Raw genomic sequence first — 72,089 nt, forward strand, 5'->3', positions numbered from 1 at the left:
GACTTACCATAAAAATAATATCCGTATTCCAGAACCATCATATCTGTTACTTTAGTGCGTACTTTTTTATTAGGAAATAACTTGGTATATGCTGTGCTAGTTATGAACACATATAATCCTGGCTTCAAAACGACTTTTTGTTAGATTTTATTAGAATAACGAAAAGAAAAACAAAATAGTTGTGTCGCTTTAATGCCTTGCAATTGTTCTAAGAAAAGAAAAGCTTCAGTCTTTGGGGAAAACACGCTTGTTTTATGTTGAACAAAGGACTATTTAAATCGCGTTTAATTTTATTGCCATAGAGTGGTGTACGTTGTTTATTATAGTCGTGTTCGATTTGTGGGATTGAATTGAAAATCCATTATTTTTATGGCTTTGCTGCTTCTTTTTATTTAAGGTTGGTGCCGTTATTGCACTTGTGTGATTATGTTTAATTCCGTTGACCTCTTATCACAATTGCGTAACAGGGCGCTTAAAAATGACCAATTTTGACTCGGTGTGAACTTCACTTACAAGAGTGAAAAATTGTATAGCTTTTGTGACCGTGTTTTAGTCTTGAATGCTGATAAAATTGAACACTTGATCATTGTGTTATTTATGGCCAAGTGAAGTATGAAAAATTTAAAACATATTTATTCTGCCGATCGATCAAATTGCACTTACTCACTACTTTTTTATCATCTATTGAAAAGCCACACGTTGTTATATATTCGTCGCTTTTAGCATACGCACACATACACGCTTCATAAGCCATACATGTGTTAGTAGATACACACACACACACACATATATATATATATATATGTACATGTATTCATACGAGCATGCATACGAGTCTATACATAGAAAGAGTACGATTGTATAGAGTGAGCTTTGAGTTTACAAACACCTGGTGTTATTGTGCTGCCACTAAAAAGGATCGTAGCATGCTTAAAAATTAATACCAAGAAGCCTCTTTGTGCTTTTAACGCCACAACCACCATCCCATATCAATATAATATCGTTACCTCTCATTTATTTCTGGCCTTCCGTAATTACTCGGAAATTAATCTGTGTTCTGAAACGCCACCGCCGCTGTTGAAAATTGAGCGCTCATTTTTCATTCACCTAAGTCATTTCTGTATGCGTAGCATTTCTGTTACGGTTTCTTGATCCATGAATGGTACAAAAGAACAAACATTACTCGCCGTGTTTTCTATGAAGATTGTAAGAAAACTGATATTACATTCGGTTCAAAAGAAAGCTTTATTTAACCTTTTTTTTTAGTTTCCCTCTGAGCTGTACAAGGTGCAGTTTTTCTCCCCATTTCCTTCAATAACTGCCAATTCATTTTGTTTATTTGGCGTAAAATATTCTTGTACAATTTGCACATTAGATTGAGTGAATTTGCTCCTCCCACTGCACTTTTCGTTCACTTAATTGATTGCTCCCCAGAGTTCTTTAAATTCTCTCATAAACCTGCTCAATTTTATTCTGCAAGTACTTAACTTTAAAAAATAAGACGTCTGAAGACTTCTGGAGAGAACCGTTTTGAGTTATTCTGACATCCATTTGAGTTTCTGGCTGATTGTTGTGTATCGTTTCTGCTTCACCATGCTTGCCAATATAGTTCACACCGCCACTGTTACCTTGCGACAGTTTCTAACTTGCCTCTTATCCGGCAGTCATTGCTGCTCCGGTGAAGCGGACATGAACCCAGACAAGTCAGCTCATGAGCCTGGTGCCATTTTTAACTGCATAGATAAAAGTGGTTGCGTCACAGGGTCTACTACTGACAGGAACTACTCACCAAGTGCTCATTCCAATAAAGCATCTCACATTCAAAGTGCCAGTGTGAATTCTGCTGCGTCTGAATGCTATAAGAAAAAATCAAGTGGCACTACCTCGGATGGTTACCAAAAGATTAGTACAGTCCACTCCTTATCTGGCCTTTCTTCGTCCAAAGTAAACTCGAATAAGTGTCGCAAAAGAGGAAAGACGAAAGTTAGAGTGTCGCTCAACATGGACCCAAGATCTTTCAACCCTTCCACGGGAAGTACTGTAACGGAGCCTTCATCAACATTCATCTCAAATCAGACATTTAAGGGGACAGAGTCTCGGAGTTACACAGAAAATGGCAGTCGTTCCAACGTCAATCACCACAAGTCATCTTCGGGAAGTTTTCACACTGTGGTGGAGACGGTTGGCAAAAGTAGAGTGGCGTCTACAAGGACTAGTTCTGGGACATGGGTGGGATTCCCGATTTCTGAGTTAGTAAAATTGTTGTAGGTTACTTAAAGCAACTCCAGTCTCTTAACACAAATTTATTTGCTCGTATTTTAAAGGAAAAAAGGAGATAATTTAGATTGTTTCCGTGGTTCAAATCTGTGCGAAGCAGATTTTTCAATTGGTTAGGTTGTTAATGACTGTTGTGAAGAGTTGTCTTTACGGGGCAGCCTATAGGCTAGATTTTTTGGTTTTGCTTTCAGCTCTTTTTTAAGCGTGTGCGTTCAGATTTTGCCCAAGATTCAAGAAGTCATGCGGAGATTTATGTTGTCATCAAAAGTTCAAGTTTTTTTGTTCGTGGAGTTGTCTAATGGAGAAAAGGGTTTCTTTTCCAGTGACATCCATCAAAGTTGACAAAGAGCTCCTTCGCCTTTCCCCCCTGACATGTATCTCACATCTGTTATTTTTCTGTATTTTCTAATAAGTTCTCTGCCTGCATGCTGACGTCGCTGTGAACTTATTCTTGTTATTAGTGGCATAAATCCTTCTATCCACTGTTAATATTTAGTTCTTAACGAGAGTACTTAGAGGTATTCCCCCTTTCTCCCTGACACTGATATTGGGAAACAGCGACTGTATTTTGCTCGCATCTCCCCTTTAATAATCCAATTGTCTTCCCACGCTTCTCATGATTCCATAGTGTGGTGGCCAGTAGATATGGATGAATGGTGGATGCATGAATGCGTGCAAAGTTGACATGTCTGGGTAATTTGTGTCTATTTGGCATCTATTTGCGAGTCTGCCCTACTTTGTCTTCTCCTTAGTCTGTTTCCCAAAATAGAAGGGAGAATTTTCAACTGGCTGCATTTCCCAGTCCTTCCTCTTCCTCTCTATATACTTGGATGATTGAATTGGCTTTTGAAATCCTTTTTGTAGACTATTCAGTCACATTTAGTCCGTTTCGGTGCACCGCTTTTGATTATTGGTTAGAGAAACGAGTTCAATCGACTGTTTTTGTCACATCCTGCAATGTAAAGAAATAAACAATTTTGCTTTGGCTCTGTTATCCTCATCAAGTATCTACATTTCCATTATTGTTGAAACAAAGCTAACCTATCTTCAAAGCAAAATCATCTTTTTGCGGCTCAGCTTACCTTTTAAATTTTCTTTTATTGCCTGTTTTAATTTGTGTCTGTGTTTGTAGGTCGAACCTGCTGGTCGTAAAACGACGTGGGTCATAGTAGCTTATACCGTTTTGGTTGACCAAAGTTCATGCTTTTATCCATCATAATTAATCATTATCTTGCTATCTGTTTTTGGCACTATCTGCCTCACGTTGAGCAAAATACAAAAGATTTATCGCCAATGAGAAACACATTTTGGTAAAACTGAATGAAATGGTTTAAAGGCGCTTGTGACTATATCACTTATTAAGTCTTATGGTACTGTCGCACTTCTTATTTGACAGCAGCTTAATATCTTCAAAGCGTGACCTGTAAAAAATTGAATTGATGTATTTTTCATTCGCTGATTTGAAACCAACGTTTGATCGCTACTGCTCTATGAATGGCAGAGCTATTTGTCTGTTGTTAACCCAAACAGAAAGCTATTAATGTTCCCAAAATCTTAATTTAGCCGATATTTGTCATCTGTTTATTGTCTCAGTGAACCATGATTGCTTTTCTGTTCACACTCGGCTTTCAACTTAGATTCTGCGTTCATTTGACTTTATTTAGAGGTGGTCTTTATTTAGCCAAGCTTGCTTTGGTCAATTAGCTATTGTTTTGCGCTATTTACGAAATTTAAATTCGAGCTTTGATCGTATTGCAATGAAGACGCTTTCGAAGCAGCGCAGTAAAAGTGGTGAAAAACCCAAATCCATCTTTAGTGGAAGTCGAACAGATTCGGAAGAAAATTGTCTAGTCCCATTACCCCGCAGCATTTCTCAATTAGATCGTTTAGATTTCTCGGACCCTGCTATGTTTCCGGAAGCAAAAAAGCAGCACTTACAGAAACGAAGTCAAACTTTCACTTTTTCTCATTCGAGAGCTCACGAAGACTCAGACCGTAAATTTGGAAGTTCCTCAAAAAATTCAGCTTCACCTGAATGGTTGGCTTATTTATCGTCATTACTGCAAGGTGTGTTTGCAACGGTATCTTGTAGAAGTTGTGCTACTGATCAAGACGTTAAGAAGAAAGACCGAGCTCAAAGATGCATATCAGTGGAAGTGGATAGTTCTCTTGATTTGCCAGAAGATAATAAGATTGTGAATGTGCAGCCATTCTGTGTAGAAGGAGGGACAGAAGATACAGAGAAGAGACAGTCTACCTCCCTTACTAGGTTGAGTCATCGTTCAGTTCCTCTTTGATTTTCACTCATGCATCGCAAATATACTAGTTTGTTCTGCTCCCCAAAGTTCATTTTTGCGGTTTTTTGGTTTGCTATTTTGTTTTATAGAAAAGTTTCCGCGAAACGGTAAGGTACACGTGGATATTTCTCTGGTTTTTTTAACCCTGAAAGAACTTCCTGTAAATGTTTACTTTCTCAAAAAGCCATTTTGAATCATCCTGAACGCCAGAACTGTAAAAATTTTGTGGGAAAATGTTTTTTAATCTTTCTGTCTTTTTTTGCTCCAAATGGTCGAAAAGTTTGAGAGGAACAATGTTGCTTTCTTTTTGATTCCATTGGGCATTGCGGCGTTAAAAATGTGGTGGGCGATATATGCTTGACAGTTTTTTTTAGCTAAGCGCGCATTTTCATTTTATTCCCAACATCGTTTTTAGCATTGACAAATGCTGCCTTTAAATCTACAAAGCGTTACATCGGCGCAATTAAAGAGAGAGAGTGAGTGAGTGAGCGAGTGAGTGAATTCCTCTGAGTATAAATAAACGTCAAAATCTAACACATGACAAAAATTCCTACTTTTAGAGTTTAAGATCAGAAAGCGTCAAGTTATCTTTGAATTACACATAAAACTTGTACACTCAGAGAGGACAGTTTACAAATCCGACTGGATCACTTAGCACTGCCCCTAAGTTTTTGTTACAATTGTATATGAATGTTCAATAAAAAATTCTCTTGTGAAAGATAATAGTTGGTTGCTTTGTTAGCTTCGGAACAGGCGTGTTGTAAATAATTTCACTGATTTCCTTCAACCACGCTGTTTTGCTTTTGTTGTAGATTATTTAGGTAACTGAAATTGTGATCAATTTTACTAGCAACGGATTGCAATTCAATAATTTGAATAGAGGTCACTTCTAGATATCGGGGCTGCCCATCTGACTCGATCTGCACAAGTACCGAATTCTTATTAGTGACTTTTCATTGTTTTGTTTGAGTCTCCTATTTCAAAGATTTGTCGTACTTGCTCGATCGCCCTAGAATAAAATCTGCTTCTCATTTATTTGGATTCCTGTAACTCGTAGCAAACCCTTCGTGGTCCAGATTCTTTCCTTCTGGTCAAAATAGACGAACTTTGCGGTTACTGGTGGTGGATTGAATGGCCGTTCTTTTCGCAAGGGATGGCACCCTGTAAAGTTGCACGGTTCAATTAAAAAAGCGCGGGCACATTTTGGATAAGGTCAATGGCATCTGAGAGAGTTGCATTTGAACTAAACGATAGTTTACGAAAAATTAAACTCTTTCGATTGGTATCTCTCCAGTTGATTAACTTTAATCTTCGTTTCTGCCACCTCAGATTCCTATTCGGCAATTCGTGTGTCTTATGCGAAATTATCTTTGATTAGGGTTTTCAAAATTTCCTTAGATGGTTCATCAAGACTCACTCATGCAATTTTTTCATCAGAGCCTCCATGCCTCGCTGGCTCATCTCTAAAACTATTTAATAAGTTTATCAAAACACTTAGGCTGAGAGTTTGTGCTCAGAAATTTGCTTTAAAGAAGAAAACTCACTGCTTCTTCAGAGTCGTTTTTGAATACTTTTTGAGACGCTAGGCCTTCTTGTGCCCTTTGGGTGGCTTTTTGCGTGGAGTTTTTTTTCATTATCAAACAATTTCAGGTGTACAATCGAAATTTTCTAGATGAAATACTTCTTTTGAAGGGCAGCGAAATGTGCATAAGCGAGGGCGCTTTTATTTTTGGAGCTATTCTTGTAAGAGTTACGTTTTATCTAAGTTTTTATATGTGATCATAATCTTGATTTTTCACTTACATGGATCGTGAGTCTTTATTTACCACGTGGAAACGTAGTCTGTGGTGTTAAGTTCCTCAAAAAAATTCATCTTCACCTGAATGGTTGGCTTATTTATGGTCATTACTGCAAGGTGTGTTTGCAACGGTATCTTGTAGAAGTTGTGCTACTGATCAAGACGTTAAGAAGAAAGACCGAGCTCAAATATGCATATCAGTGGAAGTGGACAGTTCTCTTGATTTGCCAGAAGATAATAAGATTGTGAATGTGCAGCCATTCTGTGTAGAAGGAGGGACAGAAGATACAGAGAAGAGACAGTCTACCTCCCTTACTAGGTTGAGTCATCGATCAGTTCCTCTTTGATTTTCACTCATGCATCGCAAATATACTGGTTTGTTCTGCTCCCCAAATTTCATTTGTGCGGTTTTTTGGTTTGCTATTTTATTTTATAGAAAAGTTTCCGCGAAACGATAAGGTACACGTGGCTATTTCTCTGGTTTTTTTAACCCTGAAAGAACTTCCTGTAAATGTTTACTTTCTCAAAAAGCCATTTTGAATCATCCTGAACGCCAGAACTGTAAAAATTTTGTGGGAAAATGTTTTTTAATCTTTCTGTCTTTTTTGCTCCAAATGGTCGAAAAGTTTGAGAGGAACAATGTTGCTTTCTTTTTGATTCCATTGGGCATTGCGGCGTTAAAAATGTGGTGGGCGATATATGCTTGACAGTTTTTTTAGCTAAGCGCGCTTTTTCATTTTATTCCCAACATCGTTTTTAGCATTGACAAATGCTGCCTTTAAATCTACAAAGCGTTACATCGGCGCAATAAAGGAGCAAGAGTGTGAGAGAGAGAGTGAGTGAGTGAGCGAGTGAGTGAATTCCTCTGAGTATAAATAATCGTCAAATTCTAACACATGACCAAAATTCCTACTTTTAGAGTTTAAGATCAGAAAGCGTCAAGTTATCTTTGAATTACACATAAAACTTGTACACTCAGAGAGGACAGTTTACAAATCCGACTGGATCACTTAGCACTGCCCCTAAGTTTTTGTTACAATTGTATATGAATGTTCAATAAAAAATTATCTTGTGAAAGATAATAGTTGGTTGCTTTGTTAGCTTCGGAACAGGCGTGTTGTAAATAATTTCACTGATTTCCTTCAACCACGCTGTTTTGCTTTTGTTGTAGATTCTTTAGGTAACTGAAATTGTGATCAATTTTACTAGCAACGGATTGCAATTCAATAATTTGATTTGAGGTGACTTCTAGATATCGGGGCTTCCCATCTGACTCGATCTGCACAAGTGGTGCCGAATTCTTACTAGTGACTTTTCATTGTTTTGTTTAAGTCTCCTATTTCAAAGATTTATCGTACTTGCTCGATCGCTCTAGAATAAAACCTGCTTCTCAATTATTTGGATTCCTATAACTCGTAGCAAACCCTTCGTGGTCCAGATTCTTTCCTTCTGGTCAAAATAGACGAACTTTGCGGTTACTGGTGGTGGATTGAATGGCCGTTCTTTTCGCAAGGGATGGCACCCTGTAAAATTGCACGGTTCAATTAAAAAAGCGCGGGCACATTTTGGATAAGGTCAATGGCATCTGATAGAGTTGCATTTGAACTAAACGATAGTTTACCGAAAATTAAACTCTTTCGATTGGTATCTCTCCAGTTGATTAACTTTAATCTTCGTTTCTGCCACCTCAGATTCCTATTCGGCAATTCGTGTGTCTTATGCGAAATTATCTTTGATTAGGGTTTTCAAAATTTCCTTAGATGGTTCATCAAGACTCACTCATGCAATTTTTTCATCAGAGCCTCCATGCCTCGCTGGCTCATCTCTAAAACTATTTAATAAGTTTATCACAACACTTAGGCTGAGAGTTTGTGCTCAGAAATTTGCTTTAAAGAAAACTCATTGCTTCTTCAGAGTCGTTTTTGAATACTTTTTGAGACGCTAGGCCTTCTTGTGCCCTTTGGGTGGCTTTTTGCGTGTAGTTTTTTTTCATTATCAAACAATTTCTGGTGTACAATTGAAATTTTCTAGATGAAATACTTCTTTTGAAGGGCAGCGAAATGTGCCTAAGCGAGGGCGCTTTTATTTTTGGAGCTATTCTTGTAAGAGTTACGTTTTATCTAAGTTTTTATATGTGATCATAATCTTGATTTTTCACTTACATGGATCGTGAGTCTTTCTTTACCAACGTGGAAACGTAGTCTGTGGTGTCTTCATATATGAGGATGAGTTACAATGAGTTACAATTGCAGCCTGCTATATTTCTTCATATTCAATGGGATTTGTTTGAACTCGATACTACTTTAAATTTGTTCTTGATGCTGAAATTGGGATAACCATTATAAGAAAAACTTCATTGAGGAATTGCAGGTAGTTTTAGAGGCATGCACAAAGCTTTCAGTTGTATTGTCATTACTAAACAATCTTATTTAATTTTAGCTTGACCCTTCGGGCAGTTATTGCTTGTAGCACAAGTAGTATTTTGTCTGGTGGTCGAGTGGTTTTGAAATCATGAGACATGTGGTGCGCGTACTTTGATTGATCATGCACAATGGATGTCACACTTAATGGAATGCTCTTTTCGAACATCAAATGTGGCGCCATAATGCATTATAGTTGCTAATTTGAGCCATCGAATAATGGAGTGACTGTTTGTTCAGGAAATAGTGTGACCTTTTATTGTCACGTCATACTTCATTTTGATTGGCCATTGTGGTCATACCAAAGTGGTAGAATCAAGGTTACACAAGCACTGAAGGTCATACCTCTTTATATGACAAAAGAGGGTGTTTCTTCAGATGGTTGTGCGGCACTGTTGCAACCATATGATTTGGATCATTATCAACCCTAGTTAGTTGTGGTCACTGCTTTGTTTGAACAAGAGCGGGATCTTAGAACTTACTTGGTAACGAGACTTGAAGCCTTTCTTAAGATAAATTGTTACCCTCCTTGGCTTTCACGTTGACCTAAATGTGGCCACATAAGAGACTGCGATTAAGGCAACGGAGAAATAAGCATGACTGCTTTTGGAAATTAGAAAACAATAATCATTCAAACCACGATACCTTCATAGTCTAGAAGTGCACATGGTTGCTTTCTGGATTCTGGGGTCCATTACAGCCCTCCTCCTCCCCCATACCCCGCGTAGTGGTCATATAACCTTCCCCCTCTCAATCTTGGCAACTATACCATAAGGGCGCTATAATTTCGTGGGGGGGGGCTATAATGGGGAAAGACCCGCTCTCTGCTGTGCGTTGGCTTGGGGAGTTAGTGGGGTTTGTTGGTTTTGACAAACAAAACCTGACATGCCACAACTAACTAATCCTCTGGCCGACCAGCATTTGTTTTTGCGGAAGGTGTTTTGCTTTGATCTTATCGGAGCATTTAGTTTGCCAGGATTTTGAGGGAAAACAAAGCCGGGGGGAATGATAATAATACAGACACTCTCGAATGAATTTTTATCAAACACAGCTTATTGAGCTGACCTGTTCTCTTAATTTATCAGTTGAGGTACAAGTCGTTACTACTATTCACTATTCAGATCTATTTGAATGCTTGTTAATCGCGAAACTTTTGGAAAACGCTGGCTGTTCAAATATTGTTCCTTTTTGTTAAAAACCAACAATTAGGTTTTAAGTTGTATCGAAAGTGTTGATTGGAAGTTTTGCTTATGGTTTTGTTAGAAGGAATTTATTTTTAACATATATGAACTACTACAAATAATTGGAGGGCGTTTCTCTTTGATAATAACGTTATACCAAAATCGGTCTTCAACTCAAATGCCTTTAAACTTATTTTCTTGTAACATCGAGCAAAACTTTAAAGATTTAGTTTTAAACTGTCGTTAATTTGAGTGGCAACCGCTCTTGGTAACATTTTCCAATGATTCGAAATTTCTACTTATAGACGAAATTTCCTAAATAGATGTAATTAAACAAACAATGAGAAACATGACATTTTAATTCTTTTTCGCATCGCTCGTTGGTCGGCTGGTTAGGTAACATGAGGTAGTATATAGTCTTTAAATGTCAGATAAATGCGCACAATGCTATAGATGGCTCACGCATTGTTGCTATCTGGGAAGCATTAGATATCCCAAGCATTCGAAATTGAACAATAATTAAGTATGAGATGACGGAAAATTGACAATATATAAGATGTATCAGATATAACAGATATATACAGAATATGAAAAGTAACTGTATTTCGAAAAATGCATAGATCACCATTCAAGTGTGTTAATTTTTGATAGATGCATGTACAGTTTTTTGAGCTTAAAACTAGGGGGTGCTAACTTAGTTTTGTATGTAACGAATTACTTGGATGTTTTTGATATTAACTTAAATGATGAGATGTATGACCTGAAGTTTGAAGTTTGCACGTTCTTTTTAAGATGACTGCAAATGACAGTTAATCAGTTAAGTGCCATTATGTTGTAGTGAAGTGACAGAAAGTGCTTTTCATGTCATTGACATTTCTATTCCAAATCTCAGTCGAATGTGCGCAGAATTGTGACCTGTTGACCTGCCTTGATCGCCCATTTTTGATTACTTAATTGATTGGCCTCCAAGTTTTTTAGCGCCCCTGTTGTGAGATTTTATCACAGTTTAAAACCAGGAGGGTCGGTAATGTGAGTTCGCACATAATGTTCCGACCCCGCTCATCTACATTTTTCACTCAATTGTCTACCAAATGAGGAAGAGATTAAAAAATTACTATATCGTTCAATAAAACCACGAAATGAATAAAACATTTTACCTTAGAGGGCCGATGAGACCTGTTATTAATGTGACACCCAGAAAAGACGGTGATAAAAATCAAATAATTACAAAAATTAATTACGATCAAAAGTTGTTGTCCTTTTTTTAAAATAATTAATTACCAAATCAAAACGGCCTCAGATAAAACCTAAACTAAAGAAAAATAACATGTCTTTCATTAGAAAAATTATGCAACTTTTCCTCAATGCGATAACAAGTTGACAAGAAAAGAGCAAAAGGGCAAAGTTTGGAAAAAAACGTTGCCTTTTTTGAAAAAAATTAATGTCAAACTGATTAAAACCTTATGTATCGATTGAAATCACCGAGAGATTCATTTATACCTCCATAGAAGAAAGCGATTGAGACCTTCCATTATCCCGGATATGTCATACGAAAAATAAAGGGGAAAATAAAAATTCAAAATTTTAACGAGAACGGTGTCCCAGCCAATTGAACATTAAGCTGTTCCCTAATAACATTCATATTTGGTAATTGCATTTTTTCGAATGGCACGAGAACCGCCCAATATTGTGATACTGTGAAAAATTGGGCAAATATGCAAGAATCACGAATTTTTGAATGAAAACTCGTAGTACCAAGAAGACAGACCATTTGAGGAAAATAAAACAGTTATGATGAGCAAATTGTAGTTCACTCGATAATGGATGTGACATGTCTGTAGAGAAGCTAAGCGACAAATTAACTAAGATTGGCAAAGCTCGAAAATCCATTGTCCTTTTTTAAAACAATTATTTTCAAAATTCATAAAACATAAGCTTATAACTAAAAGAATAGACAGTTTATCTTGCAACGTCTTAGAAAACTAATTGCGCCTGTTATTGTTTGCACTAAGTCATAGGTCTACAAAATAACAATCAATATTAGAATTACTTTAAAAAAATTCAAAAACAACTTCATGAAACCACTGTTATGGTATTAACCGCGAGAAAATGAAATCTTCACTTGCGTCTCCCTTGAACATCAAAGTCCTTTGTTTAAAAGGGCTATCTCAAAATGACTACAAAAAGAACCGCAAACATTGAAAGGGATCTTAAACTCACAAATTTCTGAAAATTATTGTTTACGCCCTAGAGACATCAGTAAAAACGTTTAAAAACAGAAATTTTTGTTTGTTTCAATTAAAAGTTAACGAGATCTCTAATTGATTAGGCTAAGTTAAGAACCAATACGAATTTGTAAAACACGAAAAGGTGACGAAAACCAGAACCAAAAATGAAAAATTTTCGAACTTTTACTTTTTTAAACTTGTACTATTTATGAAAATTAATTTAAAAGGCAATAAAAACCATTAGCTATATACGGATATCACTTTTTGAGATCATTTATATATCTATAGTTGGCCATTGAGACCTTTGATTGCCAAAGATATATGGCATACGACATCAAAAAATAGCAACAAATACATGAAAAATATAAATACTACCAAATTCTGCAAGAGAACTTTATCGAGCGCTTAAAATCATAAGTCATAAATCATAATGTTTTCAAATGCGTATTTTTTAGCGTTTTTTCGATTGGATTTTTCAGTAATGTGACATTTAACCACAGAAACAAAAAGGAACAGCAAAATGGGCAATTATGCACAAAAATCAAATTTTGTATGAAAACTCGTAATACCAGAACCAAGAAGCCGTCAGTAATGGAAAACCGCCTCAAAGGTTAGTCTGTGTCTTATATTAAAGAAATTTGACCTCAATTTACTGAGAATAAGCCAAAAGCTGACAGAAATGATATTAAAAATTTTGACTTCCAAAGTTCAAAAAAATCAATGAAATTTTCTTAAAACAGTTATTTTCATTGTCATAAGAGACAATAGATAACACCCGAATGCATTGTACAGGTACAGTTGCACCTGCTGAAGGAACTATTTTGTTCTTTGATCAGTTAGAATTAAAAGACCAGATTGCAAAAAGAACAACAAATGAAGGCAAAACAACACAAGAATTCAATTAAAGTTCACTGAAACTCTCCAAAGCGATAAAAACCAGTAATTTTTTTCTGAAAACAAACTGTGTCTGCTTTTGGCCTCATTGTCACGTAATTGGGTGCTGTCACTAATTGATCCGTGCAGTCAGCATTTTGTCACCAATTAACATCAAAAAACAATAAAGGCAAAGGCAAAATATTAAATAAATTTAGAAATTGACAAATTTCTGTGAGAATCCATGATGAGATCAAACCTATCCCTGATTTTGCCGCGAGCCCAAAACGCCAAACAATTGTTCCAAATGTTTGAATTAGATCACTTGTGAAGTTGAATATTTCGAAAATAAAAAAATGATGCATTTTGTAAAATTATTGAGTTAAATTTGCCAAAAAGGACAAGACTTTTATAGGGCGCCTAGGGTAAGTTAGCTTTCTTTTGGAGTTCACGGAGGTTGTGTCAGCTATTTCTAGCCCTCTGCTTCTGGCAAACTTACACAATGTGCACCAGAAAAAGAAAATTTTGTGCCATTTTTGATGTAAATTTTCTAATTTTGAAAATTTTGTATAAATGTCAGCCAATAAATCTTCAATCAAACAATTCAGCAAGGCTCTTGTATCTTCAATCAACACGATAACGCTCTATTACAAAAAAAAATAAATTTTTATAATTATATTAGCAAAATTGAGCAAAATTTTATCGAAAATTACAGAAAATGTGAATGAAAACTGTCGATTTTGTCACAATTTTTAACCTCGATAACTCTGTGTAAAAAACGAAATTCGAAAAAAATCTTTTCAATTCCATATTCTATGATGTACGTGCTTACTTATGATACGACTCACAATTAATATATCGATCGGCGAAAATCGACTGAACAAAAAACCGTTGAGTATATAGTTCCTCCCTCCCCACTAAAGTGAAGGTTGGTTTAATTAGCTAACGTTTCATTATTAATAGCCGCCTCAGCTTCTCAGCCGGCTATTATATCGCTCCTTATTTTTTTACATTTGAAACAATTTTAATTGCCTTGGGGGCGCTGTCTTCACACTTTTTCAAGATCTGTGCACACATTTTCTTGATTTTTGAAGTCAAATTGGAGTAGTGATTTTGGTCGCGCCGAAACAGGAAGTGGAGCGAAAAAGCGAATGGTTTTGCGGCGTGACAATTTTTCCCTCTAATTTTATAGTAGAACGAGAAAATGGTTTTTGAACAAAAATTCGCTTTCTCGCTAGTGGTTTTTGTTCGCATGCGGCAATTTCACTTCGATTTTTACTGTTTCTTCTATTTTTTGGAACAGATTTTTTTCTAAATGATTTTTCAATCCATTCATAGTTTCTTCTAGGTATAGTTTTTTGTTAGAATCAGATTGACATTTCTCGCTAGTGGTTGTTTGTTCTCGCTAGCGGCATTTTGACATTGATTTTCTGTTTTTTTTTTTTTGTTTTTATTTGATTTTTTTAAGAATTGTTTTTCCAAGTCACCCACAGACCGTTCCAGGTCTAGTTTTTTGTTTAGTCAATGAAAATTTTTTGAATTGTGCGTCAGGACTTGTCCTGTTTTTTACAATTCAAAAAATTTGAATTGTGCTGGGGCGCTGTCTTTAAGTTCTGTTCACACATTTTCATGATTTTTGAAGTCAAATTGGAGTGGTGATTTTGGTCACGCCGAAAGAGGAAATGAAGCGAAAAAGCGAGTGGTTATGCGGCGTAAATTTTTTCGCTTTAATTTTAAAGTAGAGTGAGAAAACGGTGTTCGAACAAAAATTCGGGTCTCGGCAGTGGTTTTTTGTTCACATGCGTCAATTTCACTGATTTTTACTGTTTTTTCAATTTTTTGGATCGGTTTTTTTCTAAACGTTTTTCCCAATCCATTTACAGCTCACTATAGACCTTGTTTTTTGTTTGAATTAAATTTTAATTTCTCGTTAGTGGTTTTTTGGTTCACATGCGGCATTTTGACATTGATTTTCTGTTTTTTCTTATTTTTTATCTGATTTTTCTTTTAAAAATGGTTTTCTCAATTCACTCATTGTCCATTCGAGGTCTAGTTTTTCTGTTTGGTCAATGAAAATTCTTTGAATTGTACGCCAGGACTTGTCCTGCTATGTTTTTTTACTTCGAATAAAAGTTTTTCGCTTTACCTTAGTTCACAGCCTGTTCAACGTTTTGCGTGAAATCCTTTTGACGTCTCTAGGCTAGTTTCACTCTGCTCTCATTCTGCTCAAAATGCTTTTAGACAGCAGTTGCTCAGCAAAGCAATTCAAAAGGAACAGAATCAGTATTTAAAAAAAAACGAAATCAGAAATAGAAACGGGATAAACCCATCAAGTCCGATTTTAGATGCCCGTTACTCGAACTTTGTTCTTAGTTACCATCTCTAATGCTTATTGGTATTGATACTAGCCCCTGTGTCGTTTCAGTGCGAAACAGGAGTATGTTCAGCTCCAAAATGACATCAAAATAGTTTGCACTTTAACATTTTTTGTACGAAAATCATGTTTTCACTCGTTATTTCTCTTCTTTCAATCCCAATCTTGGTTATGGTAATGTGAACGGCGGCTATTTTCCGACAATCTGCCGGGTATGTTTTGTTTATTTCATTTGCCTGAAATTTAATGGATGTGTTGTTTTCAGATACTTTTTGCGATTTGATAAATCACAGCTGCATGCGATGAGTAGAGAGTTCAGACAACTCATGGTGATTATCGACGGGGGAATTATTTTTGACTTTAGTCAGTAGTTTGAAATTTTTCGAGTACGATAAAAAAATATGCTTAGATTTTAAAGATAAAAAGTATTGAATATCGAGAGTTCTAAAGACAGATTGCATAGTCGTAACATACAGGAGCTGAAATATTTCCATATTAGGTCATTTTTCTTATCAATTATATGCCACATATTATTTTTCCTTTTATGGTCCCTAATAACGGTTAGGGATTAAACCACTCCCGCTGAGTAAGGAATGTAGTTAATTTGTAGGCGTTTCCTGTTTCAATATTGTGCCTCTACCATTATGGAAATGATGTTGGTGTAAATTGAGGTGCGGATTTGTTTGATTAACGTTTCTAGCCTCTCTCGGCCTAATTAGCAGTAAGCAGTTTATGGGAAATAGTTTTCAGCTCAGTTCATTATTAATCTGTCGGAATAGCGGGACATTCGGCAACATATTAAATGTCTGATGCCCTTTTGATTTGTTTCTCATATTTAGTGTTATCGTATTGTGTTATGATTGCTCTATATTGGAAACAGTTTTTCTAGACGTTGAACAAACATTTTATTGCCTAATTTACATTATAGCCAACAGTCAAGCTTTAAAAACAATTCTGTCGTTTTGTATTAAAGCTTGTAAGTAGTATGTTGTTAGGCCTCGCATCGTATCCACCCAATTAAGGAAATCAACTCAAACTTACTGAGTTTGCACTTGTGCTTAGTGACCGTGTCACCTGAGGGAACAACCTTGTAAGGTAGAGGATGTTACGCATGTTAATGGAATACTCACAAATGAGATTGGGAATAGGCAACCAATCAATCAACCTATCTACCTGCAACTGCCTCTCCGTCTAATCTGACTTGTTAAAAACAAATGCATGTTATAATACTAATAGATGTGGGTGGTGGTTGTGTATGTAGTGCTAGTGCGTGTATTATCTTCCCGTATCTAGCAATGAGGGTTATTGACAAATGGGGTGTGCATTATGACGTTAAGGGGTTATGTGTACTGATGGCACTCTGTCTATTGTTGTGTCTGCTATTATACAAATACTACTGCAGTTTTCCCCCAGCTTTTCCAAGTCGATTCCTTGGAGTGTTCTCGGGAGTGTTCTCGTTTAGTGTTGTTAATTCTTCCCAGGGGAAAATAACCTTTGCTGCAGTATCGTTTAATCGTATCGTTTAATAAGTCAGGCTTTTTCGTGTTTATTGCTAACATGCTCAACTTGACCGACCAAAATGTTATTTTATTGTGTTATTTTCATACCTTATTGGTCATACTTCAATATGAGGGCTTTTGTCTTTTTCACAAGGTGGTGAATTCATTGATTGTGTTGCCTTGATTCCAATTATTTGCAGCAATGAGCGTCCTTCTCTTTCTCTCTGTAATCTGGTCAGTTCTGGCCAGTTATCTAGTCGGAATTACAGTAATTGAGCTCTTACATGTAATGACATTGCAGTAGTGCCACTTGCATTATATAGAGACAAACAAGGCGGCTCGGCAATGTGCGATGGCACATAAAGTTCCGACCCCGCTCATCCACAATTTTGGCATAATTGTCTACCAAATGAGGAACAGATAGAAAAACCCAAAAATTATCTTTTGGGAATCCCAAAAAACCCAGAAAGCCCAAGTCTTTTTCAAAAAAAAATGTGTATGAACCATAAGATAGCCTCCAAAGCAAATAACTCATTGGAGTTAAAATTGATGCATTAGATTGCTGTGATATGCCAATATTAAGAAAGCGAGTCAAGACGAACAGCAAAATCAAACAACAACAATCATTAATTACATCAAAAAATTTATGTCCGTTTTAAAAAACGAAATTTAATAACAAAGTCAACATACCGTCAGATAAAGCAAAGCTAAACAAAATAACTTATAAATCACCAGAAAATATATGGGACCAGTCCATAAAAAGGTTTGGTAACAGTTAGACAAAAAAGAACTAAAACAGTAAAGTTAAAAAAATCGCTTATTTTTTTTTTGAAACAATTAACTTCAAAGTAATGAAAACCATTAGAAATCGAGTAAAACATCACAAAGAATTATGATTACCAATTTTTCTACAGAGGGGCATTAGGAACTGTCCTTTTTCATTTTTTAAGCGGCTAAAAAGAACAACAAAAAAACAACAAACAAAAATTAATTGAAACTTGCCAGAAAACGCTGTCAAAAACGTCAAGCCATATTTCGGCCCTCAAAATGTATTCGATTTCGCCTTCTTCAAACAGCGATAATGTAGTATGTGGCCATTCATTAGTGGGACTAGGTAACAAGTAGACAAAAAAGCGAAGGGCAAAAGTATGTAATAATTTTGATTTTTTTTCCGAACAAAGTTACATCCAAAGTCATGAGAGACATTAATTACAAAAAGAATTATTTAAATAAGGTCGTTTATTCATCAAAAAGGAGCCGTTGAGACCTGCAATTATCCAGAATATTTCTTGCGTCTGTAAAAAGAACGTCAAATATGACAAAAATCAAATTAATTCACTTTTTTTTTGTGAAAAACCGGTGTCAAAGCCAATAAGGTCAAAACGAATTCTTTAAAAAACAGATATTGGGACACCAATCCCTTTTGATACTTTTCCAGCTTGACACCGAAAATTTCATTTTTGAACTGTACTCAACTAACGAGATTAGGTAACAAAAAGAAAAATAAAAAGAACAAAATTGCGAAGTTGAAAATTTTTTGAAGTTTTGGAAAACGACTGTTTTCAATGTCATGAAAACCATCAGCTATCTACTAGTATAGGAATACCGGCTTATCTATTTTTCAATAATTAGCCAATGAAACCTATCACTATACAGGAAATTTCATACGACCGAAACGACAAAGTAAAAATGACAGTTAAAGACAAAGTTTAAAAATTCAATTTTTTTTTCAAGAAAGGTGTCGAGGCCGTTAAAACGATAATCTATGTCTTTCAGGATTCTAATATGTTTAATTGTGTCTTATTTTAAACGCCAATAATGTGATAATGTGAAAAAACTAGAAAACGTGAAAACTGGCAAATATCTAAAAACAAAAAAACTCTGAAATCTAGTAGTATCAAAGCCAGAAGACAATATCTTCAGGCTCAAAACGGCAACCGAGAATAAAATTTAAATCAGTAGAGTGAAGAAGCTTTCGTTTTTTGCTGACACTAAGCTAGATGTTGAACAAATTAAGAAAAAATAGAGGAAAAGTTAATTAAGCCATTATTTAATTAAAAACCAATTATTTTTAAAAGAGGAAACGATCATAAACTTTAGAGTAAAAAGTAAATGCATTAGCTTGGAGCTGCTTAGAAAGCCAATTGGACCTCTCACTCCTGAGCTTTGATTTGATATGTTCTGATCTTTATTATTAAAAAAATATTTCTTTTCAAAAAAAGACCGACTAATTACAATCCGATTTCTTTTTGGATTGTAACAGTCCAAGATTGGCTCAAAACTAGCCCTGCTAACGCTTATTGTCCGTTAGCAATAATTGAGTTTTCGAATGTTGCAGATATAGATAATTTTTTAGTTGAAAACTCAAAAATAACTTCGGCATTTTTGATAATCAACGAGTAAAGCAAAAAACGGCGAAGTTTTAAATACAGAGCACTCCCAGCGGAAGCTGAAGTAAGAGTCGCCTCCCTCTGAGTCTACAAAGATTGTGTGAGTCTTGTTTGGGGGTGTACTGCCGCAAATTTAATCAAAGTGGACTAAAGTAGCTTATTTCGTGCTGTTTTTGATGAAAGGCTGAATTTTGAAATATTTATCCAGAATTTTTGACCAAAAAAATCAAATCAAAACAATCAACAATGCTTATTTGTCTTTTAAAATGAAATCAATGACAGTATTCATAAAAATTTTCAAAATTTAGCAAAATAGGCTAAAATTCCTGAAAATGTGAATAAAAACAACGTGAATTCACTCTACTTTTCTCAGAAGTTTAAACCTCGATAACTCCCTGTTAAAAACGAAGATTAAAAAAATCTTTTTAATTCCAAATTCTACGGTGGAAGAGCTTTCTAATGATACCAGTCTCAACTCTCTACGATGAATATATCGGTCGGCGAAAATTGACTGAACAAAAAAAACCATTTGAGTATATAGTTCTTCCCCCCTCAAGAGGGTCGGAACAATCAGCAAATCCTGATTTCTCTTATTGCTTTCTATTCTACGTATTAAAAGTTTTGTTTTACTACCCCCTCTTTATTTCAAATTTCTGATTATGTGAGATTTGGGAGAAAAAAATAGAGTGTCACCTTTGGAAACAAATAGCAACTTCCATTTACGAACATTTATCCCATCATTCTGACTAAGTTCTGGAAAATTATCAACTACCCAGAAATTGCGATTAATGTCAATTTTTGACAAAAATATCATTTTAAAGCTTCGAGAATTGACAACAATGCTTTTTGAATTTTTTTTTGCTAGTTTTGCATCCTATTTTCAGTTCCAATATCATCATTGTTCCTACATTTTTTGAAAAAAAATTGGGAGAACTTCTCTTTTTGTTCGGGAAGTTTTTGGCTTTTTAGAGGGCATCCCAGTCTAGCATATATATTAGCAAATTTTTTGGAATTATGTTTTTTCCTAACCACAATTTCAGGCAATTTAGTCTAAGTCTTGGCAGAATTTAGCTAATTTTTCGTCAAAACTCAATCATTTACGACAACTGGGGTTTTCTTTTGAGGGTGTCTTTGAAAAACAAAAAGCGCTTTTTGAGAGAAATTTGCGACAAATTACGAGCCAATTGTTAGACATTTTCATGAATTCTTAACCCGTCCCTCACCTGTGCGAACCTTACTTTTCATCCAATGTTTAGTTCGTTTTGAATCTATGTTTGAGTCTTGATAAACAGGGAGAAAATCATTTGAGACCTGTCTTGTAATGGTCAATCGTTAAAAAATTATGAAATAAGAATTTTTTTATGGAGCCTGAAAAAATAAGTGAAATTTTGTTTTGGTAAGAACATCCACTTTTTCCGCATGCACAATTGACTGAACACCAATCTGCTATTTGTACTTTTTGGGACTACAATTATGTTTGAAAAAGGAATCGAATACGTCTTTGACATTTTTCAAATATTAATCACTTTTTATGCCACTAATGAAGTTCTTCTCGAATTTGAGTTAGGAATTAGCAGCAGCTCCACGTAGTCAGTCAGCTTTTATTGAATTTCAATTTCATTTCATTTAGTTCGTATTTGGGTGCAATCTTTGAAGAGCTTTTCATAATTTTGGTAATTTGGTGTCAATTCAAGACCAAATTTGAGGGGGCACATTCTTTAGGGCTGTTATTAAAAAGTGTTATGTTAATTTCCATTAGTGCTTCGCTTTAACTGTGTGAATCACTTATGATTCTGATAATTTTTTGACGTTTAAAATAGCAGTTCTGAAGAAATTATCGATAATTTTTAATTCTATTTCTATTCATAGTCCTTTTTGGCAGTTGGCCGGATTATACTAAATGATGACAATTGGTATTGTCATCATTTGTGACTTTTAGTACACTGTCGGTGAAAAAGTTGAATAAAGATATATGCTGTTCTCTTTCTTTTCGGAGTTGAAAGTCAGTACAACCAAATGCTTTTGAGGTGTCAGGATCACCTTTTTGTGTGACTTGATTTGACTTTTACCTAAAATGGGATTAACCGCACAGCAAGCAACACATTATTCTGTTCCGGTTCTCATTCCTCTATATTGTTGGTAGATTAAATTAAATTTTTCCTGGTTGCGGACGTCTCTTTTCCCCACCTCGTGCGCGTTCTTCCTTTTTGTGTTTTATCCGACGTGTAATGTCTCTTTTTCACCTAAGGTTGCACCTACTTTTTGTGTCCTATTTTGCCCGATTTCAATTCCTGCGTAATCTGAACCCTCTCCTTAAAAGGAAATTAGCTATTGCCTCTTTTCGAGCCTCTTTTTAAAGCTATTATTGTACGGAAAAAGCGAATAGACTTCAAATTGCACAATTAAGCGTCTTGTTCTTTGTAATTGTTTCTTTCTTTTGTGGTATAACCATTATGTTAATCCTTTGCATCCCGAGTCATAATGCGTCACTTTTGTCATTTCAACTGTGTTGCAATTGTTATTCAATACTGTAATTGGATACAGCGTTGGTGGTTATTGCGAAATGTTAACTTAATCAAACATATTCTACAAAGTGATTCAGTTGCTCCAATGATTTCATTACTTTCCTGTGGATGTACCATACTGCCTTATATCCTACTATTTCCATTGTTTTAACCTATTGTGGCTCTAGCAATATCACCACCCACATTGTCCCTATTTCCATTTCACCACGTGAAACAATTCAACGCAGAATTAGTTTGTATGTTGTACTGTCTTTGTTACCTTAAGAAGCACTACATTGCTTAGAATTATCTCAAGTCTCTCGTTTGTTCTAGTTCTGCTCGGAGTAAGAGGAAGTATCACGTTGATAATCTCTTCTAATTATTTCCGCTTCATTTCTGTCCTAGTAGTGTGGAACAAGTCTTAATTCCTTGCGTTCGTTCACATGATTCATTTCATGACCTCCATTCATTCTCAGGAAACCATTTAATGAACTCGATTCGTTTTTATCTCAGACCCCTTGTTTTTCTTGTCAATGGTATGATGCGCCTTGTTTTTTTAAAAAAGTTATTTTGTTGCATTGATTGTATTTGAAAATTTACTTTGTTCATACTTTTTTCAGAACTTTAAGGCCGAAATAGGTGACAGAACAAAAATTTTTTTATATGAAGTAAGCGAGAGACTTAATTTGCGTAGTAGCAGCATATTGGGGCTTTATTGGGTTCAGAACCTGTTTAAGGACAGGTCTTGCCGCTTTGAGATAAAAGACAGTAGCATAATAGGGCATTTGGACCTGCTGTAAATAGTTAGCCTTTGGCAAGTTCCGGGTACCAAGGCCGACCAACCCAACTTAAAAGGAACAACCAGAGGCCCTAGAGGACCAAAAGTGGAGGAATAGTTCAACTTGGCTTTAACTCTGCGGCCGATGAGGAGAACACGCGTCTCTGGATTGAAGGGAATTCAATTTGGAATGAAATTGGAGCAAAATTGAATGGGTTGAAAGTTGGCTGTGAATGTGGAAGGCTTTTAATGATATGAGGGGAAAAAGTAATAGGTAGATAGACCTCTAGAGTTTTACAACTAGGTTTGTAGTTGCATGTATGGACGATAGTATTATATGGACCATGTGGTGTTTCTTGAACCAATTTCACACTGTGAGGAATGGAATTGCGCCCGTTTCCCTCGCATTACCCTCGTTACTTCCACTTTTACAATTTACTGTCTATTTACAACATAACGGCCACATTTGCGAGAGCTATCTTGATCCAGAGGTTGCTTTATTTTTAGTATATTATGTCACGTACATGTGTGCGCTAATGACTCTGACATGCGTTGAGTGTTCCAATCACAATTTGCGTTTCCAAGTGGTGTGACCCTCTTACGTCAGAAATATTGGCCTGCCTTTCTTCCTGAAGAGGCATTTTGCACATGCTTACTTCTATCATGTACCATATCTCTATATGAGTTTGTATTATTTGTTTTTGTTTGTTGAATGTTAGGCTAACTGAAAATTCAACTTTTGATTGTAAACAGACATGTTTATCTTTCCTCACACTTCACGGCGAATTCTTTTTATAGTTCAACTTTGAAAACTAGCTCTCAACGAACCCTTGTTTTTATGCTCAATCTTCGGGGCTATCATAACTTTAATCTTTTTTACCCTAGTGGAGAAAACTGCAGGAGTGGAAAGAATTGTGGAAAAGCGCCCTATTGCTGAAAGTTGTGACGTCATACTTATAGCCTAACTCAATGAACTCTCTACTGAAGTTAAATAACTCTTAAAGTTATATAATATAGCCTCACTGTCTTCGCTTCTCTCTTGGCTTGCCACTTTTGTTTGGCCTTATGCGGGTGTTAATTCTTTTCCAGTTGTTTATTTATTTCTGCAGCTATGTTGCCCTGGCTGAACTGTTTTTAAGCACGACGAATTTCTTCTTTCTTTTTTCAATTCTTACTTGCCACATTTATTAACTCACAAGCTACATTTAGTAAGATAATAAGTTTGGTTATAAATTTAATCTCAATATTGACGTTCAAGTTGAGAAAATCTTATTGTTTTGTTGTCATATTTTAGAGTTTCAGATTTTTGATTGGTTTTCATTTTTTATCAGACTTTTTGAGTCAGAATTAAATTGAAGTCTTTATTTCGATATACATCCAATGAAATTGTATCAGCTCTTTTACCTCAAAGGATATCTATTTGTTATGTGGGACGTTTTGTCCCTTCGTTTTGACATGTGCACAAAATAGACTGACCTCTGATGCCAGTTTGGGATAATTTATAGCTTGTAATAGCAATAATGTAATAAAGCGATCCTCTCATCTTCTTTCAGATTGAGCACTTGGTTTATATGCCCTACTGGTCTATTTGTTTCTCTTATTTGTTTGATCTCGTTTTGCGCATCAATAGGCTTGTCAAATTGTTTGACCCCATTTTAGCTGACCTTAATTAACCGGTCGTCTTAGATCTTGCATCCGATGGGCTCATTTATAATTTTACCAATTAATTTTCAGTCGTCATTTTGTTGGTTTCTTGGATTTATTGGTTTCTGATATCTACGGCTCCTTATTCGTTTAAACGGAAAACCTGATGGCAAATACGTTCTGATATGGAAAGTTTTTGATCCCAAATTTACACGTGTGATTCGATTGAGTGTATTTATAGACATGAACTAGTGTGAGCTAGATGGACTTAGATTTGCATTAACTACATAAACAAAACAGTTCCACTTTAGGAAGAGACTACAAGCATTAGTGTATCGTGGAAATGCTTTTTCCTTATTCATTGTTTGAGCTTTGATGGAATCATTTGTGGCCAGTGTTTGAAGTATGTTTGCGTCTTGTTGACTTAATTCTCCAAATGGGATAGGGAATTATCGAGCTTAAGCACTTGTATAGCAGACTTAATTCCTTTTTTCCTTATCCTGGAATGAAATAGCACTTGGTAGTGTATGATCATTTCCTATTATGTTTTTGATGTATACCCTAACATTGTGCTCAAAATTGGGGATTGAGTGAACTTAACTCTAGGCATATAAATTTTCTCTTCTGACGCAGTCGTTATTTTGCCAATAGATTCGGTGCTATAGTTGACGTCATATGTTTTGATCTTGTTTACTTTATTTTGTATTTCTTGTGACATTTATTGTCTACATTCTTAAAATTCTCGTTATTACAAAAACTGTTCGTCTCTGCTTACTTGAAGTTGCCTATCAATAGAATACCGTCTTCCTTGTGTTTTACGGTAAAGCACAGTGATACAAATGAACTAAAGTTTTTCGTTGCTATCTTTTAGAAAATATTAGATGTAAGCTTAGGAACAGACTATTTTCACTTCGTTCAAGTATCAAATCTTTGATCATATGAAAATATTTGTTCCGACCCCACTTGTGGGGGGAGGAACTATATACTCAAATGGTTTTTTTTGTTCCGTGAATTTTGGCCGACCGAAATATTCATCGTAGAGAAATTTGCATGGGATCATTAAAAAGCTCGTCCAGCGTAGAATTCAAAATTAAAAAGATTTTTTAGAATTTCTTTTTTTTTCGAGGAGTTATCGAGGTTTAAAGTTTCATGTGAACACTTGATATTTGTTTCACTTTTGTTCACTTTTACCGTAATTTTCTTTCGAATTAACGTTTTTTCTACGAAAAATTTAATTCAAAACTAGATTTCACGCCAAAAAGTAAATCAATTTTAGGTTTTTAATAGACGAACGGAGATAATAAAGACTAGTTTTAGTCTTAGAGGGAAGTTTAATATATAAAAAAATTCGAATTAGGTTTGGGAGCTCTTTTTTTAGAAAATTTTGCAATTTTTTTGTTTTTTCAAGTCACCTAGAGACTACTAGACACTTTTAATATCGAAGTTCCGTTAATGACAAACCTCTTTTACGATCAAATGAAGCCCAATGAACAAAAAATTTGTTTCAAAGGGATCGCTCATATTTTTTTTGGATTCGTATCTCAAATTTCGTAATTTCAAATGAAATTTTGATTTATTTTTTGAGGTTTTACTAAAGTTTTATAATCCTATGGCATAAACTTGTTGAGTAAAGGGGCAATAGATTTGCTAATGAGCATTAAGTGAACCTATCTAGTGCTGTGAGTGGACAGCTAATGGCTGTTAAGACTTTGAAAATTAATTTTCGAATTTTTTTTAAAATTAGTAAATCTTAAACTTATTTTTTTGAACTCTAAGTTCGTCTCAGTAAAAACAGGATTGAACTCCTTCATACCACTGCAACATAAGTTAATCTCATTGGCGGCTTTATCAAATAACTATTGGTTATACGTCTTCAATGCCACAAGATTTCAAATTTTTTAAAAAATTTTTTGGACATTTCGTTTTATTGGTTCATTTTGAAATCCTATCACGTCATCCTAATATTGATGGCTACATCTTTCTTTAGTGAAGACGTCCAAAGGATCATAGATAAAATTTTCTGGGAGAAAAATATGGTTTAAATGGCTTCAGCACTTTCTCCCATTTTTCTAAAGAAATTTTGATTTTTGCCTGTATTTGTTTTTTTTTTCATAGTCATAAGACATATTGTGATGTCTTATTGATTACCTAGGCATGATAAACATCCTTGTATTCACATCGTGGCATAGGTGAGCGTATTCATTGAATTCCTATGAAAGCTTTCGAGTTTAATGGCTGTTAAGACTTTAAAAATATTCTTCTTTTGAAATTTTTTTGAACATAAATCAATCTTAAGCTTATTTTCGTGGATTGTAAGTCAGTCTCGGTAATAACAGAACCGCTTTTTTTACATCAGCAACAATTTATCTAGTTAGCGGTTTTTTGACTTCGGTGCACGAGTTTTCATAATTTTTATATTTTTTGGATTTTTTTTAGTAATTTTGGTTCCTTTTGAAATCGTATTACAAATATTACAACGTATTATCCTAATATTGATAGCTCCCATTGGCTTAGTGAAGACGATCAATGGATCGTTGAAAAAGTTTTCAGAGAAAAAAGCTTATGGTTTAAATAGCTTCGACATTTTCTTCTCTCAATTTTCTACCGAACTTTTGGATTTTGCCTGTTTTTGTTGTTTTCATAGTCAACGACTTGTTGTAATGTCTTATTGATAAATTTTGAATGACAAACATCCTAGTCGTTACATCATCTAGGCATAATTTAGCGTATTAAATGGCTTCCGTCGAAAGCTTTAGAATTTTATGACTTTGATACTATGGGTTTTCTCAAAAATTTCGTGGTTTTGATGTATTTTTTCTTTGCCATACGACTTATTGTGATGAGTTATTGATGTCACATGAATGAAAACTATGATTGCTATTTCATCGAGGCAGAATTTAGTGTGTTTAATTAACTCCGTTGAAAATAATTGAATTTAATGTCTTTGATACTAGGGCTTTTCTCAAAAACTTCATGGTTTTAATATCTTTGTTTATATTTGTTGTTTTTCAAGTCATTTTGTAACAATAGAAACAATTGCCTTGCTGTTAAAAAATTAATTGAAAATAGAAGAGTTTATACTGAAAGGTTCATTCTCTAATGGCTTTGAAAGTTTTCTCGCTTAATTTTTGTGAGTTTGTTGTTTTTGCTTTTTTATTTTTAGGTAGCCGTAAAATTCTGATCGGTCTCATAAACCTGTAATGTTGCCTGTAATGTTGCGCATAAACTTATAGTGAGTGATGTTACCCAAAGCAGTCAGTTAAAGCCAATAGTCTTAAAAATTATGATATTAGACATCTTCAAAGATTTTTCAAACTTTTCAGTTTTTTGTTCTTTTCGTCAACTTATTCTCGTCATTGAGAAGTCCACTCCAATTCCTTGAATTTCAGAAAACAACTTGTCTACTAATATTATGTCGTAACTGTTGTTTTTTTTGGTGGACATTATGCGTTTTCATAAAAAATATTGTGAGTGTTGTATTTGTGTTTCTTTTTTTCTCTTCTTTTAGCTTATTCAGGTAATAACAGATCCCAATGATTTTCAAATGTGGCCCAAATGAACGAGCTTCTTCTCTTTCAGTATAATTTTAGCTGAATGAGTATAAATGTAAACTGAAATAAAATAAAATTAAATTCAGATAATAGCTAATGATTTAATAGCTTCAATAATTTATGTTATTGTTCGTAATTTTTTGAGATTTTCTGCGTCTTTGTGTATATTGTTCGTTTTTTTGAGATTTTCTGCGTATTTAGTTTATTCCCATGGTTTAGTCTCAGCAAAGACAGGTCCCATTAGTTTCATATTGACTTTTTAGTAAATTTATCAAGAAATATTTTGTTAAAAAGCTAAAGATTTTTTTAGACTTTTGAAATTATTTGGTTCAAGAAATGTTGATTGATCTTTGACTTTAACCTCATTTTGTTTCTCTATGTCAACCTTTTACCTAATCTCATTATGAAAAACATACATCTGCTGTATATTTAGCAAAAACTAAATTTGTGGAGTTAAGGTTTTATCTGATTGCATTTTGACGTTGTTACTAGGTGCTTTTAAAATTATATATTTGGTTTCTGCCGTGAAAAATTTGTTTTTGCATATTTTGCTGTTTGCTGTATTCTCTCGTAGTCTTTTTATCGGTAGATCTCGTGAGCGCTGTAATGAGAAATGGCATTATGTAATTCAATTTGTAGTTAGGTTTTGTAGCATTTTTTTAAAAATTCAAACATCTATTTTTGTTATCTCTTCGTTTGGTTGACAATTAAGTCAAAAATGTAGATGAGCTCGGGTCGGAACATCATGTGCGAACGCACATTAACGAGCCCCCTTGTTTTTTTGAAATTTTGATTATTTGAATTTTTAATTTTTGAATATTTATCTTTAAAAACAATGCTGCTCTTTTCATTTGATGCTTGGCCTTTTCGCGAATGAAGTTGGCTTATGAAGTTGTGAAACGGTAAAAATATTTTTCACAGCTGTTCCTGCTCACCCGTCACCACCGATTGACTCAGTGAATTTCGACAGTCTTTTGCCAGAGTCTATTCAATTTTATACTAATAATAATAAATAAGTATTTAAGTGGATCACATTTCATTAGGTGGATTGTCTTAACAATCAGTAAATTGACACTCACTTGGAATTTCGTCAAATGGACACAGAATCCTCGGAGCGATGCTCTTACGAGCAAAATTTTATTGATCACTGTTCTAACTATTTCTTTTACTGTTTAGCGGAGATTCCTTGTTGAGCTGTTACCACAACAGGTAAACATTTTCTAATCGTTTGCATTACAAAATGTAGACATTTTATAATCTCTTATCCCAAGGAGAAGTCTATTCTCAGGGCCTAAGCTAAAAAAAGTCTCAGCTAGAAATTAAATTCTCATTTGGCTAGAAAATTGAATAATATGAGTACTCTGTTCTCTTGTTGTTCTTGTTCTTGTGCGAGTCTGCGGTTTTTATGCAGAAGGGTTAAAGAATCTGGTCTTGCAAAAGGTTCGTCTTGGCAGGTGCGATTAGCGCGTCTCTGTTGTTCCCATGCTTGAGAACCTGGTCCATGGGCGCATTCTTTGGTCTTTTCAAGGCATCACGGAATTCCATATTGGCGGCTTTTCCGTTCTTTTTTGAGATGAGCACTCGGGTCACGACTGCATATGTCTTCACGGCAAGTTCCGCTTTTTCAGTCCTTAATCGTCGTCCTATCATTTTGCAAGATCGGCATATCTGGCAGGCTGAATTTCTTTCTTCCATCCATGTTTCGCAGGCTCCCCACACCCTTGACGTACTACACTTTGGGGAGTCAACGAGCTGGCGAATTCCTTCCACGAGTTTGCTTTGCCGTTGCGCACTGCTTCCGCGAACTTCTTCGAATTCTGATACGCGTTTCTGTTGTCCTCGGTTGGATTCTTCAATTCTCTGAAACACCGTTTCGAAACTGCCCTCGCCTCTTCACGCTCTTTCGACCACCACAACTATATACACAAATGTGTTTTTTTCATTCATTTTGGCCGATCGATGAAGATTTGTCACAGGTATCATTAGAAAGCACGTCCAGCCTAGAATATGGAATTAAAAAGATTTGTTAAAATTTGTTTTAAAGCGAATTGTTGAGCTTTAAATTTTTTTTGAATAGTAGACGGAATTCTGCATTGTTTTTTTTTCAAATTTTCCGTAATATTTGACCAAATTTTCGTCAATTTTGCTAACAAAGTTTAAAATTGTTAAGATTGTTATTTGCTTTACTTTTAAGGTTAGATATGACTTGTTGATTAGTTTTATCCGATTCTTTTGGTTAATTTTTTCCTAAATTTTTCAAATTCCAGGCTTTTTCATAACAAATGGCTCCAAATAAGTTTTTATCCCACTCTGTTTAATTATGCCGGAAGTAGAGAGCTAAAATCTGCTGTCACAATCTTTTAAAACTCCAAAAAATGAGTAGTTGTACTTTCGCTTCCTATAAGAGTTCTCTGAAATTAAAACTTTGCAGGTTTTTTTGAAAATTAAACCTGAATTTTTGTACAAAACGCATCATTTTTTTTTTGGTTTATTGAAGTATTTCATTTGCTTACTGTTTTGCAAACATTTGGAAAAATTAATTTTTGTGTTGGAGTCGTAGCAATATCAGGTCTGACTTCGGACTCAGCTGGGATTCTTAAAATCAATAATTTTTGGGATTATATTGGGGCGCGGTTTTTTATAAAATATATTTGCAGTTATGGTTTTATGTTGATTGATTACTAACAATAATATCGAATCAAGGCTCAAATAATGGCAGTTCCTTTTTACAACAAAGTGAGGCCATCATGAATATATATTATATCTTCAGACAAAAGCTCACAAATTTTAAGGCTTTGACTTTGTTTTCATAAACTTCAATTGATTTCTTCTGTTTTGCCTTCAGTTGTTGTTCTTTTTGCAGCCTGATGACTTCATTTGATTAATCAAAGATCCGATTGAGTTCCTTAAGAGTTACAATTGAACCTATGAGTCTCTGGACCGTGAGTCGTATTAGTTGTGATCTAAGTTGTTAACTAATGCCTCTTATGATTTTAATTATATTTGGTTTAAGGAGCAGTATATTCACTGTTGGTTCGGTTTTTACTGACGTTTTTAGGTCTTAGAAATGCGTTCTCATAGGCATTTGGTGTGGTTTCGATACTGGTCAATATTTGTTCACAAAGACCCTTCACGAAGAAAACCCATTTAAGATATAAACACGATCGAAGAATTGGAACTTTTTTTGTCTATTAGTAGTTTTAATTGTTTTCATTGTGTTTTAATGGCTTCAGTACTGCGGTTTCGATAAATTGTTTTGTCCGTATTTGTTGCTATTCGTCGTCTTATGATTCGGTCTCACCAACAACTTGCGCAACTGGCTTCCTGGTTAATTGAAAGTTAATCTGTTCTTTAAGTTGAAAACCTATAGTTGGAATTTTTGAAAAAAATCAAAATGGTGGAGTTTTGAGCTTTGTCACTTTTTTCTTATTTCTGTCAGTTTCGTAACTTGGTCTTTGTAAAGACAGGTTGCATCCTCTTTCTAGCGAAAAAAATTCCAATCTTTGGAGTGGTTTTATTTTCAACTAATGGTTTCTTGGCATTAATGTTCTTCATGAATATTTAATGTCCATGATTAGCCTATGGTTTTAAGTTACGACATTTAATTGATTTTTTGTTTTGCCGTTCGCTTGTCGTCCCGCTTAATATGTATAATGACAGGTCCCAATTGCCTCCTATTAGGTATAAATTAACCTTTTCAATGGGTTGAGTTAATACGTTTTGGATTTAATCAATTTTAAATTCGTTGTTTTCAAAAATGGGAACTTTTTTTGAACTTTGCCCCTTTTTGCTCTCTTTGTAGACCTGTTGCCGAATCTTATTATGTACAGGTCTCGTATTAATCTAGTGAAGTACATGTTGAATTGTTTAGTTAAAACGGATTCCAGTTCCATTTTGTCATTAAGTGTTTTTTTAGATACAGAGGTTTACTGTTGTTTGATTTTTATGTTTGTCGTGTCCGGTACTCTCAATAATGGCAGGTCTCATCGGTCCTCTGATTCAGCATTTTTTTCACTAAGTTGTTTCTTTTCCTCATTTGGTAGACAATTAAAAAACGTGATGAGCGGGTCGGAACTTTGTGCAAGCGCACATTGCCAAGCCTCCTTGTTTTCGTAATTGTTGACGCGAGGCAAGTTTTTCTATTTTAAAATAGTTTCCGCTGTGTCAAAGGGTCATTTTGTATCTCCAGTGTGATTAGGTCTAATTTTCTTGCTGTCACATACTCAATACCGCATATAATGCTTCCAGAACCAATTTGTACAATACATTTTGAATTTTTTCTTGACTTCTTTTCAAAAGTTTTTGCCTTGTTGACGGTAACTACCTGTTCCATCTTTGATCAAAATTGAATTTTCTTTTTCACTCAAATGATTGATTTATTAATTAACAAAGGGCATGAATCGTCAGAGGATTGAAATTAATTTTTAGGGAACGGATCGTACCGAGAAATGCTCTTGAGAGGGTAGCTGTTGGGTTAACTGTTTATTCAACTGTTTCAAGTATAGAATTCGTTATGGTATTTTTGACATCTTGACGGTGTCAATAAAATAAACATCAAATTTTTGAGCTGTTGGGGTGTCCGCAATTGCAGATAGTGTTGATTGATTTGTTTTATTTCCCTCACAAACTTAAAAAATTGTTTCTGACTTTTTTGGTCTGCTTCTGTATGCTTTCATTTAGTTCCGCGGATAGATTTTCTGTGTTCTGTAGGAAAAGTACGATAACACGATTGTTTTGATTTTTTTCTTACCCAGTTTTTGTCCTTAGATTTTTTGGATTCGGTTAATTTGAGTTTCGTTATCATCAGTTTCGACCAACATAAGAGTTCTGGTAAAGAATTCTTGCGTTGAATATTTTCTCATCTACATAGGTCAACTTCGAAATTTGCGTTCTAAGGGAACATTTTGTTCTTAGAAATAAAATTGCTTTTTTAGTCAGATCGAATCATAAGTCACCTGTGTCTAGATTAGTTGCCATTGAAGTAGCAGGTGCTTGAAAAATGTTGCACTTGCTTCGATTAATCGTCAAAGTATTGAGCGGTGGACGTGTCCGACGTATTAACCTATCGATTGTTTGCGGTAGTTCTCTCCAGAGTTAAGCACCATTGTGTCTACATCCCCAATTGCGAGCAATATTAATGTTACTTTCTTCCTTACTTTAAATGTACGTGTTGGCTTGAAACCGTTCGAATAAAACAATTTATTCTTGGTCACCTGATTCATCGAGGGATTTTTAAACAACTCAGACTCCCGTGCAATTTTTTAATATTAGAAGTCTAATTTTTTTTTGTCAGTTTTAAAGTTTTTTTAACATCAGTTATGGCGGAGGTCAAAGATGCCGATGTGTAAACCAACCGAATTATGAGAGCAGGTGAAGTAGAGACTAACTGAGAGATCGGTCCAGTTTCTAATTTGTAATTTCAAAGAGGGAAGGGTGAGCGCACGTTGTCCTTGTCGTTCATTGGTTGTCAGTGGGCAGCAACATAGATACCGTTGTGGCCATATAGCTGCCGATATTGCAGAATAGAAAACAAATATTAACCACTGTACAAAATATTAATTATGCCTTTTTTCATACATTGTTCTATAATTTCTGCGTGAATGTCTTAATTTCTTAACTAGTCGACCGAGGGCACGATTTAAGGCATCGATCGGCTTGTTTTTTTGAAATTGAGAAACTGAGTGATGGAAGATTCGAAAATGGTTAAGTAAGCCATTATAATGCTATTTTTAATGCTCGTTTTGAGGTTCTCAAGCGCTGTGCCAAAGCTCTTAATTTTAATTAAAAATCAACTTTTGATTTTCCGTTGCTAGTATAAAATTTGATTTAACAATAAGTTGATGAAATTTGGTTTTGCTACACAATTGATAGTCCGTGCTTCGATGCTTTTTATTGAAGTCGCGGTCGTATGCTGTCAGGTATTTCTTGTTCCAACGTATTTTTTTCAAAATGGGGGAATATGTTTGCGAGGCCTTTTTTTCTTCAGTCGAATTTTCACTTTTTGTTTACGTATCGTGGAGAACAAAGGAGACCACATTTTGTAGCCCTTAGAGGATATTTTTTATTTTTAAAAAACTACAAATTTTATTACAGCTTGAAGAGGTGTTGCTTGAAAAATTTGAAGGAAAAGGAGAAACGATTTGGAGGTGATAAAATTATTTTAAATTTAAATTTATTAATACACTATTAAAAATGTCAATACATTATACTCAAACATTATATTCAAACCTTTATAAAATGTAAAATAAAATTTTTAAATTATTCTTTTTTAACTGGATCTAATTTTCAAGAAATGTTGTTAATTTTAGTTGTCCTTTCCAGTTTTACACACCGGAAGCTGAATCCCGAAACAATTTTTTTTATAGAACGAGGAAGAAATGACACGTAATTGATTTACTTCATTAATATTTTTGCTGGTTCTGGCTTCTGGAACAAATTTGATTGTGCAATTTTGATGCTCTATTTTGTGAACTGTTTATTCAACAGAGGCAGTATTTGTCAATTTTGAATTTTTCGATTTGAAAGATTGAACAAAATTATAAAAACAATGTTTTGTCATTTTTTGCAAGCACTTACGCTAAATTCAAACCTCATAGTTCATTAAGGATTGATTTCAGTAAAAACTCACGGAGTTGGTCAAATACTGGATAGTTGAAATCACAACAACAAAAGATCTAGTTTTTCTTCAAAAATGGTTTAACTGTTTTTTATTGTTTTCTTTTTGATTATTCCTTATGCCTCAATTGACTATTTAACTTTTAGCTTTGAGTTAATTACAGTTGACTGTTAGCAGCAAGTGTGCAGCAGTCACTGGTATATTTTTGCGTTCATTGCGAAATTGATGACGGAAATCAATTAATGACGGAAATGTTTTTTCGAACAATAGAAAATTATAATTATATTGTAAATATCTGCAAAAATTTACGCTATGCCTTCTAACACTGCATTCTTTTTCTGGAAGTCTTTATGTTGATGTTTAAAAAATTTGGAATGGTTCTGTGACCGTCAATAGAACACGGAAAACGGATAATCACTGGAGTGAACCAAAGTTTTTCTTCAAATTCACTTCGATCCTTCCTTCGTCGAGTTGGTGTCATAGTGATTACCATTCCATTTTCGCTCGTGTCCGACTTGACGGACATTCTCTGGGAGTCCAAGAGTGTTATCATGCCAAATGAAAACAAAAACAATTTTAGTGAAGTAGAAATTTGTGTTTTTCTTTATTGCCTCAAAATTATTTCCAAAACCGTGTCTTCCATGTAATTAAGGATTCAGTTTACCGTTAGTTGATTTGATCACCTAATCAAAGTTTGTAACAAGATCAGAAAATAGTTTGAGATAGCCCGAAGGAAAAGTTACGTTTTTCAGACCTGCTCCGTCTTTCTCAACTGTTGTTTTTACTTTTAAACACTTTCACGAATTGATCTAAAATTGATTTAACAATAAAATATTTACACACCTGAACCAACCAGCGTTAGTTAATTGATATACCAAAATGCCACTTTTCAATTAGAAAATTTAAAATATTTCATATTTCTTTTTGTAACGTAAAAATTGAATGGAAATATGGTTGCGTTTGCTTTAAAATATAAAAATTTCAAACTTTTGTGAACACATGTTTTTAAAAAACTTAGAAATAACTTCCTACCAAAAAGTCAAAACTTAACGTAGTTATTGACCATAATTTGTTTATTCATTAATTCAAAATTTTGAACTGGCGCTTGAAGTTTCTGTTTTTTAATGAAATAATTGACAATGCAATTGGTTTTTCATCTGGTAAAATTATATCAACTTGAGGTTTCCAACTTGCTATTTTTTTTTCAAAATAAAAAGTTTGTACTCAAGATTGCTACTGAAAAAATGCTTCAGTTTGAGTTTAGAAGAATTGATAGTCGAAAGACCTTTTCCTCTCAGATCAAGTAGAAGCCTTTTAACAAACATTGGCTGGATGTTGGAACAATCTTTCCACACAGTCTTTCCCGAGACGTCTTGTTTGATTTGTTAATCGTTTTAAAGACGCAGATTGAATATTCTGATCACTGACATAAATGGCTTGAGAGCTAGAAACGGCCTACTTTGTGCGAGAATGCGACCAAATCTCAAAATAATGATGAGAGTTTTCATGTTTGAGATATGATTCTAATAATTTGTTTGAGTGTACTAAATGCTTTCATTGTGTTCAGTGTCTTTGTTGAACAGCATTTAATGAGCTAAAGAGTTGTGTCGGCAGAGGTGGTTGGTAGAATTATTAAAATACCTCAGCTTCATTTGACCAAGTTGGCTTTAAACGCAGGCATGGCGCTCTTAGACACACACACACACACAAAGCATAACTTATGTGTTTATTGACCAATCAGGGCCTGAAGTTTTTATAACCAACTAACCACTGCTATTAATTGTAATATTACTACTACTCTCATTATAACCACGCCACCGCAACTTGATTGGTCTCTAGATTTTGACTCGAGTTCACAGGTTGTTGTTGTTGGAGAGCATTGCTTATTTCTTAATTACAATCAGAAAGAAGCCGGTATTGTGTTCTAAAATACAGCAACTGCAAATCTTTCTTTTGTCATTCGTCCATTGCAGTTAGATTTTATAATTGTCTATTCCACAATATCACCTCATTATTCTACACGGCTTCGTCTTATAGCCGTGAAAAGTTAGTGAGCGAATACAATATATCTTGTGGTAGTTCTCAGTCTCAATGACTAGTTCTGTCAGTGTGTTTACCATTAAAGAAAATTGGTCATGTGGTTTGAGAATTATATCTCTTTTTGATAGTTGATAGGCGCTGTTTTTTAACCTCTTCTTTTTATCATTACGCGTCATTTTTTAATGAGTTTGTGTGAGAAGCTTTTTGTTTCAACTATCGTGCGCTCAAATTGCCATAAGCTGTTCCGAGCTTTGACGTGGCGAACGCTGACGTCACTTGATTTTCATTTTTTCAGAATCAATTGATTTTGTTCATGTTGTTTCTGCCTTTGTAGACCAGTTCAGAGTTGCTGATTAGAATCGCAATTTGAATATCGATGTTGATTTATTTATCTGGATAAACCATTTGTTTACAATATAGTTATAGTTGTTTATTATATTGCTTAATTTGGTTATGAAGTCTTTTCTTCAAGGTGTAATCAAAGGAAGATCCTCCATTGTCACAGATCTATTAACTTTCCTTGACATTTTTGATTGACTGCATCACTTGTAGTGAATTTTCACTCCACTTTTTGCGTTGCGCATTGAGACGTTTCGTGGCTTCCCACTTAATTCCTCTGAAAATTAATTCGAGGCTTTCAGAGACTTAATTTGAGAACTTGTTTAGTTGACGAAGAATTGATAACAACTTTGGTTGTTTGAAGTGTTGTTTTAACACATTTATGTGGAGCTATTGATAAAAAGCTTTTGATTATTATTAATCTAATATTTCACAAGTGTGAACATTTTCAGAGAGGTAACGGTGGTGGTTGGTATAAAGTTGACAAGTGGCTCTTTGTCAGCTGTGACCCGACAACTACTGACTGAAATTGAAGATACCATTACGACCACATCCATTACAGTCATTCCTTCTCTTTATAGCCCAACCAATTGCAAACACGCGCAACTCTACAGTTGTTTGATTGCCTATCATTACGTTAAAGGCTCCAATAAATTCAGTTTACTTGGCTCCTCTGTCTAAAACTGAATCTACTTCTGAAAGAGCTGCACATTATCTATCTGGTCTAGAGTTTACCAAGTCACCTTGTGACATTTAATGTGGCTAGAATGACCTCAATTCTCAGCAATATTGGTGTGAATTTTTCCAGAAAGTCAGCGGCGAAGAAGGCTGCCGCGGCTGCATCTAATAGTCCCAACAGCACAGTCAATGGGCATAATGTGGCATCTGCTGTCAACGGGGGAGGCATATCAGCCACTCCGATTCCAGTGGGCTCTCTTGGACGAAAAGGATGTGGAGGTTAGTCGAATCATCAATTCATAAGAATGTAGTGTCTAAATAGAGGTACACATCTCGAAAATGAAAAAGGCTTTCTCTAAACTTCTAATAGGAATTAATGATCGCTGCTACTAAGTTCTTTGCTACACTGTCAAATTTAACATTGCACTGACCGACTGTTCGAACCAATCTGATGATGTTTCTGAACCATTTAGAATATTTGATTGATAGTACTATAATTTTGAACAACATTACTTAATACATGTATCGAGTAGGGTTCGGAAAAAGCCCACGCAAAAACCACCACCTAAATTGACTTAGGAAAAACCCCGAGGAATAATACTCCCAGGGAAATAAACCTTTTGACTATTTGTCATTATCATGTACTGATTTGGTTTAGCCGCTGAATTCGCTCATTGAAATGATTCATAATTGTCCCTGGCTTAGCATTTTAACGTAGCACAACCGAAATTTCGTGTTGGCTTAGTTTTTCATTTGCGAAGTATTGCTAGCTAAAAATAAAGCTTCTGATGAGCAACAGTCTCAAATTGTAGAACGATACACACTGCGACGGAAGTAAATAGTAGACCTTTTCGTGCAACTGAGTCAAGTTATTACTGCGTATTCAAAGAGATCATTGCTTTTTAAATCGGCTATGTTTGATATTGATATTCCTTGCGGTTTGGTTCAATATAGTTATCATTGTGTCGTAAAACAGCATGAAGAAATAGCTCATGTTTAATTTGATAAGAAAATCCTTCCCAAAGAAATAATAGTTTATTTGGCAATAAATAATTTTGTTGGCTTCTCTTCTGTTTGTCCAGAAACCTGCATTGTTCTTTTTAAACGCCCAGCTATAGATGAATGCACCAATAATCTGTTTTCGTTCTTTTTTTGCGTTTTTTTTTCAGTTTACTTCAATCAGCAGTTGGTGCCAATTTCCCGGCTAAACTTGTCTTAAATGTAAGGTTATTATTTTTCAATTGGGTATATTTTTGGCGAATGTTTATTCATCATTTTTAGGTCTCTCCCCTCCTTTCAAAATACTTCTGGTTCCGACCCACTTTAGTGGGAGAGGAACTACATGCTCGACTGTTTTTTTGTGCAGTCAGTTTTCACCGATCAGAGTTGGGATTGGTATCCTTAGAAAGCTTGTCAAGCGTAGAATTTAAAATTGAAATCTTTTTGAGTTTCGCTTTTTTCTGAAGCGTAGCCTAACTTCCACGTGTGTTGTTTTTTGTAAATTTGCATAACTGTTGATTAATTTTTGCTTAAAATGTAGAATTGTTAACGATAGTCTCATTGGTTTTACGTTTATAGATAAATGGGAGTTGACGGATTGTCTTAACTGCTTTCGCTAAAATTTTAGCTCAATTTTCGAAGATTTAGCATGTCCTTTTATGAAAAATTGCATCCAATATGCTGATTTGGCCCACTTTGTCCAAGGTGACCCGTAGTGGAGAAGTAAAATAAGCGACAGTCTTGGTTGAGACCGATACGGGCCATTTTTACCTCCGATTACTAAAAAAGGGTTCTGTAACTGACAGTTCAGCGGTCTTTCGTCATTTATTTTTCATTTATTAAACTTTTTGATTGCCAAGAAAACAATTACAAAGAGTTTTGGAGCAGTTTCGTTTTTCAACAGCTGCACACCGATACCAAGGCCAGTTGCGGCTGCATCGTTGATTTTGCAATGAAAAAGTTTTGTATTTTGCGTGTGTCCGTTTTAAAATCTTTTCATCAAAATTACAGACAAGTCTGTTTTCATTTCAAGTTTATCGATAATAGGTTCCATATAGGTTGAAGTGATGTCCAAGGAATAAGTATTGTGCTTTCTAGTAAAACTCATGGTTTTAAGGGCTCCGGCAAATAGTTTTCGTAAATTTTTTATGACTTTTTGAGTTTGGACAGCTCGTGATGTTCTTCTTGTAGTCTTATGAATGAATCTAATTCATCAATTTTCTAATTGGGTAGCTCGCTATCAAAACAACAAAGGAAGAAATTATCTAATGCTTGCAATTGATACATAATTGTTTTTAGATATGATATCTCCAAAGAATCCCAAGTTCATCATTTGTTTTGATATATTGACCTCTTGGTAAAATTAGCTATTTCGGTAACAATTGGAAAATACTTTCGTTTTACTCAACAAGCAGCAATAACAAGACCAGCTGTAGTCTGGTTCTGGGCTTTTTCATTTCAACATATTCAGATTACATCGGGTATTTTCCATACTTTTTAAAATAGAGTGCTGTTCTGTTTTTAATGTTAGAGACCATAATGATTTCAAATAGAAGCTCGCTCAGCTCTAGAAGTAAAAGCTGTTGACAGCTCAGATCTACTTGCAAATAAAGGCCAATGAGCATAAATGGTTATTTCAACAAAAATGTGATTTTTGGCTCTAACCCGGTTTGCGTAATTTTGTATGAAATTTTGAATTCTGCCTGTATTAGTTGTTTTGTTGTCTTTCGACTTAGTGGGAATAATGACATGTCCTATTGGGTTCCCAAGCAGTAACAAAACTATCTTTACTATTTTTAGTTGACAGCTTATGGTTGTTATAACTTCCGGTTTTTAAAAATTTGCCGCTTTTACTTTTATTTCTGCCACCTCTTAGCGTACTCTGAGTAGTGAGTGGCCAGCGAATTACAAGTTCATACTTGTTTTGTCATTTAAGTTATCGATAATACGAGTTTTCATAACCTTTTTTTGTTTAATTTTTTGAGGTTCTCTTGTGCTGTCTTATCCATTTTCCACCTCAATGACAAGTCACAGTAATGGTGTTAGAAGAAAGAGCATCTGATTCTATGTTATTTTTGTTAAATAGGTTGAGTTAATAGGCTTCGACAGCGCTTCCTCCTAAAATTGAACTGACTTTTTGATTTTTGACTGCATTTTCGTTTTAGTCTTATGGCAACCTGGATAATGACAGGTATGAATGGCTTCCTATGAAGTTATGATTGAAGCCATCCAAAGAGTTCAGCTGATTGCTAATGGTTTTCGTGACTTTGAACTTAATTGTTTTCATAAAGTATAAACGTATTTTTTACTTTGCTCTTTTTGTTTTTGGTCTGCTTGTTAATTATTCCGGATAGAGATGGGTCCCATACTTCTTCTAGTGAAATGAAATGGAATTCAATTGGTTTGGTTTTGATTTTATCTGATGCATTGTTGACTTTTTTAAGTATTTGTAAAGGAATTACATAGACATTGAGTTTTGAATTAATGCTTGCTGCTTTTAATTTGATTTTGTTTTTTGTCTTGTCTCTTACTCTCCCTAATGGCAGGTGTCATTGACCTCTAATGAGCTATTATTTAATTTGTACAGTGGTTTCAGTTTAAAGGGTTTTTAAATGGATACACCAATCAGTTTCGAACAAGGTTTTCAAATTTTCATCATTTGGTAGATGAATTCAAAAAAGTTGCAATTTAACAAATTGCTTCACAACATAAATCAATTTTATTTTGCCAACAAATGCAACGAGTATTTTTTTCAACTAAACAGTTGGTGTGAAGTTGGGTTTTCCTAAAAATTTCTAACCTTTATCTTAGTCGTGTTTTGCCAAAACGTTTGGGTGAATACAACCGAGTTCTCAAGGTGGCTGTGTATGTAATTGTCAATCTCGGAATTTATGACTGAAATTGGTCATTGGAATATAAGAGGAAGGATAGATCGTACGGCAAGTATCTGATGCAGCTTGCGCGTATAAAAGTATCGCTTGATAGCTAAACGAATTTGGGTGCGCTTCAACTATAGTTTTCATCATCATTTTAACTTTATGCTTTGTAACCTGGTACTGGCTATTCTGCCCCTGAATATTTAAACTCGGCACTGGTTGTTTGCAGAGATTATAATTTAGATGGTTTATGTATGTTTCAGGTGGTGCTAGTCCTCTAGGCACCAGTCCCTCGACCACAAACAGCAACAGCAGTCTATTCTCTAACTTTACTTCATCAATCAACAGTCACCACCACCAACAACAACAGCAAACAAACAACCACAAGACACAACATCATCATAACCAACATCAAACACAACAGCCAAACAACACCAAGTTCCACAACAACAACAACAATCATGACTGTGCGGTTATGGACATGACTGGCTGTAATTCGAATAGCAATGTCCCCTCAACCGGGTCGTCACCGTCATCCGCAAACACAACCACCGCCAACTTTCACATATCCTCCTTGCCATTCTCACTCGTGGGGGCTCTCAGAGGCTCTTCATCCAACAACTCCAGTAGCAATGCTAACACCTCTTCTTCAGTCAACGGAGGCAGTCCCACAGGCAGAGACTGTTCCCCTAGTGTAGATTGTGTAAGTGGTGGTGGTGGTGGTGTGAGTGTGGTTCCCTATCTGCTGTGCTGCGAGACAGTAGAACACAGACGCCGATTCGAAGAGTGCAAATCTATGGTGCAATTACCCAATGGCTTTGACCGCCTAGAGTGGCTTGCCTATCACGGTATGTCCTACCATTGTCTTCCTACCATGCCTCCACTCTTTACTCCTTACTGCCCTGCCATGGCTGCGAAGGACACTAGATCAAAAACGCAATTTATTCAAGCTGAATTTATCCCAGGTCTTGAAATTATGTTTGGTTATGATTTAATTGTGTCAAGTCCCTCGCGTCGCGGAGGCATGATCATGATCATGGCCCCTGGGCACTACCAAAAGCGTTGATGAAATCTTTAAGATTGCAATCAGCTATCGAGTTTGTCCAACAAGAAGAGCCTTCTTTTTCGATCTATGTCACTATATCACGTCTTCATTTAATTTCCTGGGAAATAGGTTCCCATATTTAAATTATCTGCTAAAAGATATCATTGAAACATCAGGCAGAAAATAAAATACCCGTCCCATGCTCCCCCTGTCTGTGAAAGGGGATCATAATCAAGACATCATTTTGAGGTCAAAGCCGCTAATTTTTGTCACAAATTAAATATTCCCTCATGGAGAAAACATGAGAAGCTCCGTAAATTGTTGCCATTCATGAGGTCAAAGGATAATCATGAATAATTTTAGTTTGCTTCAATTTTCATTAGAAGTGAAAAGGGTATGCTGTAAGTAGTATTATGGCCCCGGGCGTCAATGTCGAGAGGCCCTTTCTCTTAGATAACAGTAATAGCAAAATATTTATCCTCTCCTCTTACGAGATACCGCTGGCTTTTTATCCGTTGGCGATTTCATTTGTTCCCCACTGTGAAAAACCCTCTGTCAATCAACTGCCATTCATCAAAGCATTTAGAGGTCTTTAACCGGAAAACATACAACAGTCAGTCTTTCAGAAATTGATTTGAAGTGGTTGGAAAATAAAGTAATCTTAATTAAAGGCACTTCTATCTAGTTAAGGCCGCAAGCTAGAACTTGAAAAGGATTACGTATTTGTTGTAGATTCAATTGATTACACGAACGTCAATAATATTGCTCAATATGAGTTAATGGAACTTGTGTTGTTTTTGCATAAGCACTGTAGCAGCAGCTTTTATTATTTCAACTGTTTTTTCATGCGTATGGATAAATTAATTAAATGGCCTTATTTGCCAGTGGCAATTTTTATTCCTATTTTTCATGCTGCTTGCTTACTTTCGCTAATATACAACTTGCTCTCTGCGTTTAACATGTTGCATTGTCATTTTTTTCATGAATTGATCACTTCGCGGCTTTTTCATCATCGGCATTTGTTCCATGTTTTGGTGATCGAAGTTTAAGTTCAGCTAATAAATAGAAAAACTTGATTTTCAACAGCCGAAAAAAAAAAATTAACTTGAGTTGAAACCGAAAAAATGTTCAGATTAATTTCTAGGGACCATTTTTTCTCGGTAAAAATTTGCGCTTGATGTTTGAATTATTGCATAAAGGATGGAACTGTCTGGAATTGAGGCTAAAAGTAGAAGTATAGGAGCCCACTTATAAAAAAACAGGTGGTTGCTAGATAGGGGATTATTACCATGGGAGGTAAGTAACTTGAAAATAGCTCTATTGTGCCTCTATCGTTTCAAATTGATACCCATCAAATGAATGGTCGATTGCGCTTTCCTCAGTTGTGAAATTTAATTTGGAGAACAACCGGCCGTCTTTCAGACTTTATTCCGGTCTCTTAGAAATGGCTCTGTTCCCGATCGGAGAGAAGAAAGGAGCAATGCTGATGACTTTGTTTCGTTGGCCACATCTCTTTAAATGAAATGAAGCGCATCCAACCGATTCTCATGACGTCAAAGCTATGAATTGGTGCCTGTTGAAATGGAAGTTGGGATTTGAAAGGCAATTGAGGCTTTGATTGATCCTTTCAAATGAGATGCGATGCTGACCGCCCTTCTCTCTCTTTGAGAGGAAATGCGCAAACTGGGAAATGCATTAGACAAATTCCGCCCTTCATTGCTTTTCGGCTACATGTCGCATTTGCCCAAGATCTTCTTTTTTGTGCCATCCGGAAGTTGCTAATGGAAATTGCTACAATATCCGGAATTGATACTGCAGTATTGGGCATGTTTTTATCAAAGGACAATGGGGTTACGGCTAGAACAATGCCCCAGTATTTGTTTACAGGACCTGGAAGAATCTGGATGTATGTTTGGGCGGTTTATTTAGTGTAAGCAAATAATTTGGTGTCTTTCAATTGTGGTAGTTTGTGCAGAAACGAGGAAGAGGTTGTGTTAATGCTCTGTGGCCTTGGTCTTGCATACCAAGACAAGTACTATTGATCATGAGTCTCAAATCGATCAACATTTATACTAATACATTCGCGCCATTTAGGTTACAATTGTGGAACAAGATATATCATTTGAAACGTGAAAATGCAAGCTATAGATAATTTAGGAGCAATGAAGTCAAACATTGGATGACTTATGAATCTGAATTTAGTGGCTTCTTGATGGTTTAGGTTGGGCGGATAGAAATATAAAAGACCTTGGTTTTTTGCAGGCTGCAAAATTTATTGGAATGCTTAACTTTGTTTAAAGATTTTGTGATTTTGTGGTGTTAATGATGTGTGGGTTTTGTTTCAGCTACATTCCTGGTCCGCTTTGTGGGCATGTTCTGGCTGAGCAACGGACTGTCTCAACAGTGTCGCTGTAGTCACCTCACCGCTCCCCACAACTTGTGAGTCCCATATCAATTCTAACCTCTTTTGCATCAAGTGAGGTTTTTTACTATTGAATGCTATCCAAAATTGTATTAAGTTCATTGCGATCGTTTTTCAATCAAAAATAAAATTTGGAATTGTTTGAGTTGAAACGGGAGTCGAGAAACTATAGCGTCTTAAAGACAGAAATAATGAGCCGTTTGAGTTGAATTTGGCTGTTTGAATTTTCACATATTCGTAGCTGCGAAAAGATTAAAAAGCAAACTAATACAGAAATTTGTATATTATATCAGTCGAAACATTAAGCGTACACTAGGAAAATCATCTAATAATTTTCTGGGCAGCAGATGAAATCGGAACAAAGTTGGAAAAATGGATGAAATTGAGGTTTTCGACACCATCAGAAGAGTATGTACAAACTACGTAAAAGTTTGATTGCTCCCTTTTGTTCAAATCAATTTACTACGCCAACTTCTGTTCCTACTGCTATTGGAAATTGAATCTGATTGGTACTAGAACTTATTTTCAAAGCAAGTTAAAAACAGATTTAGCCTTGACTGTTGGTTTTGATCCGTTGCTTTCAATATTTTTCATTCAAATTGTGCTTAAGCAGTGTTTTTCTACGCGCGTCTTTGCGTGACTTCAATAACCAAATTTGGTTTGCCCCCAATGAAGTTCAATTTCAAGTAATTCACGAAGCCGGAGAGTCTGACACTATGAAGTGCACATTTGAAAATAGTAGTAGGTAAATTGACGGAAAAATGACGAGATCAAATTTCCTGACATTTATTAATGAAGGGGAATCGTTACAGAAGGTAAAGAATCATATTTTCAAGGCGTCAAAGAGCTCGAAATTGCGTTTTTGTGTTAGCTTTCATTTGCAAAAATTAGTTCAAATTGCTTAAATTACCTTCATATTCTTTCTAATTTGCTGTTTGTTCTAAATTGTAACATTGATTTCCTAACGCCCTGTCTTAATGACCGTTGTTTATTGTTCCCATCCCACTTGGGGAAGGAACTATATACTCAATTGATTTTGCTCAGTCAATTTTTTGCCAATCGATATATTTATCGTGGAGAGCTGTGAGTGGTATCACTAGAAAGCCCCTCCAGTGGTGTGAAATTTAAAAATCTTTATCGAAATGGCGTCCTTTGAGGAGTTATTGGGGTTTAAATTTTTTATGAACATTTCACTTTTCACACTGATTTTGTAATTTTGGTCTTTTTTAAAATGATTTCGATTAATTTTCGCCCCATTGTGTTTTTTTAATAATTCCGGTCTTTAGTAACCCTGAAGCGATATCCGATATAATATTTGTCTCATCGTGCTTTTTAGAATGAACATGTATGGATTTGGATGTAATTTTTTTGGTTTTGAGTGCGTTTTAAATTGCTCTTGAATGAAGTTCATAGCAGTTATTGTAAATGTGTGTGTCTTTTTGTTATGCAAATCTTTGGCTTGACAATTTTGCGCTTTTCGAGAGCATTCTTTGACTTCTCATGTGACTTTTCCACGCTTTCGTTCTTCATTTTTGAGTGTTCTCTATTGCTCCGAGGTAAAGCTTGTTGCTAATATAAAATCGGTTGCAGCATAGTGAAAGTAAGTGGTTCAGAGCGCAGTGGTTAGTGCGTGTGGTTTTGGATCGGGAGGTCAATGGTTCGAATCCCGGCCGGGAAAAGTTTTTTGCACCCGTAAAGAAAACTTGATCTAGGCTACAGCCCCTGAATTAAATATCCTCTCCTGTCGTTCAAGAGCAATTCTTCCGACACTTGTCGGTTTTTGTTTAATTGCTCTTAAATGAGAAGCAATTATTGTAAACGTGTCTTTTTTATGCAAATTTTTCACTTGATCGTTTTGCGCTTTTCCTTTGGAATAATCTTTGACTTCTCAAATGACTTTTTCACGCACTTCTTCTTGATTGTGAGTGGTTTCAATTGCTCTCACGCTGGAATAAAGTTTGTTGTTCATTTAAAACCAATTGTTAGAGACGCAATGACAAGGCCCTGATAGCCGAGTGGTTAATACCTCGGGCGAGGTGACGGAATCGGACTCAGGAGGTCTGGGTTCGAATCCTACCATCGTTTATTGTTTTTGCACCCATGAAGAAAAATATGTCTCGGCTACAGCCCCTCAATTAAATTGCCCCGCCTGTCAGTCGAGAGCAATTTTTCCGACGTTAGTCGGTTTATGTTCTTTGCGGCCATTTGTCTTCTTTTTCGTTTTTTTTCTTGACATTCCTGGCAAGTATACCAAATGAAATGCATTTGTATTAGTGGTGAATATTTTCTGTTGTTTGAAATGCTAATCGGGCAAATCATATTTTTGTTGACGTTGACAGTAAAAGTTTTCCTTAAATACTTGTTTCTTCAATTCTTTTCTTTTGGTCTTTTTGATGTCTCAATTACTGAGTCTGATGCTGACGTATCTCACTGAAGTTCCCACAAATTCTGATTGATTTTAAATAAAGTTCAGAATTTAAAGCTCACGGCATTGAGTACTTTGATTTGATGAGTAAATAAATTTAGTGTTTCCATTAAACTGTTGTGAGTTTTGTCAATTTCTTGTCCTTATGTAAATTGCTACTGAGTCTCAATACTGACAGATCTCACAGAATTTCTCACGGTCGTAAATGAAGGTAAGAGTACTCAAATTCGATATTTTATGGCATTGATTACCTTGAAACGATTTGTTTTCGCATTTTCAATTTCGTGTTATCAATAAAACTTTGTTAAATTCGTCATTTTTTGTTCTGTTATTGTATATCTACTAATTGCCAGTACTGAGAAGTCTCGCGGATGTTCTGCTCAAGTTCAATAGGACTTTAGAATGTCTCTCTTTTATAGTTTATGCTATTGAATACTTTGAATCTAATTTTTGACATTTCTAAGTTTTGACTTTATTTTTTGCTGTAGTTTTTTTAGCTTCTGAAATCTTCAGCAAGATCGATGTAATGTGATAAGTGAAAATAAATGAGTTTATTATTCACTAAAGTTCCTAGCCAATGTTTTTTATGACTGGACGCTAAATGTTTTGTAAAACTAATTCTGACATTTGATTTTTTTGTTGCGTGTTCCGTCAATCTCATTTACTAAAGTCTTCATAAGTCGATAGTGAGGCATATCTCAATCCCAATTTGCTCTTCAATGGATGGCTTATCATAGTTATAGAATTGACGCCATTTGGGTGCTCGGAAAACCGGGCAATCATATTGGCTTTTCAGTCTTTTGAATTTTGGTCAAATTTGTTTATCTACAATTGGATTTAAAGAAATTTGGTGAAATAAAAAACATTTATCTTATCCTTTTTACCCGTTTTTTGTATAAACGACTGGGCTTTTAAATATATCAGTTAAAATATCAAAACATGAATTAGTTAGTCTAGCAAACGCAATGATTGTGTCCTATTGGCCGAATGCTCTTAACTGAATTTCTGTTGTTTCTTAAAACTAGTGTCTGATTTGGTCTGCAGGCAACTGATGGTTTTGTTGACTTTGAAACCACGTATTCACGTTGAATTTTGTCTGTGATCTTTTTGTTGTTGCTAAGTACCAGTACTGAGAAGACTTTCTGACGTTCGTTCCAAAAATGTCTATTATGCCTGAATGATGTTTTTCTTTTCGAGTTTGGTTTATTGGGTTATTTTAATCTTCTGTTTTGTATTTTTTGGAATGTTTTGATTTTCAAATTAATATTCTTTTTTCTGTACGTTTGATGAAGTCAGACTAATGAAGGATCTCATTGATTGCAGTAGTGGCACAAAAAAGGTTGTAGATGAGTTGAGTTAATTTTTTTGTGAACAAACATAATTTTTTCAAACTGACTGTTGTTTTTTTTTATAATTTTTCGCTTTACCTCCAACCTCTTTGATTCAAGTTTAACTAGTCAATATTGGGGCAAAGCTGAATCTACATTTTTGTTTCAGGCAGTGGCTAATGGTAGATTTGCCGCTGGTTATTTTGGTAAAAAAATTTTGAGCATATTAAGTTTTGTCTAATTATGGTTTTCATTTTTTTATTTTTGGTCAAGTATGGCGGTTTAAGAGAACTAAAGAACTCGAGTCATCATTAATTTGAGTTCTAACAAGTCCAATTGATAATCTTGAAAGGCATAATTGAAACTTCTGATTGTGTGCATTTGACATGTCCTTGTGCTTAATGGCTTTATTTATTAGAATTTAATGTTAGGTTTATTTGATTAGCTTCAAATTTTTTTCAATGAAACTTGAGTATTATAATATTTTTCGCATTGACTCCGCATATGTTTGTTTTTATGAATTGAAAATCATTTCGCTAGATCAATATTTGGATGTGGTGCAGGGGAAAACACGACTTACATCAAGCGTGACTTACCTCATGATTATATAGCTTGGTTAGCCTCTCTGAGAATTTGATCTTGTTTTGCATTCTCAATTTAGAGGTCAATTTTCTTAACTTCTGCGCTGACTTATAAGTCTAAGTTGAGAATTTAGAATCAATTGAAATAAGGTAGAGCTCATTTCTTTCTTAAGAGACATTTTCGTTTGATATTTAATTTTAAACCGGATAGATTGTGTGTTTTGGATCACATTTTTTGTTTTTTGGTAAAATTAGTTTTTCACGTGATATTTTTTTCTATTGAAAATATTTCTACTAAGAAATTGCATTCGGGTTGATTTCATGTCTTTCGCAAATATAAATTTGTATAAAAAATTTGGACAGATTTGGTCTCATCATCTTTTCATTTTACCGATTGCTGTTTTTTGCTGTCAAAGCTTTTTACTTCCGGTATCTTTGGAAACGAGTACGTTCTTCCAGCTGAGAAAAATGCTCAGCGTTCATTTTTATCTTTATTTGTTGACAAAAGTAAAAAAGATTTTAAAGAATTTATATGATGTAATCATTTTCGTTATTTGAGCTCATGTAAGCTCCGTGCTCACTGTTGCACTGACCAAATAATGCACTTAGATTAGTGTGAAAAAAACATGAAAAACTATTGGGTAATTTATCAGTACAATTTTAAAAGAGCACTTGTTATTAATATACCCCCCCCCCCCTAAGCAGTATTGTCAGTATCAGTGTCCAAACTTTTGATAACTAGAAGTTAATTTTTGAGAGCTTTCATAAGTCCACTTTTCTTTTTCTAGGATGCGTATAAAATTTTGCTCTGGAGAAAAATAAGATAATAAATATTCAGCCATTTCTAAAGAAATGTTGAAACAATTACCTAAGTTTTATTTCAACCCCATCTTGCCGTATCTGATCTGTTTTGTGTTGCGATAGTATTTCTTTCAAACGTGTATCTATCTGTTCAGAGTGTGGGTGATGCAGGATGAGAGGAATGGGAAGAAGAGTGGCGGTGGTGGAATGAGTCTCCGGATGGCTCCTCTGACGTCATCATTCACATCCTTCTCGTCTAATCCTGCAACAGCCACATCCGCCTCACACCATTCCTCACACTCTTTCTCTGGGGTCGCGTTGGGAGGTGGAGGTGGAACTAATAGCAGTAGCGGTGGAATGGAAGCAAGGACTGCGATTGAGAACTCCCTTCGCAATTTAGAAAAGATTCTAGACAACGAGGAGCTATTTCCATCCAAATATGGTCAGATTTTTATGCTTATCTCAACTTGTTTAATATTGCAGGGATGGGAAATGTATAAGTCTACAAAGAACTATGAAATTAACTTGATTTTTAAAACTAATAATGTGCAATTTATCATAGCTCAGTTAATAATTAATAGCCGCCCTCATCTTCTCAACCGGCTATTATAGCGCTCCTATTTTTTTACGACTCGAAGAGGAGTTATGGTGATCTTTTTTTAAATTGGCGACTTCGCTTTTCATAGGATGCAAAGTCAAATGCCGCACGTGAAAACAAGTGGTTAGGTCAAACTGCTGACTAAAAGTCAAAAATTAGTGCGAAGGAGAGAGTGTTTTTGGTTCTTATGATAGTCTAAGAGAGAGCAAGAGAAGAAAGTGGAAAAATCAGTAAGCGAGCGATATTTTTTTGATCACATGCGGCTTTTTCAAAGCGGTTTTTTGTTTAATTGCTCTCAAACGAAGTTTGTAGCAATTAAATTAGTCCTGTCGGTCTTTTTTTTTATGCGATTTTTCGCTTGACCAATTTTTCGTCTGACGCTTTTGACTTTTCGTCCTCAAAAACGGGATAAACAGGTAGCGCCCAGCGGGCATTAAGTGCTCTTAGAGCCTTTCAGCTCTGTTTCATCTCAAACTGTTTTGGAGACTTATACTTATACTTATAGTGTGAAGGGCGGATCTTAGAGGTTGAGACACCTCCCCCCCCCCCCCCCGTTGACCCCCCACCCCACTATTGCCCCCCCCCCCGTTGACCCCCCACCCCACTATTGCCCCCCCTCACCGCGCTGTTGCCCCCCCCCCCAACCCAGTGTTGCCCCCCTTAAGCCCCCGGTGCACCCCCGTGGCTAGCTACTGACGAAGCCAACCGCTCGCCGGTCGTTTGAGAGCAATTCGCCCGGCGTTAGTCGGTTATGTTTTAACTTTTTCTGCCAAAATTGTTTTTCTCAATCATTTTGGCTAGCAAAAATATGTTTGGAATCATGTTTACCATCTGAGGCAAATATTAGACTTTGAGCTCCTTTTGCCCTGTTGACGGCCTTTTTTCGCATTCATCTTCAGTTTTTTTATAACAATTGGCGTCTTTCATTGGTCGAGGATAGATTTTTTAGTATATTTGGTGATCTATTGATTTAATTGATATTGATTTTTAATTGTTTGTTAGAAAATTTTTATCAAGTCTTGTTTCCGTCTTTTTCAGAAGTTTTGCTTATTTACGATTTTGAGCTTTTTGCAGTAGTTTTTTTGTTCCCTGGTTAATTGAAAGCTGTTGAGTAGGTGCTGTTATTAAGAGATGGCCGGTCAAGTAATATAGGTCAGTTTATATAATACAATGATGAATACGATTTTGCAATTATTCATGATTTTTATTGTTTGCTTCTTCAATTGTGGGTTAGTGGTTCACTGACAGGCATTGGTCGAGTAAACAATTGAGCAGGAAAAAAGTAGTCTCTGAATAATTGTTGGAAAGTAGCATTTAGCATTTCATTTTTTTAGTTTGAGAAGCAGCTTTTTGTAGAGAATTTCGTGAATTATAAAATGTTTTTTTTTGTCTCTTGGTTTTTCTCCTGTTTTCCAATAGTTTTTTAGGGGTTGCAAGTTTTCACGGTATTTTATGAAATGCTTGTATTATGTTTTAACAGATTAGATTTATTTATCTCATGTTAATTTTACTGTTATTGTTTCAATATAACGATCATAAATAAGCAGAGGAATTTTTTTGTTTAGTGAGTATTTGGCTGGGGGTCTAAGTTGATATGTATAATTCAAGGCGATTCCGGAGTCTTAGGGTTATTTTTTTTACTTCATCGAACAAAAATTTGTTTCGTTTGACTTCTCTGGGCTAGTTTCCCTCATCTCTCATTCTGCTCAATGCGCTTTGAAACAGCAGTTGCTCAGACGCAATTCAAAATGAGAAGAGTTCATATGCAAACGAAACCAGCAATAAACGGTATAAACCCATCACGTAACTATGAGGCACGAAATAGGGGCGTTACACATTTTACAAATGTTTTTGTACAAAAAACAATTTTTTTCCACTATTTTCTTCTATTCTGTCAATCCCAATCGTGGTTTTGGGAATCAACGGCGGCTATTTTTCGGCAATCTGCCGGGTATGTTTATTGTTAAAAACGGTAATCATTACCGGTTTGATTTCATGGTCATGCAATAGTTCTTTCGTTAACATGGGGCGCTGATTAATTCACGTGGAGATATTAGATTTAAACTGATGTGAAATGTTTAGGTTCCCAATTCAACGGAGACTTTGAGAATCTGGTGCGTCGCAGCTGTAGATCTCTCTTCTGCATAGTGAGCCATTTGCTACACGCTCACTTTGCCACTCTGCAACAGCAACAGAACAAAGGCCTCCACTCTTCTCTCATCGACTTATTCTCCTATCTCATCACATTCACACGACAGGTATTCATTCACACATCACACTCAAATGTCCAAAAAATGATTGTCATAGCAATTGTTTACATACAAGCAAATACACTCCTGCTATAAGCTATCAGAAGCGCTACTTTATCGCAAACATTGAATAGTTGCTCAGACAGGTTTCGGAAAAAGCACTTGGTCGTCGATAGATAAACCTCCAAAGAAAAATACCCCACTCGAACTAACCCCCCCCCCCCCTCACTTGACTGTTTAAGAGCTGCGCATATGGCGCGTTTGGCCATGCCTCCTGAGCGATGGTCATGCAGTAGTGGGACTTGATATAAAACTATCAGGACCGCAATTCAGTTTTAAATTGGGTTTATTTCTGTGAGGATTCATTTCCTTCGGGATTTATTTGCTATTTAAAATTAATTGGTTTTTTCCGTGGTTGTTTAATTCCTGGAACCGCTCAGGCATTGTTTGGTAAGTTCCCGGAGAAGTTCCATTTTGAAATTGTCTTAATGTATGTTAGAATATACACCTTAGTCGCCCGAGGGACTTGTGCTCTGACACGAGGAGGAGGCTTCCACCCAAGTCTGGGCACAAGGCATGAGTGAGGCTAGGATTTATGTTCTATCGTGTTTAGAGAATCACAGGGTACAAATTAACAGCTTTTTTCGGTGCTAAGACAATAGATTGAAAGCAAAAATTGGGACCATGGATCAAAAATAAAATTATTAATAGCCGCGTCCTCAATTCTAGGCGGCTATTATAGCGCTCCTAATTTTTTTTTTTAAATGTTGACACATTTTTCAATTACTTTGATCTTTCAAAACGGGATAAACAGGTAAAGCCCAGCGGGCATTAAGTTTCATTAGAGGCCCAATGTGGGCTTTAGTAGTCCTTCAAGTACTTATAGTGGTGCAAATGCTGGGATGACCTTAATTTAAGGTTAAAAGGACATTTTTAGGAGTTTATGGTGCAATTTTTCATGTTTTTTGTGATCTTTTTGAGTTTTTTGTTTGATTAGTATTGGGTTGAAGTTTTTAAAATTTGACGAAGGCCTTTTGCAAGACACAATTGTTTGTTATGACCATTTTCTGAGCCATATGTTTTGGTACTACAAACACAAACACTCAAAATGATACTAATTTTTGCAATTTTTTTCAGGTTTTTTGAAAATTTTTGTCATTTTCTGAGTTTTTCAGCCCGAGGTGTCAAGAAACTTTCTCTTGGTTTTGACAATAGATTACTGCGTAGTTTCTAGTGGTAATGGGATGGTTTTCAATATTTTGCCATCACGAATTTTAGTATTTTTTGACAGAACTTGCATTTTTTTCATATTTTTAGACATTTTTTGTCATTATTGAAGTTGTTCCCTACCCAGGTACCAGAAAAACCTCATCAGGGGTTAGAAAGCAATTAACTTGAAAAATTTTAAGTGGTATTGAAATAATACGTTTCAACTTTTGAAAATCACAAATTTTAACAATTTTTTGACAAAACTCGCGTTTTTTTTAAAGTTTTTTTGAAATTTTTCATATTTTGAGTTGTTCCAGCTTCAGGGACCAGGCAATCCCCTTTAAGGTTTGATAAAAGGGCACTGCAAACTTTCTAATAATAATGGATTGGTTTTTAACATTTTAATGTCTCGAATTTTAGCATTTTGTTTTAAATAAAATCTGCAATTTTTTAAGTTTTCCTGAAGTTTTATCAATTTTTGATATTTGTCCATTTGCAAGTGCGAGAAAGGCTAATCCACGCCCTGATAAAAAGCTACTGCATGGTTTCTATATTCAAAAAATTTATTTTGAACAATTTAACCTTTCGACTTTTAGAATTTCTTTGATAAAATTTGCAATTTTTTTCTAGTTTTTTCAAATTTTTTTTAATTTTATGTAGTTTTTCTTGCCTCAGTAGCCAGGTTACCTCATCCAGGGTTTGATAGTATGTTATTAAAGAGTTGCTAGAGGGCAATTGAATGGCTTTCAACAACTTAACAGAATGAGTTTATTATTATTTATGTTTGGAATTTAACCTAAAAAATTGCCTAACGATCTTTGAGCCAATGATTTTTAAGGCTTGGAATTGGGTTACTGGATAGCCTCTGGATACACAGAAATGATTTGTAAAGAGATTAATATCACGTTTTCAGCAACACTCCTTTTTAATTTGCAATTGATTTCTTTTCTTAAATTTTTCGGTCACTTGAGTTAATCGATCTTCAAGGGCCAATGAATTTTTTTCAGGTCTTGCAGATGTAATACTGGACCGATTTCAGAAACCAAAAATGGTTGAAAGCATATTTTTGAAGTAGGCATTTTTAAGGGGAAAAAGTTTGCCTGAGGTTTTAAAGCTTTAGAGTTTAAGAAATGAGTATATTTTTGTTGAGTTTGTTTGATTGTTTTAGTTTCTCAATTTTTTGAGATGATTTTGTTTGTGTCTTGACTGGCATTTGTCAATTGATCTGGTAGTCTGGTAGAGTACTTCTGAGTTTTTCATTCATTTCCTTAAATTGTATTACAGGACTTGTCCTGCTATGTTTTTTTACTTCGTCTAACAGATTTTTGTTTCGTCTTACCGTGACTTCTTGGAATTGACTTTTTCAATGACTTACCCCTCTCAAAAAAATGACTTCTGAGTTCACTTATGAAACTTTTAATTTTATGAACATTTATTTTTAAAGGTCAATAGTGTGCATCTAAGTAGTGCCAAACATATGCCCTATATCTTGAATATTAGAGTCTTGAGTTTTTGATTTCAAATATTAATTTTGGGATCTTTTCCGTTTGTGCCCCCCCCAAATATTGCACGTGCATCTTGGGGGTGCAAATATTATGCGCCCACTAAGCTGAGGGGGCACAAACGGAAAAGATCATAATTTTGAAAAGCCCTATTAGGGCTTTCTCCTTATAGAGCTTATGTGTCTCATAAAATTGACAATCCGAAGCTAACCCAAAAAGTCTAGTGGTCTATTAAAGGACTGGTGGTCGATCTGTCTATTTTATTTCTATAGTTGTTTCAATTCATGTAACTCCACATGCGTCTATCGCGGCTATTTTCCGGCAATCTGCCGGCTATGTTTCAAGTTGCGTTTTGGCCACTCAGATTTTAGCGCTTATTTATGATAAAGTGTATAACATGTTCGGTCGTGATATTTGTTCGGTTGTGATAGATTCATATCAAGTCCCACGGGCCGCTGAGGCATGACCAGATGCGGTAATTTTATGCGAACTCGGAATAACGCTGATTTTCACCCATTGAGAATAGAGATTAATTTTCGGCCTTTTGTCCCAATTTTTCTGTTTCCATCTATTGTCCGGTGAGGTCACTTTTTTTTCAACACTTTAGAAAGAGTCAAGAGTCAAAATTGAGATTTTGCTAGTGCGAGAGGGCAACTAGTTAGAGCAAAATTAGACTGGGCACAAAACTTGCGGGGTTAAAATACACTTTTATTGCGTACGTGTTTTCTGCGTGCTTTTCTAAAATTTAACGGCGTACTAACTAATTAACTAATTGAGCTGCATCGAGGTTTTAGTGATTGACCGATTTTTTACGCTTGATGCTCTAAATTGAGCTTGTCATAAATTAGCCGAAGGTATTCCCAGATCAATAATAATAATAATATGAATTGTTCTCAAGTATGTATAAACAAACAACATTGTTCAATGAGGTTTACATATACATACTCAAAAGGCCATCAAAAGGCAAAAAAGCCTAGTCGTGTGATGCCTTTGGGAAGCTGTTTGTTAGCAAATAGGGGTGGGGGTAGGGTGTTGATATTGGTTTGTTTTTAAGGTTTAAATAGATTGAGTGACAGCAAGTACACGTGAGGAAATAGTTGAGTTTTTGCAAAAGGATAAAAATAAAAAAAATTTGTTTTAGACAATTGCTCAAAAAAAACTAATGAAAAAGTTATTAGTTTTTAATCAAGTTACCGTAGAGCTTGTGAGGAAAAATCCATATTTTATGTTTCAGTTCTCTCTCATTGACAAGAAGGAGCTTGCAGCCACGGAAGATCTAGAGCTCTCTCTCAGTAAGAAGTCTTAGCTCCATCATCAAAACTGATCAGATAGGATCTGTATCTAGCTAAAAACAAATAAAAAAGCACCGTCGACTGCATTTTCCAACACACAAAACGACATAAGTATCAAATTTGTGAGGAATGCAAAATTGACTGCTGGAATGGGAAACGAAACAGGTGGTGCTGTGCAGATATGGCAGTATTGGAAGCAGGCGAGATTTCCTACTTGGACCGAGTACCAGAACGCTAGTCATACTTGTGAAGTATGAAAGTGGCTATAAAACTGCAGCAGTGTATTTTAGCGTTCGATCAAAAATAGAAACTTGGAACTTGTTCAGTACTTGTCTTGACTCATTTTAATGCGATATGTGCTGTTTGGTGATATTAATACAGCGATGGTTACTTTTTGAACTGATATTTTTGGGAATTGGCTTGTGTGATCAGGAGAGTTATTGTAAATATACTTTGTCTCAAGGTCAACCTTCGAAAAACCTCAAAAAGATGATTTAGTTTTCTCTTCATTACTTAGCTGAGCAGTCGTGTGAAACCAACCCAAATGTGATGTTGTGTACATAATACATACTTACCACTTCACAAACAAAAACAAATTTGATTGATTCCTGTTTGTTAAAGCATCTGAAACTTGCTCAACAGATTACACTAGTTTTCAGTTTGAGCATATTTGAAACTAGTTCTAGCTTAGTTGTTAACCACGTGCGCGTTCTTATTATAGTTCTCTTTTTCGTTCGCTTTTCAAAAGTTGTTGCTTCAATTGAATTTAATCCTAATTTAAAGGTGTTCTCAAAGTACAATGTTGTAAATCCATTATATTCAGTTTCCTCATACTGACTGGAATAGCCTCAACCAAATTGTAACTATCAGTTCAATTTAACTTGAAAACCATCATGATATCCATGTTTGTGCCGAACAATTGATTGTCTTTTGGTTGAACAAGTTCCCTTTTTATTAAAGCACTCATGCAATGGTACAAGTTATTTTTTCTGAAAGAGCCTTCATTCAAAGCATTCATGTACGCATGATTAGTAATATATTATATACGAGAAATTGGATAAATGGGAACAATTAAATGGTAGAAAAAAGGTAGGATCTCTAAGGATTTATTCTTGGCATGAGTGCGGAGCCACGATAATTGGTGCTAAAAATAAGTTGATTGGGATTGACATAGGGCTACAATAGTAGTAGTAGTAGTAGTATTAGTAGTGGTAGAAGTAGTAGCAGTAAGTAATACAAATAGTACAATAGTGACAATTGGGGTAGAATTGTTGAAGCAGCCATTATGCATATTATTACTCTTCATTCATCAACTTCTTCTCAACGGCTGAAACTCACAGCAGTCCTCCCCCCCCCCCCCCCCCCCCCCTCTCCTCACTTGCCCATACCACTATCCACACCCTGGCAGCTCCCCTCTCCCGTCCATTTGTGTTCATCTTACTGTTCACTCACTCTTGTTCCACACAAACTGAGATAGAGAGAAGACTCAACAAACGGTGCTGTTAACAATTGATCAATCTAAACAAATATAATCTTACTTAGCTCTCACAATTCAAATTCTTTCCATCCTTCTTTTTTCCCTTCCTTTTCTCCATCTTAGCTCAGGCTTTGTTTGTTCCCTTGACTGGCGCATTGTCTCGACCGGATTTTATTAGTTTTCTGTGGCATAGCCCATCAGTGGCTGGAGCCAACAAAGGCTGTGAATGAATTCGGTTAACAAATGCAGGAGAAACAATCTAATTGGTAATATGATGAACAGAAACCAGGTGATTGCAAGTCAATGTCTGATAAACCCATCGCCTAATGAATAAAAGTGATGGTTTTATTGGTTACGTGACGAACCCATTGACAAGCTGTCCAATGCGACGAAGTTTTTTAATTAGTTCACTTCGATCTTCAAGTTCAATAGGCTAATTAATAGCCGCGAAGCGATAGCGAGGAGACTGATTTTTGCTGATTGAAAAATGACCTTTTGGCTTCAAATAGTTTTTGCGCATGCAGTTGACCGTTTTTTCGCCAATTTTTGATTGCTCTCGAATGAGGTTTGAAGCAATTATTGTAAACGTGCCAAATTGTCTTTAAGCCAAATTGTTGCTTGACCGATTTTTTCGATTTCACTTCTCGAGTGACTTTTTCGCTTGAACTTTGATTTTTTTGAGCGATTTGAGTTGCACGCACTCAGATAAGAAGCCTGTTGCTAAAATAAAAACAATTGTGAGCGAAGACTCAAATAGCTAGTGTAGCGTATTGGGTAATGACCAGGTCTCTAAAGTGAGACGTTGCGGACTCACAATTACACCCAATTACACCCCTCCCCCCAACTACCCCAACCCTCCCCCCACCCAACTACCCCCCACCTACTCAAATTTCTCTCTAAAAATATATATTTTAACATTGTATAGATAACAGATTTGAGTTCTTATTGCACGACTCTTCGAGTCATTTCCGGTATTCTACCGGCTAAAATATTTTTGTAAGATGTGTTCACACATTTTTCAGGGATTTTGATCATTCAAAACGAGATAAACAGGTAGGACCCAATAGGCATTAGGTTTCATTAGAGGCCAAAAGCGGGTTTTGGTAGTCGTTTAAGTGTTTCAAGTGGTCCAGCTGCTGGGAAGGCCATAATTGAAAGTAAAAAGGTCGTTTTTAGAAGTTTTTGAGCCCAAAATGTAGTATTTTTTCTCACGTTTTTCGTCATTGTTAAAGTGTTTTTGTTTGATTAGTCTCGAATTGACGTTTGTCAAAGTTGATAAAGATCTTTTATGACCATTTTATGAGCCAGATTGTTTGAAACTGCAAACATAAAAACTGAAAATGATAATATTTTTTGCATTTTTTCAAGTTTTTTGAAAACTTTTGGTCATTTTGTTAGTTTCTCTAGCCTAAGTAGCAGGGAACGTCCTCTAGTGCTTGATGATAGGACAGATAATTTCTAGTGTTAATGGAATTATTTCAACATCATAGGATTATGAAATTTAGCATTTTTACTATTTATTTTGCTATTTTACTCAAGTTTTCTGAAAACTCTTGTTGCTTTGATTTTCTCCAGATCCAGGTTCCGGAAATCCTCCTCTTGGGTTTGATGATAGGCAGCAGCAAAATTTTCAAGGGCAATGAATTGGCTTCAACTGTTTTCATCGCTAAGTTTACCACTATTTTAAGATAAAATTTGCAAATTTTGTAAACTTTTTTAAAAGTATTTGTTGTTTTTAAGTTTTTCATCTTTAGGTGCCGGGTAACCTCCTCTAGAGTTTCATAATAGGTTACTGAATAATTTCTAGGGACAAATAAAAATTTGCAACATTTATAAAAAACAACTTTGTTGCATTTTTTTATTTAACTTGAAGTTTTTCAAATCTTTTCTCTGAAATTTGTTTTCATGTTCCGTATTTATCGATTTCTAAGGGCCAGTGGAAATTTTTATGGTTGGAATTTGGTTAATAGATAATTTTTGCAGATAACGTAATGGTTCTGGACGTATTAATATTACGAATTTAAGAATTAGGAAACTTGTTTTCATTTTTCAAAATAAATTTTTGTCATTTTATGTGTTTATCGCTCTTTAAGGACCAATAAATTTTTCAGGTCTGTCAGATAAGTTTTACACGGAATCGACAGACAGAAATGGTTGTGGGAAAATTAAATTTGTAAAATTCAGTAAACTTCCATAAATTTGGCGATCAGGGTAAAAGCTTCAAGAGTTTTAGCAATGATTCTATTTTTGTTCAGTTTGCTCATTTTAGTTTCTCAACTTGAGACTGTTTATCTTTTCTGCTGGTGTTCAGATGCAATAAATCTAAGTTATTCTTTCAATTCCTTGAATTGTGTTTCAGGAATTGTCTGGCTATTTTTGTAAGATAATTTCAACCATTAGTCAATGACTTTGATCTTTCGAAACGGGATAAATAGGTAAAGCCCAGTAGTCATTAAAATTCATTGGTGGCTCAAAAATGGTTTTATTTATCCTTCAAGTGCTTAGATTGAAGCAGCTACTGGATGGGCCTTATTTAGGGTATGGAATGTCATTCTTAGGAGTTTTTGATCTTAAAATTTTGCATTTTTTTTTCGACTTTCCTCTTCATTTTTTGAGGTTTTCTTGTCTGATTGATCTTAAATTGACGTTTGTCACAGTTGATAAAGGTCTTTTTTGCAGCACGCAGCAACTTTGTACTGACCATTTTATCAGCTATATGTTTTGGTACCGCAATCATAAACACGAAAAATGATACTCATTTCAGCAATTTTTTCAAGTTTTCTGAAAGTTTTGGTTATTTCTAGAGCTTTTGCTGCTTCAGGACCAGAAAACTTTTTTGAGGGCCAGATGATAGGTTACTGCATAGTTCTTAGTGGCAATGGAATTGTTTTCTTTATTTTGAATATCAAGTTTTTGGAAGTATTTGTGCTTTTTTTCGGTTTATTGCCGGAGCGGCCAGATTACTTCCCCCATGATTTGTTAGTAATTTCAAAATTGAAAACCTTTCCACGATTTTGGTCAACTTTATACCTTCATACAAGCATATATATATATATATATATATTATATATATATACCCTTTTGTTTAACTTTATAGCCTTCAGTTGAGAAGGTGCAGTAGGTATAATTATAGAACCAAACTGAAAATGCAGGTCAAAAACTTTAACTTTAAGAAACAAATTCAGCCAATTTTGGTCTCTGTTTTTCCTTTCTCCTGTTTCAAACCCAATATGCCTTTTGTTGGTATTTTGCCGGCTATGTTTTTTTATTCCATTATCAAGCGCTTTTAGTAAAGTGAAACTTAAATTATTGAGAATTCATTTTAATTCGGTGCATTGTGTGCAATAGTCAATAAAAAAATGAGTCATATCTGCAACTTTGAATGATTTTGCATAGTCTTGGTAGAAATATTTTGAGTCTAATTGCTCTCACAAGGAATTGGCAGCAACTAAGTAATTGGTCCTATTTTCGTCTGACCTTTAAACTTTGTATCCTTAACAGCAAGTCAAACCGGTAAAGCCGGGAAGGCATTAAGTGATCAAGCAGCGTTTTTCGCGCCTTACATTTTACTATTCGTTAAGTATGCGAATCATCAAAACTGTTTTGAGAACACGCCTTTATGATGTGAAGTGCAGTTTTCAAAATTAACCTAGCTAAATGTCCCCCAGTCAACCCCCCCCCCCAAGAAAGAGACACTCCCCGGCCATCCTCCTGTGTAAGTTTTTGTTCTCAGGGGCCAGGAAACCTCGTTCAGAGTCTGATGATAGGTTACTGCATAGTTCTTAGTGGCAATGGAACTGTTCTCTTCCTTTAGAATATCACAAATTTTAACAATTTTTGATATTCTAAATTTTTGCGTTTTCTTGCAATTTGTCGAAACTACCTGTGTTTTGTTCAGTTTGTTGCCTGAGCAGACCGATTGCCTTCCCTATGATTTCTTTGTAATCGCAAAATTGAGAAACTTTCCTTGAGTTTGGCCTGCAAGAAAAAAACTTCAAGAGCTTTAGCTATGATTCTTTTTTTGTTTAGTTTAATTATTTTAGTTTCTCAACTTAAGATTATTTTTCTTTTTGGTTGGCATTATTGAGTTGATCGACTGGTCAGGTACAGTAGTTCTATGTTTTTCATTTATCTTTTTGGATTGAATTTCAGGACTTGGCTTTCTATGTTTTTAATTCGCTTTAATTTCCGTTCATGTTTTGGTTTTTCAAAATTCATGACTCATGTCTGACTCCTAACTTACCCCACTAGCTGTTTCAAACTAATGAAATTTATAAATGTACACTCGTCGAATTCCGCTTTGTAGTTAGTTTGGTTTTCCTCAAGGGAGCAGAACAAAAAGCAAACAATGAAGCCCTGTCTTTAATTGATAAAGCATCGAGCTCTCAATTTTCATTAGGGTTTATTTATTATTGATTACCCGCTCTAGCATTAAACTTGGTAGCCAAAATTAAACCTCTAATTAGTTGAATGTGGAATAATTTAGAAGCAAGATCAAACTATTTCTTCCATTTTTGTGCTTTTTCTGAGAGCTTTTCTGTTCACTCGTCCATTGAGGGGTATTAAGAAGCGATGGTTACTTGTTGTATATAGTCATTTAATCTAGTACAGTAAAATTCCTATACGATGTACTTATTTATTGATTCTACCTAATCTTGAATGACAAGTAATAGAAGTCATCTTAAGTTCATCTTATACCTTCGGTCAATCATACGTTAGTCTGTTGCCCTCTTTCCCGCATCGGGAAACTGATTGTTCAAGTGTGTTGGGATTTTTATTAACACAATTCAGTTAGCTTTCACTCCTTTCATTTTGCATCTCGCGATCAGTTGCTCAATTTAACTAATTACTTGACAGTCGTATTTACTTATCAAGTAAAGCGGATAAGTGAAAGATTGCACTTGCCGCACAGGATAGCACAACGTACAATTTGACAGTGATTTGGATTGCGAATAAAGCACACAAAATTGATTGTACGACATGGCGCAGTTCAACTCCCTCTAGAACCGATTTACGAAAGCACAATAACTGAATCTTCTGCCCCATCGAAACGCGAACGAATAGCTAAAAACGCACAGTTGAAAACGAACTGGGAAAATCGCTGCCAAGAACAAATAGAAATAAGAGTCAAGGGTGGTGACTAACCAAGGAACCCAGCAGACCGCAAAACCGTTTCTATGTGGAACCTCAGTCTGGGCAGCGAAGGGAGGAGGATCAGATGCAGCGCAAACCTGTACCTCAGGATGGATACATTGACGACTGTGGAGCTCCGGAAAAAGATGGAGGACACTTTCAATCGCCCACGTAATTTTACTTTCGACAGGTACATGCTCTTCACAAGAAAACAATCAAAGAGAGAGTCTATTGAACATTTTTGTGGCAAGTTAGAGGAACTATCTGAAAATTGTGAACTTCGAAACCCCGAAGATACATTATTAAGAGACCTCTTTGTTGCAAATATGCAGGACTCCATATTTCAGAAAGAACTACTAAAGGAAACTGTCAAGCCTGCTCAAGCGTTACGTTTGGCCATCAATATGGAACTTGGCCAGCGGAACCAATTACAAATTTCTAACAGTGAACCCGTCTTACAAGTAAACGCAATAACACCACAACGTCAAATTCGTAGCACAGTTTTGTAAGGCCGAAACTGTGGCCTTACTTGGTCAGCAAATCACAAAGATCAATGTATTGCTGAAGGCAAATTGTGTAACAACTATGGTCTACAAAAATAGTTTTTTTGTCGAAATCTGTTCCCTCCAAACCATTCTGACCCAATGTGATCTCCATTGATGAAACTACAACTGATAACTCTGTCAATGCTATTCAAAATACAAACAAGGACACAGAATGTGGATCGGATTATGATGGTTCAAACGACAACATGGTGACTAGCACTGCAAGTAATACCTTAAAAATCGAACCGAAACACAAAAATGGGTCTCGTCATTGATTCCGGGAGTGTATGTAGCATTTTAAACAAATCACTTGCTGCTGAAATCATAAACAACACCACTATTGCACGATGGTTAACGTCAGTACCCCTCAGGAGCTCAAAACGTTTGCGAATGAACCTATACTCATCATTGGCATGATGCAGACGCCGGTAGAGTGTAATGGCTGGTGAATTGAAGATGCTGAATTTGTTGTAGTTAGCGACGGACAAAAACCATTCTTTGGTAGAGATCTGTTTGAAGCCCTTGGCATATCAATTACCCAAACATAAGACTCAGTCGACGGTAGCATGATCAACAATATAACTACTCAGTGTCATTTCAATACACGCATAGCAAATCAATTTCCGCAACTCGTCTCACGCATTGGTAGATCAAAAGCACATATTGTCAACACTAAGTTTCATAAACAATTTCAACCAAAACATCAAAAGGGGAGAAGAGTACCTATTAATTTACAAGATAGAGTTAACACTAGAATTAAAAAACTAATTCAAGAAGGACATATAGAAAAACTCAATAATTGTTCCGACCAAAACTTTATTTCTCCAATTTTTATTACAGTCGAAGGAGATCAAACAATAAAATTAGCTTTAGGTTCAAAAATACTTAATAAATTTATACACAAAAACAAGTATCAAATGCCCAATATTGAGTCACTGATAGACACTGTTCCACAAGTTATCACAGATTAGAATACAGAACCAGCCGATAACATTTTATTTCCTACCATAGACCTGAAATAAGCCTACAGCCAGCTAAACCTTCATCCCGACACTGCAAAACACTGTATTTTTAATATTGTTAGTGGTGACATGACAGTCACGTATCGGTTTCAAACTGGTTATGGACTTACTGGTATGCCTGCCGAGTTCCTTGGACTATACACTCATCGGCCTCCAAAAGACTTTCTGTTTCTCGGATGATATTCTCATTGTAAGTAAAGGTTCTGAGGAAGACCATTTTAAACTAGTAACAAATTGTCCTAAAAAATTAGACGCCGTTAGTCTTCGTTTTAATTTACCCAAATGGCATTTTGCCAAACAAGAAATTTCATGGTTAGGCAATAACATCCCTCAAACTGGAATATCACCACTTGAATACAAAACTTCTGCTACTCTTTCACTCCAACCACCTAGCACACTTAAAAATTACGTTTTTTCTTGGATCTGTCCATTATATTATTAAATTTATCCCTAACTTAGTCCAATTTTGCCTCCCTTTAAGACCTTTGCTCCGTAAATCAATTAAATACACCGGGACCGACGAACACACAGTACATTTTAATACCTTTAAAACACGACTCGCAAATTATACAGAAAACACTCACTAAAACTGGCAACTGGAAACATGCATCAAATGTGATGCCTCTCGCTCCGGCCTCGGAGCAGCATTAGTACAATTCAAGGTTAACGGCTGGTAGCCAATATCATTTGCCTCTAGATTTTTCAATAGTAATGAAAAACGTTACAGTATTAATGAGCTGGAATTACTTGGAGTAGATTGGTTTATAGAATATTTCAAAAATTGTCTTTATGGAAAAGAACAAGGGCGAAGATGGCCCTCGTAGATTATATATCTCGTAATCTTTATCAACCAGCAAAAAATATTTCCAAATTTGATGAAGAATTTTTAGTTGCTATTTTATCTCGAATACAAACAGATGCAAATTTAATCCGAAAAGCCAAAACCTATTTCTGCTTTTCACCTCAATACATTTTATTTAGCCAACAAACTTGATACGCAAATACCCACTACTAAACAACCTAACAATAATAATCACATTCTAAACATAGCTTCTGCACAGCAAGTATATTTATTATAAAAATTTTTTCCATGTGGCAATCAGGTTACTACTTCGAAATGAATCCCGGTTAACCATTGCAATTACCGTTTACACAAAATCTATTAACACTCGCCACGCAAAATAGAAATCTCAAATTAATCCCATTTACTCTGTCTATTTATGTTATTGATCATGCACCTTGAGTACGCTTTAATCAAAATCAATTAACACCCGCCCAGCGAAACTCTTGTTCAATTATACAATCTCAAGATACTCAATCCACAAATACCTCATTGGCATTTCACACGAAATTGCAATCGAATAATGTTTAACCCACACAGCATAGTCCAAATCATATTCTTTCTACGCTACAAAACGAGGGACAAATGCCACATTTGGAGTCGCAAAATACCAATCCAGCGTCTCTCGCTTATCAAAATCCGCTACAGTTCTTTGAAATAAAACACTCTAACCTGTCAATCAAGACTAAGTTACACATTCTCTTTCCAAATAACAATAAAAATTCAAGTTCTTTAAGTATTTCACGTACTCAATTGACAAACAATCAAAAGTCTTTTTTTGCTCCTTTTCGATCTACAATTCAGTCGACCGATACTTCAAAAAAATTCAATCCACACTTCTTCAAACAACAGTCAACTATTTGCAATGAAAAGCAAATCACCATCAAGGACATCAGTAAGGACATTGCTCTGTGTGTCTCACAACAGGCACAGTGCAAAACACGCCCTGCCAATAACCCACCAATTGTAACATCAGTACCCCGCTAACTGACAGCCCTCAAGTTCTGTCGTTTGACAAAGTGGTTTGGAAGGTCTTTAAAAAGAATTTAATAGCTTCCCTAACGAGCAAAGATGCAGTAAACAAAGAAGTCCAAGACTGCATCATCCGATCAGACGAAGAGAGCCTCGAACAACTCAATCCATACTTACACAGTTATTGGCGTGATCTATTTGTCAGTAGCGGCTGTGTATGTATGGACGAGAAGGTGGCAATCCCAAACGCCTTGAAAGAAACTGTACTAGAAGATCTGCACGCTAGTCACCCCTGGGCAGCTGGGGAATGGTTTGTATGGACCAACACTGTTGGTGGCCATACATGAACAGCGATTTGCTTGTTCGTTCGATAGAGTGCAAGCCTTGCACCGCAATTGGTAAAATTTTAAAATCAATTGTACCCGCAAAGCAATTTCAACCCCTTGAACCATGCATAATTCCTAATCAAGGAATACAATTAGATTTTCCAGGCCCTATTCGATAAATATTTGTTAGGCCTCTGAACAAGCAGAAAAAATTTTTCAGGGATTTCTGAATAGTTATCGGTAAGCAGCATTTAGCATTTTGAAGATTGTTTTGAAAACAAAAGGATCTGTTTCTCGTTTGCTTCTCGGTTTTCTCTGTCTCTACCGTTTATTTATTTTTTGACAGTATTTGACAGTAGTTTTTTAATGAGAATTATTCTTTTGCGTTTATTTGCCTACAATTTTTTTGAGTTGCAAATTCTGACGACAAACTATAATATGTTTAATGAGAGATATAGCATTTCTCTCGTTTTTAACGTTTTGCTCTTGTTTCAAAACATTTATGATTGATTGGGCATGTATTGTCAACTGAGAAGTTGGCTAGGCCTTAGTGAATACTTAATTCAAATGGGCTCCGGGGTTTTTTGGTTGATTTTTTTTCTTAAATCTGCTCATGATTTTTGAGGACAAAATAGACTGATAATTTTCATCACCCCAGAAAATCAAGTAGAACCTAAATTTTTTGTGCTAAGAAGAGATGTTTTTCACTCCGTTTAATATAGAGTGAGAAATTTGTGTTATAACAAAACTTCGCTTTCACGCTGTGATTTCTTTGCATGCGGCAACCGATTTCGATTTATGCGTTTTTTTTTCAATTTCTTTGAAAAGAAGATTTTCTTTACACTTTTATTTCAATCCATTCCAGGACCATTTTGGACTAGTTTTTTGTTTATTCATTGACATTTTTTGAATTTTCAAACCAAAAATGAATTGTATATTTGTTGGTAGTTTTTATGTTTCTTACCTCCAAAATAAGGTTTCTAGAAGCCAGCAGACCATCAAGATAGTATACCGTTACTTTTCAACCAGCTCACGCAGCTTCAAAAGCTTCAATTACCTTTTGTTTCCTCATTTTATAACTCTGCTGTACATTGTTTATCATTGTTCATTATGGTTCTGACAATAATAAAGAATGATTATTTCGCTCTTATTTTTCGTTTTAAATAGATCACGATTTTTGAGTCTGACTCCTGACTCAACTCACTCACTTTGACAACTGAATGGTTTTCAAATTTTTGAATTACGCATTTTTGTGAATACGGTCTTTGTCAATTGAGCAAAATCAAAAGAAAGCCATGAAGCCGGGTCTTCAAGTCATAAGGCATGAGACTATCAAAGCTCATAGAAACAATTGATAGCTGGCTCTCGTATTAAACTTTATAGCCTTCAGTTTAGAACCTGCAGTAGGTATAATTTTCGAACCGAACTTAAAATGCATGTCAAACACTTTGACTTATGGAAACAAATTCAGCTCATTTTTGTCGCTGTTTTTCCTTTTTCCTGTTTCAAACCCAATATGCGGCATGCAGGTCACTGGCAACCTTTTTCCGTCATTTTGCTGGCTATGTTTAACTTTTTGCCTTTTCAAGCGCTTTTAGCAATGTGAATTTCAAATTAATGACAATTCTTTTCAATTCGGTGCTTTGTGTGCGAAATTCAATGTGTAATAACTGCTACTTTGAATGGTTTTGCATAGTTTTGCGGAAAACTTTATGTTCAATTGCTCTAAAACAATTTGCAGCAGTTATGTTTTTTGGTCCTATGGTCTTTTTCAAGAAAGTTTTCAATTGACCGATTTTTTGTCTGATACTTTTATTTTTGCGTCCTTAAAAACAAGATAGACCAGTAAAGCCGGGAAGGCATCAATTGGCCAAGCAGCGCTCTTAGCGCCTTGCACTTTACTAGTCTCTAAATATGCGAGTCACCAAACCTGTTTTGAGGCGTCAATATTATGGCGTTGAGACCAGTTCTTAGCGCTCATTGTAGTTAAAAGCCCCCCACTCACGCCCCAACAAAAGACACTCCCCGTCCCCACTCCTCCACATAGCTATTTGGACCCCTCTCGGATTTGGAACCCTCTCGTTCAGTCTTACCTAACCCCCCCCCCCCCCCCCACACACACACACACCGCTACACACCTAGAATCTGTATGCTTCAGCTGTCTACTACTGAAACCAATTGCTCGCTGGTTGTTTGAGAGCGATTCGCCCGACGTTAGTCGGCTATGTTTTGTTTTGATTTTGTTTTTTGTGTTTTTTTTTGACAAAAGTATTGCCCATTGAGTTTGGTGAGCCACCAAGGGCAAATAATGCGAGTTATCTGTTGTTCTAAATTACTATTTTAAAATTATGAACATGCCTTTACTACAATGTGACCGTAACTTTCATTCTAGTTTTTCGCTTCTTTTCTGTTTCCGTTTCTACGTTTACCTCTCTTAGATCTATTGTGAACTCAACTTCAACTTTAATTTCCCTATTTTTATCAGAGGTAATTTATGAAGATTGTCTGAGCAGGTTTTAGAGCAGTGCTATTGAGAATTATTAACAGTTTTCAGCAAAGTCTCAAAACAGTGATCAAAAATAATGAGAAAATCAGTCCCATTTATCACCAAAACCCCGACAACTATTTGAAAAGAACAAAAGCTAAAATATTTTTAATTACATCTTCTACGCTTGATCTGCTCACATCTGCTCTCATTTTTCGCATCATCTGTTCTTTAGTTTTGCTTAGTAGGTGCTTTCAATTGATACCACTCAAAACTTTCTACGATAAATATATCGGTCTGTCAAAATTAACAGGACAAAAAAACCAGGAGCGCTGTTTAGTTGGAGTGGACCAAGTAACCAAGTTTAGTTAGAGTGGACATCAAGTGTTAAATAGTTTTACATGTTTTTTTTACGATGTAAATAGTTTTACATGTTTTTTTTACATTGTAAATAGTTTTACATGTCTTTTTACAATGTAAATAGTTTTACATAACTTTTTACATTGTAAATAGTTTTACATGTCTTTTTACATTGTAAATATTTTTACATGTCTTTTTACATTGTAAATAGTTTTACATGTCTTTTTACATTGTAAATAGTTTTACATGTCTTTTTGCAATGTAAATAGTTTTACATATCTTTTCACATTGTAAATAATTTTACATGACTTTTTACAATGTAAATAGTTTTACATGTCTTTTTACATTGTAAATAGTTTTACATGTCTTTTTACATTGTAAAAAGTTTTATATGTCTTTTTACAATGTAAATAGTTTTACATGTCTTTTTACATTGTAAATAGTTTTACATGTCTTTTTACATTGTAAATAGTTTTACATTTCTTTTTACATTGTAAACAGTTTTACATGTATTTTTACATTGTAAATAAGTTTACATGTCTTTTTACATTGTAAATACTTTTATATGTCTTTTTACATTGTAAATAGTTTTACATGTCTTTCTGTATTGTAAATAATTTTACATGTCTTTTTACATTGTAAAAAGTTTTACATGTCTTTTTACATTTTAAATAGTTTCACATGTCTTTTTACATTGTAAATAGTTTTACATGTCTTTTTACATTGTAAATAGTGTTAGATGTCTTTTTACACTGTAAATAGTTTAACATATCTTTTTACATTGAAAATAGTTTTACATGTCTTTTTTCATTGTAAATAGTTTTACATGTCTTTTTGCAATGTAAATAGTTTTACATATCCTTTCACATTGTAAATAATTTTACATGTCTTTTTACAATGTAAATAGTTTTACATGTCTTTTTACATTGTAAATAGTTTTACATGTCTTTTTACATTGTAAATAGTGTTAGATGTCTTTTTACACTGTAAATAGTTTAACATATCTTTTTACATTGAAAAAAGTTTTACATGTCTTTTTTCATTGTAAATAGTTTTACATGTCTTTTTGCAATGTAAATAGTTTTACATATCCTTTCACATTGTAAATAGTTTTACATGTCTTTTTACAATGTAAATAGTTTTACATAACTTTTTACATTGTAAATAGTTTTACATGTCTTTTTACATTGTAATTATTTTTACATGTCTTTTTACATTGTAAATAGTTTTACATGTCTTTTTACATTGTAAATAGTTTTACATGTCTTTTTGCAATGTAAATAGTTTTACATATCTTTTCACATTGTAAATAATTTTACATGACTTTACAATGTAAATAGTTTTACATGTCTTTTTACATTGTAAATAGTTTTACATGTCTTTTTACATTGTAAAAAGTTTTATATGTCTTTTTACAATGTAAATAGTTTTACATGTCTTTTTACATTGTAAATAGTTTTACATGTCTTTTTACATTGTAAATAGTTTTACATTTCTTTTTACATTGTAAACAGTTTTACATGTATTTTTACATTGTAAATAATTTTACATGTCTTTTTACATTGTAAATACTTTTATATGTCTTTTTACATTGTAAATAGTTTTACATGTCTTTTTGCATTGTAAATAATTTTACATGTCTTTTTACATTGTAAAAAATTTTACATGTCTTTTTACATTTTAAATAGTTTCACATGTCTTTTTACATTGTAAATAGTTTTACATGTCTTTTTACAATGTATATAGTGTTAGATGTCTTTTTACACTGTAAATAGTTTAACATATCTTTTTACATTGAAAATAGTTTTACATGTCTTTTTTCATTGTAAATAGTTTTACATGTCTTTTTGCAATGTAAATAGTTTTACATATCCTTTCACATTGTAAATAGTTTTACATGTCTTTTTACAATGTAAATAGTTTTACATGTCTTTTTACATGGTAAATAGTTTTACATGTCTTTTTACATTGTAAATAGTGTTAGATGTCTTTTTACACTGTAAATAGTTTAACATATCTTTTTACATTGAAAATAGTTTTACATGTCTTTTTTCATTGTAAATAGTTTTACATGTCTTTTTGCAATGTAAATAGTTTTACATATCCTTTCACAT

General features: G+C 35.0%; 1 protein-coding gene across 1 annotated transcript; it reads left to right on the forward strand.

Moving 5' to 3' along the window:
* The first annotated feature begins 282 nt into the window (after positions 1-282).
* Positions 283-57,786, forward strand: LOC142339021 (uncharacterized). Its single transcript, XM_075388637.1, has 7 exons — positions 283-2,249; positions 37,618-37,766; positions 41,626-42,210; positions 44,753-44,846; positions 50,120-50,406; positions 52,645-52,820; positions 56,757-57,786. The coding sequence occupies exons 1-7, from the start codon at positions 1,594-1,596 to the stop codon at positions 56,826-56,828; spliced, it is 2,019 nt and encodes a 672-aa protein (XP_075244752.1). The 5' UTR covers positions 283-1,593; the 3' UTR covers positions 56,829-57,786.
* The last annotated feature ends 14,303 nt before the right edge of the window (positions 57,787-72,089 follow it).

Source organism: Convolutriloba macropyga, chromosome 5 (genome assembly GCF_964194025.1).
Source record: "Convolutriloba macropyga chromosome 5, txConMacr16.3, whole genome shotgun sequence".
Classification (NCBI taxonomy): domain Eukaryota; kingdom Metazoa; phylum Xenacoelomorpha; order Acoela; family Convolutidae; genus Convolutriloba; species Convolutriloba macropyga.

Bases quoted from the DNA above. Each gene is read 5' to 3' on its own strand.
- LOC142339021 (XM_075388637.1), top strand. From the start codon at position 1,594: ATGCTTGCCAATATAGTTCACACCGCCACTGTTACCTTGCGACAGTTT. The intron at 2,250-37,617 runs GTTAGTAAAATT...GAATTTTTCCAG, and splicing joins GTGGGATTCCCGATTTCTGA to AAAGTCAGCGGCGAAGAAGG. The intron at 42,211-44,752 runs GTATGTCCTACC...GTTTTGTTTCAG, and splicing joins AGAGTGGCTTGCCTATCACG to CTACATTCCTGGTCCGCTTT.